The 72,089-nt window shown below is 33.1% G+C and overlaps 3 protein-coding genes, 1 long non-coding RNA gene and 1 other non-coding gene across 6 annotated transcripts; 3 read left to right on the top strand and 2 right to left on the bottom strand.

The window, feature by feature from the left end:
* Positions 1–1,621: 1,621 nt before the first annotated feature.
* Positions 1,622–4,661, top strand: LOC111986348 (protein SRG1). Its single transcript, XM_024017975.2, has 4 exons — positions 1,622–2,027; positions 2,218–2,462; positions 2,699–3,023; positions 4,239–4,661. Exons 1-4 carry the CDS (start codon positions 1,779–1,781, stop codon positions 4,506–4,508), a joined length of 1,089 nt encoding a protein of 362 aa, XP_023873743.1. The 5' UTR covers positions 1,622–1,778; the 3' UTR covers positions 4,509–4,661.
* Positions 4,662–15,927: 11,266 nt separating this feature from the next.
* Positions 15,928–34,770, top strand: LOC111993375 (uncharacterized). 2 transcript variants are annotated; one of them, XR_002880963.2, is made up of 5 exons: positions 15,928–16,220; positions 17,719–17,780; positions 27,759–32,307; positions 33,203–33,269; positions 34,475–34,770. It is a non-coding gene; the product is annotated as an uncharacterized LOC111993375 (long non-coding RNA). The 2 variants fall into 2 exon arrangements; XR_002880962.2 differs by lacking the exon at positions 15,928–16,220 and adding an exon at positions 16,238–16,817.
* A 9,599-nt stretch (positions 34,771–44,369) lies between these two features.
* LOC111993371 (putative E3 ubiquitin-protein ligase XBAT31) lies at positions 44,370–48,291 on the bottom strand. Its single transcript, XM_024025210.2, has 8 exons — positions 47,847–48,291; positions 47,608–47,667; positions 47,440–47,511; positions 47,224–47,345; positions 46,989–47,129; positions 46,802–46,909; positions 46,021–46,279; positions 44,370–45,336 (listed from the first exon to the last, which is right to left on the bottom strand). Exons 1-8 carry the CDS (start codon positions 48,024–48,026, stop codon positions 44,938–44,940), a joined length of 1,341 nt encoding a protein of 446 aa, XP_023880978.1. The 5' UTR covers positions 48,027–48,291; the 3' UTR covers positions 44,370–44,937.
* A 21,362-nt stretch (positions 48,292–69,653) lies between these two features.
* LOC111993372 (18.1 kDa class I heat shock protein) lies at positions 69,654–70,506 on the top strand. The gene has a single exon (XM_024025211.2). It carries the CDS (start codon positions 69,863–69,865, stop codon positions 70,313–70,315), a length of 453 nt encoding a protein of 150 aa, XP_023880979.1. The 5' UTR covers positions 69,654–69,862; the 3' UTR covers positions 70,316–70,506.
* A 597-nt stretch (positions 70,507–71,103) lies between these two features.
* On the bottom strand, positions 71,104–71,175 carry TRNAG-UCC (transfer RNA glycine (anticodon UCC)). The gene has a single exon. It is a non-coding gene; the product is annotated as a tRNA-Gly (tRNA).
* Positions 71,176–72,089: the final 914 nt, after the last annotated feature.

The following is a 72,089-nucleotide window of genomic DNA, read 5'->3' as shown; positions in this document are numbered from 1 at the left end:
TATTGGACTAAAATGATTTTTTGATAAATTTACCAGATTTAAATGACTGTTTTCAAATTTAAAGGACTAAAATGATTTTGCGTTAAAATTAATGGACTAGAATGACCAACTTCAAACTTAAATGATTAAAATGATTCTTGGGAAAAGTTAACAGGTGTAAATTGCATCTCTCTCATGAAAAAATTGGGTTTTGAATTCATCTCCCCACTTGTTTTAACGATTTATAATAAATTTATATATATATATATATATATTTATTTTAAAAAACTAAAAAAATAAAAAAAAAAAAGACGCACACACTAAGATTGTTCTTTGTCATAACCCAAATGCAAATGCTTTTTCATACTGTTTTCTTACCGAAAAGTATTAGCCACTTTCCTCTTTTTTTGATTAAAGTATTAGCCACTTTTTCTGAACTTGCATTTAGATGTTAAACAAATGTTAATCACGCAGATGGTTTATCATCTAGAAGATAGGTTTTAATTATTTAGCACATGATGCATTTGCTTTTCTTTCTCTTCAGATCATTCAATCAAACCTTTGAATTTGAACAGTTCCAACTTTTGAAAGGCCACCCACCCATTCTTTTTTCTTTTTTCTTTTTTTTCAATTTTCCTCTCTTGCACACATAATGGACGCATTCCTAAGTGGTGGCAGAATTAGGTAGTATAGTAAATATACTTTAATTTAAAGGTATTTCTCTATCAAATTAAAGATTGCTTCATAGCTACACAATCTGTAAATATATATAGAATACATAAGTTGCACCAATTATTTATTTTTTGTTAACTTCAATATACCAGCAAGGCCTTTCACTACCCTGTTGTGATTTATTTCCCTTTTGTTTAGTCAATTGATGATTTAAAGCGACATTTTCTTTTTCTTTTTCTAATTAATTTCACCATTACAGGCTAGACAAGAACATGAGGTTTCACATAAACTATAATTATCAATAGATTAATGCCAGAATCTCTTTCATGTTATATTCACAAGCTTTTAAAGAAAATGGATTTTTCCCCCCTTTTGGAAGGGGATCTATTAGGGGACCATTGTCTTTCTGAGCAAATAATGAGACAGATCATAGTTCTCCTCTTCTTCCTAATCTCCCTTCTCCTAGTAATTGAGATTATATCTGGTACAATGATAAATAGATTTTATCAACTAATTAGTTACCTTTTACAAGATAAGACAAATAAAACTTCCATCAGTCTACTTTTATTTTTGGATAATTCCTTTATTATGATAAATAGTAAAAGAGGGAGAAAATATTATATTAATGAAACCAAAGTCTTGTCGATGTTATAGTTCAAATCTTTCTATTGTGGTCAATTTAAATGGAGGGGGAGTAAAAATGATTAAAGTAAAGTTAGCCGAATAACTTTACTGTACTTTTCCTTCATCTGAACTATCCATTTGGTTCAAATCTCACACTCTCTTATTTTTTGAAAGCAAAAAATTATATTAATGAGGGTATAATTCTTGACTTTCAGACTTTACCCGCAATTCACTCTCTAACGGCTATCCCATACTTCCTTTTTTTACCCCAAAAAAAGAAAAAGTTCATAACCTTTTCTCTTTCACTTTTCTCCTCCATTCTAGGTTGACTTCTCTTCCATTTCTTTGTGAGTTTTCCCACTGGTATATTACTTCAATAACCTTGTAAAAGCTAGTACTAGCTAGAGTTTATTTTGACACACGTTGTTGCAAAAATATCCGGCTATATAAGTACACATCACACCATGATAATAGTAGGTGCACTTGGATCGGCAAATTAAGCAATGGCATCTTTACAGCCAGTGTGTCCAGCTAGTTCTTCTCATTTAGTCCTGAGCATTGAGGAAGAGCTCGCCAAAGACCCCAAAATCACAGTCCCAGAACGCTATGTTCGCGTTGGTCAAGACCCTCCAATTCTAGAAACCCCTATACCAATCCCCACAATCAACATGAAACAGCTTGTTTCCCTAGAAACCAAAGACTTAGAAAAAAGGAAGTTGCATGAATGTTGCAAAGAATGGGGTCTCTTTCAGGTTTTTTTCTCAACTATTATTTTTAATTAGTTTCCAATTCATTAACAAACATGATAGTTTGGGCCTACATTTCACTTTTTGTGAAATTCATGTGTCTTTGTAAATTTTCTTGGCTGCCTGCATTGGAAAAGATGTTATCACTTTCTTCTCAAGTAAACAACCTAATAGTTGTCATATTGTTGTTGTGCAGTTGGTAAATCATGGAGTTAGTTCTTCACTCTTGGAGAAGCTGAATGATGAGATTGAAGGATTCTTCAAGCTTCCTTTGGCAGAAAAAATGAAGTACAAGATAAGGCCAGGTGATGTTCAAGGCTATGGAACTGTGATCCGTTCCGATAACCAAAGGCTTGACTGGGGTGATAGGATGTATATGATAATAAACCCTCTTCAAAGACGAAAGCCTTATCTCTTTCCAGAGCTCCCTTCATCTTTGAGGTTCCCTCTCTCTCTCTCTCACACATTTATCATTATTTTTTTCATAAGCTTTACAAACTAATACATCGTTAATCACAACAACAAAAATATTATATTTATTTTTTATTTTTTTAAAGTAGCATCAATTATATTTATTGTTATATAAGTTTGCTTTTAGTAAAATTTGTAGCTTTCCCCTTCTTTCTTTTTTTAAGCTTAAGTTTTGGGTCACTAAACTAATTTTCTGTTTTCACTAGAGAAACTTTGGAGGCTTACTTATTGGAGTCACAAAGACTTGCTATGCAACTTTTTGGTTATTTGGGAGAGCTCCTAGAGATGGAAATGGGAGAGATGGAGGAGTTGTTTGAAGATGGGATGCAATCTGTGAGGATGACCTACTATCCTCCATGCCCACAGCCAGAGATGGTTGTAGGTCTCACTCCTCACTCAGACGCAGCTGGTATCACCATCCTCCACCAAGTTAATGGAGTCGAAGGTTTTCAAATAAAGAAAGATGGTGTTTGGATTCCTGTGAATTTCCTCCCAAATGCCTTTGTTGTGAATATAGGAGACATTCTAGAGGTTTGACACTCTTTTCTTTCCTTCCCTTCCTTTCAAAAGTTGTTTATGGTATATTGAATCTAGTCTACTTCATGGAAACCCTCATTATTATATCCAAACCTCTTTCTTTGCTAAAAAGGTTTTCAAACAAGGTATTATATGAATATTCCATGTTGCCTACAAGTCACGTAACATGTGTTTTCCCTAAAAAAACGATTTATTGAACAACTTACTTTTTATGAATATTTATTAAATAACTTACTGATTAAAAATCATGACCTTTCAATAACCTAGGGTAACTCTAACATTAAAAAACCCTATGGACCATGATTCACTTTATTTCAAGCTTCAAATTACTATTTAGATTTTTATTTTTAGGATCTAACAGAATTTGTCACGTAAGTTTAAATAATATGATATTAAATATACTTTTAAATTTGTAATATTCAATATGAACTATTAAATGCATCTAAATAAAATGAAAACAATAATTTTTCCAACCCAAATACTGTAATTAGACCATGTACCCATATATTTTCTCTACAAATAATATATGCAACATCGCGGGACAAAAAATGCTTGCCCGGTTTTACACAAAATAAAAATGTCTAACTAGCTCATGACCAACACAAAAAATTCAACATTCAAATTTTGTAATAAGCAATGCAAAAACTAATTATGATGGAGATGGTTATCTCGATGGCCTTACTATGATGAGACTTATTATGATATGGCACTTTCTATGTTGTTAAATATTATAAAATAAAATTGCTATCTTGAAACGGACTCTCTATATTTCAAATGAAATAGAGATGATCTTGTTCTAATCAAGAATCAAGTGCAACCGACATCTTTCTACCACAGGAGTGCTGTCACAGCTGTAAGGGCATTGACATAACCATTGTTCCATCCAAGTGTAAGACTTTGTGTGATTTGGGAGCCAGCTCATGTAGAGCACAGAATGCCCCAAAAAATACAGTCAGCACAGCCATAAGTATATATGGAGTTCCTCCTCACACAGCCTCCTCTGCTTCATCACTAAAACTCCACATGCAGACACCAAACTAATGATGAGATATATAAGAAACAATACTAAGACAAATGTAATAACAAGAAAGTGGCAAGCTTATAAAACTCGACCAAAAATTTTATGACAAACAAAGACTTAATATTAGATTATCTATCATGTCTATTTTCGACTAGTATATGTATCTGTCTAATTTGTACATTTTGCAGATTTTGAGCAATGGTCTCTATAACAGCATTGAGCACAGAGCAAATGTAAATTCAGAGAAAGAAAGGATCTCCATTGCTATGTTCTTCAACCCAAAATTTGAGGCGGAATTTGGGCCAGCAAGTAGTATGTTAAACCCAAATAACCCACCATTATTTAGAAGGGTGGGAATGGAAAAGTATGTCAAGGATTTCTTCTCTCGGAGCCTCAATGGAAGGACATACTTAGATTATATGAGGATCAAAAACGGAGAAGCCAACAGTGCTAATTGATGGCCAAAACTGAATGTAATATATCATAGTATTTATTATGTGCAGTGGTGCTTGAGTACTGGCAGTGGCAATAGCGTCTTTATCGATTTAAAGCGCATTTTGTATGGTGAACTAATATATATATATATATATATATCATATTTGTCTGCTTCACTATGATTGAATCTAAATATCCATTTAAACACCAAAACCCTCGAATGTGAATCAAACACTAAATTTTATGTAATTATTGTGGAAAATTTCCACACGTGAGTGATTACAATGATAAGATAACACTAACACCAATGACTTATTGGTATATTATATATAATGGCATGAAGTTTTGACCTATTGGTATAATGATAAGCTAAGATTGTATTTAAAGATATATATATATATATATAATAAAAACTTTAAAAAAAAAATTGAAACCTCTTAATATAAACATGATAATTTCAAATAATGACTCTACATAAAAAGGTTTGTAAAATAACAAGAACAGAGAGAGAGAGAGAACTCCAATTCTTATAAACCAGAAATTGATACAAATGAATCAAGTAAGTTTATAATTAACAACTAAGCTATATATATACAACTCTAAAACAGAGCATTACTCCAAGCTCTGTAACAAACTAACTAACCGTTTTATAACTAATCCACTAATTACAACTTGACAGCTGGCCTTCTCTTTAACTAATTTCTGGGCTCTCCCACACGTGCTGGCTGTGTGGCTTCATTAATCAAAACGCCCCGTTTTAGTTCTTTTATTTCCTTTGTCGTTTCACACTTCAGCCTTCCTTCTTTTCTGTCGTTTTTGATGCTGCCGTTTATGACTTCAATTCTTTTGTCTTCAACACTCCCCCTCAAGTCCAGAGTTTTAGGCTCTGTGAATTGAACTGATGAAGCTACCTGCAATTGCTCAAATTTCTCCTTTGTCAATTTAGGCTGAAAAATATCTTTCAGTCCTAGCTTCTCTGATAATCTCGCAAAAGATGAAACACCCAAAGCTTTAGTGAAGATGTCTGCAATCTGTGAATTTGTATTAACATGGAAGGTTTTAATCATTCCCTCCAAAATTTTGTCTCTCACCAAGTGATAGTCAACTTCTATGTGCGTGGTTCTTTCATGGAAGACCGGATTTGCTGCTATGTACAGTGCAGCTTGATTATCACAAAACATCATAGCTGGTCTGGAATGTTCAATCTTTAAGTCCTTCAACAGTTGCAAAACCCAAGTAATTTCACAGGCCACACTTGCCATAGCCCTATATTCTGCTTCAGCCGATGACCTGGACACAACTCCTTGTTTCTTTGACCTCTAAGAAATTAAGGAGTCTCCCAAATACACTGCATAACCAGTGAGGGACCTTCTTGTATCTGGGCATCCAGCCCAATCCGCATCACAGAAGGCTTTGATGTGTAATACTGTGTTGCTTGGGAAGAATATACCATTTCCTGGTGATCCTTTAATAAATTGAAGTACTCTATGCACTGCCTTCAAGTGTGGTTCCCTTGGCTGAGATACAAACTGACTCAGCCTATGCACTGCATAAGTCAAGTCAGGCATTGTCAAGGTAAGGTACAAAAGTCTTCCAATCAATCTTCTATACTGTCCTGGTTCCTCCAATAACTTGCCTTCATACTTTGATAACTTGAGGTTTTGTTCCATGGGAAACTTGACAGGTTTACTACCAATGAAACCAGTGTCCTTGAGAATTTCCAAAGCATATTTTCTTTGATTGAGACTGATTCCTTCATCAGTCCTAGCCACTTCTAAGCCCAGAAAATACCTTAATGAGCCTAAGTCCTTCAAACCAAACTTAGCATCAAGAACTCTCTTCAAATTGTTGACACAATCAATGTTGTTTCCTGTCAAAAGTATATCATCAACATATACCAATAAGGCTGTGAATGAAGCTCCTTGTGTGTGAATGAACAAAGAGTAGTTAGACTTGGATGGGACAAAACCCATTTGTAGAATAGTTGAAGAGAATTTCTCAAACCATTGTATGGATGCTTGCTTGAGACCATAGAGACTCTTGTTCAGTTTACGAACCAAATTATGCTCCCCCTTGCTGTGAAATCCAGGTGGTAAGCACATGTAAACATCCTCAAGTAACTCCCCATTTAGAAAAGCATTATTAACATCCAATTGATGAAGAGACCACCCTTTCACAGCAGCCAATGACAAAACAATTCTAACTGAAACTGACTTGACAACTGGAGAGAAAGTTTCTGAATAGTCCAGCCCAAGTTTTTGAGTGAAGCCCTTGGCAACAAGCCTGGCTTTATACCTCTCAATGGTACCATCAGGGAGGTATTTAACTCTGTAGACCCATTTGCAACCAATGGCTGACTTACCAGGAGGCAAAGAGGTTAATGTCCAAGTATCATTCACTTCTAATGCCTCAATTTCCCTGTCCATGGCAGCCCTCCACTCAGGAAAGTGCTAGAGGCAGCCATGACAAAAGAATGAAAAGTAGGTCCAAGATGTGAGTAACTCACATGATCCGAAAGGTCATAGGGCAGACCAGAACTGGGTTTGGTACTGACAGAATTGCAAGAGTAATCAGATAGGTATGAAGGAGGTTTGTGGGACCTAGTGGACCTTCTAATAGGAACAACGGAACCACAAGACTGAGGAAGGGTAGGAATAGTAGGAATGGCAGATTCTACAGAAACAAGGTCTACAGAATTAGGTTCAGTGGAAACAAAATTTGGACTAGAAGTGGAATTAGAGTTAGGGATAGGTGAAGGAAGATGAGGAAGGGAGGAAGAGCAGGGAACAAAAACTGAATCAGCAGGATCTAAAGTGGAATGAGGAAAAACAAAATCATCCAAATAAGAAGCAGAAGGCTGAGAACAATCAGCATAGGGAAAAATGTTTTCATAGAAGATAATGTCTCTTGAAATATAAACTGAATTGGAGTGAATATCAAGGACTTTGTAACCTTTAATGCCATGGGGATAACCAAGAAACACACATTTTCTGGCCCTAGGTGCAAACTTGTGCCTATTATGAGATAAAGTGGAAATGAAACATAAGCAGCCAAAACTCCTCAAATTTGATAAGATAGAGGAGAATTGAAAAGCATTTCATAAGGGCTCTTATTACCTAAAGTTTTTGAAGGAATTCTGTTGATAAGATGTACAGCAGTTAGGATGCAGTCACCCCAAAAACATAAAGGAATGTGAGACTGAAATTTTAAAGCTCTTGCAACATTGAGGATGTGTTGATGCTTCCTTTCAGCAATACCATTTTGCTGAAGAGTATTAACACAGGAAAGTTGATGCAAAATGCCATTAGAATGAAAAAAATCTTTCAAGAAAAACTCAGTCCCATTATTACTTCTAATGGTTTTAATCTTGCTATCAAATTGAGTGGAAACCATTGATGCAAATTTAGGAAACAGAAATTGAGTTTCAGATTTTTGTTTAAGTAAGTAAACCCATGTGCACCTAGTAAAGTCATCCACAATAGTCAAAAAGTATTTGTAACCATCAATTGTATTGACAGAGAAAGGACCCCATAGGTCACAATGGATCAATTCAAAAGGCTTAGTGGTTACATGAGAACTAGAAGGGAAAGTAAGTTTCTTTTGTTTTGAAAAATGACAAACATCACAGCAAGCTGTCTTATTTTGACCATCAATATCTACAAAATGCTTCAACAATTGAAGTTTTGACAAAGAAAGGTGTCCTAGTCTAGAATGCCACAAGTCTGAAGAAGAAATGTGACTGACATTACTAGCAAGAGCTGCTGATCTTGATGATGGAACAGAAGCTTGAAGTAGATATAAACTAGTGCTTTGCTTACCCAGACCAATCATGCTCCATTGAGCAAGGTCCTGGATGAAACACCAATCACCAAAAAATATGAGGCAGCAAAATTTATGCTTAGTAAGTTTACTAATTGAAATGAGGTTGAAATGAAAAGATGGAACACACAATACATCTGTGAGTGTGAGAGTAGGTGAAATTTGCACTGTGCCAATGTGTGTAACTAGAACCTTTTCCCCATTTGGCAAATAGACACAAGAATGGACAGCAGAAGTAATTGTGGTTAATTGTGACACTGAGTGTACCATGTGATCAGTAGCACCAGTGTCAAGAATCCAAGAATTAGACTTAAAACAATGTCTATCAACAACATGGGCTGAAAAAATAGAATGAGACATATTGGGAGCAATCCAAAAGGGATTACCTGAGAAGTTAGAAGAAGATAATGAAGCAGAAGCAGAAGCAGCAAAGGGAGATGAAGTGGTTGTAGGAAGAGCAGGTGCCATCACTGAAGCAACCTGTGAAGCAATCTGAGTACCAATGCCATTTGGAGCACCAAAACCAGAACTAGATGCATTATGAACCTTTAGAAAGTTGAGAAGTTGGTCACATTGAACCTGAGATATTGGACATTGAGGCTGAGTAGTCTGTTGGGAATTCTGAAGACCAAAATTACCAGGAAAACCTCCAAAATTCTTCTGTGGAATACCAAAGGAAGTCTTGTTCAAAGCTGGTTGTTGAAGACCAAAATTGAACTGATTGGTATCACAAGACTGAACATTGGAAAGACTATCAAACCCAAAATTCCCTGTGATTTGATTAGCCATAGCCTTATTTCCACCTTTTGGCTTATACCCAGGAGGGTATCCGTGAAGTTTGTAACATTTGTCAGCTATGTGACCAGTGAAGCCACAGTAGGTGCAAACTGGTCTTTCCTTCTTGAAATTGCCTCCTTTGCCTCCATTGTTCCGAGCATTACCTTGAAATTGCTTACCACCATTTACATACATGGCAATAGGATCCAATTGCTGAACCACATTAACAATGTTACCTAAGTTTCTCCTTTCCTCTTCTTGTAAAACCAACAAGCACACCTTGCTGAGAGGAGGAAAAGGCTCAATAAGCAAGATTTGCCCAATTAAGGTTCCATAACAGTCATTCAAGCCCATCAAAAAACGAAAGACATGCTCTTTATGCTGTGCACCCAACTGTGATGACCTAGAACCACAAACACAAGCACAATTGCACACTGTGAAGGGTTGATTATTCACAAACTCATCCCATAGAGTCTTGAATTTGGTGAAGTAAGAGCTCACTGACAATGATCCTTGAACTAAATGTGCTATTTCCTTTTGAAGCTCAAATAGCCTTGGAGTGTTGTCCTGAGATAATCGATTCTTGAGATCAATCCACAAATCCCTTGCTGAATTAATGTACATTACACTAGCCTTAAGATCAGGACTGAGTGAATTGGTCAGCCATGATAAGATTGTAGTGTTGCACCTATTCCAGGAATTGAATAATGGCGAGGTTGGATCTGGTTCTGAAATTGAACCATTGACAAAACCAAACTTATTTCTGGAGCTTAGAGCCAGAAACACAGATCTCGCCCAGGTCATGTAGTTCTCAGGACCATTGAGAGGCTAAGAAGTAAGAACTAAACCAGGATTTTCATTCGCTGGTAAGAAAAAAGGGTTATTGGCATACTCATCCGCCATAGCTGCACTTCCAGTGAGTGTAGTAGAAGAAGCAGGTGCACTTGATGAGTTTGAAGCCATGAAAGAACAAGAAAATAACGGAAATCAAGAGTAAATTTCTGTTTGGCAAGAAAGAAAATGAAGGAAAACACACTCTGATACCATGTAAAATAACAAGAACATAGGGAGAGAAAGAGAAAACTCCAATTCTTATAAACCAGAAATTGATACAAATGAATCAAGTAAGTTTATAATTAACAACTAAGCTATATATATACAACTCTAAAACAGAGCATTACTCCAAGCTCTGTAACAAACTAACTAACCGTTTTATAACTAATCCACTAATTACAACTTGACAGCTGGCCTTCTCTTTAACTAATTTCTGGGCTCTCCACACATGCTGGCTGTGTGGCTTCATTAATCAAAACGCCCCGTTTTAGTTCTTTTATTTCCTTTGTCGTTTCACACTTCAGCCTTCCTTCTTTTCTGTCGTTTTTGATGCTGCCGTTTATGACTTCAATTCTTTTGTCTTCAACAAGGTTAGATGTTCATATTATATGCAACAGTTTTTAAAACTAGTTTTATTAAGATAATGTCAAATCAATGCTTAGTTGAATTTGGATATATTGAATTAGGTTAATAGTATCATCTAAAGAAAAGTTCGACATAATTAACAAGCAAATTAAGGACAAAATTTCAATATTAAAGAGGATTGGAAAAGTGTTCCCACAGTTTTCCCCAGCATGTCATAAAGCATGCATGCAAACGTCTTTCTGAATAAACCTTCAACAAAACTAATTTTCATTTCAAAACTACTTTTACAAAAGAAGTGTAGTACTCCAAGTGAGGATGACATAAAAACTCCCCTACCCCACTCCATCCCACCAACTTAATTTTCTTTACTCAGAAGAAGGGACGTGATGGGAATGGGTTTTGCTCACCCACAAGACACCCGGAAGGCCTGAACATCGGAACATGTATATATTTCATTTAATATATATTTAATATATATATATATATAGAGAGTATAATTTTTATACATTTGTTATTTATAATTTATTTTTATACATAATTTATCATTGTTCTCTCTCTCTCTCCACTCATGGGTTTTTACAAATATTTGGAGGTGTTCAAGATCCGACCCCACCCCATTGTCATCCCTAACTCTAAATTGCACTGGTTTGTTCACAAATTTAAATTGTCAAGTCGTTGTGTTTGAACTATATAAGCGCTTAAGCAAAATTCTAATTGTGGCAAATATTTTCAGATAAAGTTAGCTGTTACTAACACTTCACTGGATGTGTGACTAATCCTTTTGAACTCTAGTAATTGTTAGTTACATATCAACCAACTAATAAAAATCCCATATGAATGAAACCATTGGCCCATTGTTCCCATGATCCCTCAAGATCTCACTTTATATCAAAGAGCAAATGGCATGGATTTTGGAAACTCAAAAGAGATTACGATTTTATGCCATTAAAGACTAGAAGAATGAAATTGCCAAATTTTCCCATCTAAAAGTTTTGACGACATTTGATTTGAAATGGGTAGTCCGAGGTCAGGTACGAATATAGGTTTTTTTTTTTTGTTTTGGGCTGAAAACAAATACAAATATGGTTGGACTAGAAACGTTCTCCCTTCAATTCGCAAATCGAAATGATAGTGCCAACTTAACCAAAGCAACATATATTGTCCACGAATGGTTTGCTAGCAAAGTGGATTCTTAGTTAGAATATGAAAGGGATATGACAGAAAACATATTTTTTAACATGTTAGGCAATTTAATCATTAGCCCAATAAAAAGTGTTGAACTTAATCTATACAAGTGGTTAGCATTCAAATGATATGATTATTAAGATATTGAGTACGTTAGTTTGGGACATGTTTTCTTTCTTTTTGAGGATGAGAAGGGGTAAGATAGGTAGGGACGGAGCCAAGAATTGCATTCTTGGTGGCCCCTATAATTGCATCATTCAGTTTTCCAGCCTGAGGATTGAAGGGTGATCCAAAGAATTCTTGTGTGGGGACAACAGGTTGAGAATCGCATTACATGGTCCTATACTGAGGATTGAATGATTTTTTTGTAAAAAGTGAATATGCCTAGGCGCTAGGCCAAATCTTTGAAGATGGGCTATAGATGGAGTGCTCAAATAGAATTTGGAAGTGGGTGCAAAACAAAAATTTTTAAATTTTGCATGGAGAGATGGAATATCTTGCCTACTCAGCTAAACTTGAAAATACAGAAAATGCTCCCCAAATAGTCTTTGTGAATTATGTGGAATGCTTGAAGAATATATGATGCATATATAATTATGAACTAATAACTAGGTGCATGCACTTGCAAAAGTTGCCAAAGGCCTAGACTGATGAGTGTTGGTGATAAAGCATTGATTGTTTGATTTGCTCATGATTTTGGGCATTAAGAATTTTGCAATAAAGGAATGCCTCTACTCCCACAGCGCATTGTACAAGGGGCAAAGCAAGGACTATCATGAGGAGTATAACTACAACCATATTACCAGTGAGAAAAGACCAATGCTAAAACAAAAACAACAAAAAAATAAACTGGAATTCACCGGAACCTGAAGATTTTTGCAAAGTAAATTTTGATGCTGGAAACGTTTAATGTTAAGCTCAACTCAAAATTCAGTCCAGTGAGGAATAAAGTCTCATCCTCATCCATAAGCTCGATTTGTAGATTGTAGTGAACCTACTAACACAACCAATCCCATTAGTCAACTATTCACTGTTGAGGTCCAAAATGTGGCAAGGAAGTCCAACTCATGAAGACAAGGAAATGGGTCATGGCCTTAACAAGAGAAAGCCTAGTTTGTAAAGATAAGAAGGGCCATGAAGGCCCAAAGGCCCAACGAGTGAAGAAAATCAAAGAAGTATGGAAAGGAAGAAAACCAAAACTTAGGCTATAGACGGGTCCTCCACCCCTAGGATCCGAGTCCCTTAGAAAAAATATGAAAATGCTGAGTAAGACATGGACGGTCTAGAAGATGGTCTAGGAACGAGCCATGCATATTTTGAAAAAGGGAAAATGATGAAGATGCCGTTGAAAGTCCTATCAAAGTCAAGCTCCTAAGAAGCAGAAAGAAATGAAAATGACTAGTGATGGCTTCAGGATCAAGACCCAGTGAAGGAACAGAGGGACCTCGGGCAAGGTAAAGGATATGGAGTAAGAGGAAGGATGGTCAGAGGCTTTCCAAGTCTGCCCATTACAAGGAGGCATATTTCTAGGAAAAGGCCAAACCAAGGGAAGTCAACATCAAGGTCCCAGGACCTTTGAAATGTCCTTTTAAAACCTTGGAAGAAGAACATTGACCTTAGAGGAGAATCTAGATTTTTCCTAAGGAATGAGCTTTTATGAGTAGACAATCAGTGAATGATCTTTTAGGTACGAGTTCCCAAAAGAGCAAAATAAAAAGAAATAAGGAAAGGACCAGCCACCAATACTTCAAACAAAGGAGATTAGCACTGGTATCTAGAAAAACAAAGGGAGAGAATAGTAATTTGAAAGCCCTCCAAGAGTAGTATAAAAGGGAGAAGCAAGGAAGACAATGGAGACATCATTTTTACGCAAAAGAGACCAAGAAATATACAAGAAGAGAGTTTTAAGCTTTAAGTTGAATTCATTGAGCAAAGAGAGGCATTGTAAAAGGTCCTGTAGCAAAATATTCAAGGAGCCACTCAAATTCAAAGGACTCAAATTTCATAAGTCTTAGGAATCCAAAAGGGATTAGCCAAGTCTGTGATCTTTGAGGCTTATTGGACCTTGTGGAATACCCTCACAGGGTGGGACCAAATGTACCCTTACACTTGACTTAATCAAATATAACTTTCTTGAAGCATTCATAATCATCATTGCTCATTTTTATGTTGTGTACTTGTTGTTTCTTCCTTTTACTCAGCCAATACATATATATTTTGTGGAGTTCATTTGTCTTGTGCATAGATTGGTTCATATAACGACCCAAATAGGCTGCAGTGAGCCAAGCCCAATTCACCCAACATCAATCCATCCTTTTTTTCAGTGACCCAAGGTCCCACATCAACGTGGGCCTAAGAACTATCAAAAAGGGACCCACAATCACAAGCTTCAAATTTCAAGTACCAATAATAAATAATAGAATTTTGGCATCACTTAGATACTCAGATGTCCCTCCAAAAGTCCTTATCAAAAGAAATTAATCCAAGTTCAAAAGGATAATAGTGAAGTTGATATATATTATTGTCTCTTTAGTGGCAGAGCCGACCCCAGACTTTTTGGGACCTAAGGCAATAACTAAAATGGGGCCTCTTTTATATTTATGTATTAATTAAATTAATAAGTATTTAATATTAAGGACATATGTTTATATAATTGGCATATCCTTTGACAAAACGCACTTTACTTGTATTTTGGTAAATCTAAGCAGGTTCAAGATGATCATTACAAGTGGTTAAATTGAAGACATGTAGATTACTCAAAAACTACTCAAGAAAAGTGCAATCTACAGGTCTCAATACCTCCTCGACAAAAGCTCGATTTGTCGAGAAAGCTCGATACATATCTCGATCTATCGAGCTTACAGGATTCAAACTATAGCCAGCAACGTGTTTTTATTCTAAAAGACTATCTGTTTATGGGTTTGTATAATCCTTATAGGACTCGAAAAACTCAAGGTTTGTGAATTTGTATAATCCTTATTAAACTAAGAAAGCTTAAGGTTTGTGTAAACCTATTTGGAATAGAAGAGCCCATTAAGCTCCTATTTAAAGGAGGTGGAAAAAGAAAAACCTAACCCTAGAGAGCTTCATAAGGTTTTCTTTTTGAAACCCTAGCCTCCTCCTACAGAAGAAAGACTTCTTGCTGCATTTCTTGTACACCTTTAGGTTCTGTAACCAAGTAAAATCTCTTGCACCAACATTGAAGATCTTATTGGTGTTTCTATGTTAAGCTACTGCAAATCAACTACAATAATCTAAGGGTTGCTATAGAGTTAGTCACGTACTGGGATCCGTGCATTGATTGGTTAGTCACGTACTTAGAATCGTGCATTGAAATGAGAGATTGTCACTATATTGCAAGTTCAATTAGGTAATGGGGTAAGGGTTCAACTGTAGGTTAATATTAGGTACTGGGATTCCTTTTACTTGTAACCGCTTGTTTTGATAATAATGGATTCTTGAGAGTGATGACCTTGAATTCACCCAGTGAGATTTTGCCTCGATGGTTTTCCCCATTCATAAACAAATCACCTGTGTCAAATTTATTTTTCACTACATTTAACTTAGTTGGTGATTTGTTTGTGGTACCACGCCTATTGTATATAATTGAATCTAATTAATTCACTTGGCTAATTAATTGATTAATTTTACCAAATGGGTTAATACATTCTTAGCCTAACATTTAATATTTTTATATTATAATATATTTCATTTAAAATCTATTTTTCTTACCTTCTGAGATATAAATTGACTAATTAAATTTTTCTTATTCAAGTTCTTCTAATATCTCTTTTTCAATTGATAATATAGCTAATCCATTTAATCCCTCTTAAGACATTGTTGATTTTAGATATGATTTTATTAATTTTAATTTTGAAAACTTCTTTATGTAGAAGCAACTGTAACGGGTATTATTAATAAAATTTTATAAGCAATGCATGTATTGAATCTAATATTTTTATATAATTTAGTACACCAATTGGAGCATATTCTTTTATTTATTTTTGTATAATGTGTGTAGTAGTCTTCACTCGCAAACGTATATAATGTTTTATTTTGTTTTTTCTTTTAATGGTACTTTTTTTTTAGTTACATTTTTTTCTTTTTTTCTTTTTTTTTTGCTTTATGCTTAGTGTAATCTTTGACAACTGTGCTGCTATTCTACTAATTAACACACTACAAAACGAATCCTATAACAAAAAATAAAATAAAATCACAAGATTAAAAAAAAAAAAAAATCCACAAGGCCCAAAAGTAAGCCCGTAACCACAAGTCTTAATAGCTATGTCTACCCACAAGAGATTTATAAGATGAATTAAAACAAAAACCACGCATCAAATAAGAAAAGTGAAAGACAGAAACGATCCCAGCTCAGGTCCTCAATTGTAAGTGTGAAAATAGATCAGATTGGAGGTGAAGTGGAGCCACCAACAGAACAGATTTAAGAGTAGTAACCAGTAGAGGGGAAGAATGATAGAGGCGAAGAGCAAGAGTTGAGAGAGGTAGCAAGCAAGAGAGAGAGAGAGAGACGATAGGTATGGCCGTATGGGTAAAATTTTAGGATTTTTAATTTGTGTTTATTTGTTATTGCTTTGTGAGAAATATTTTTAGACCGGATTTATATTTTATCTGGTTGAAATTTGGTTTTTCTAGAGTTGATGATGTTATTTTTGGGACAATCGATTTTGTTTAGACTGAAGAATTTTCTTCTTGTTCTTGGATCGAAAGGATGTAGCAAATTTTTTGGTTTTTCTTCTTGAACCCAATTTTTTTTCCTTCTATCCCATATTTTTGTAGAAAACTGAGTGTGAATGCAAGAAAGTTGAAAAGTGGGGAAACAGGGGGTGTGATTTTTCTTCCCTAGCATCCCACGTATCCCACCCCAATTGTCCACTCTCCTTATCTGATTTTGCTACCCCAAAAGTCTTCTCCTTATCTGATTTTCCTGGCTGCATTAGACTGGAAAGTCCAGCCTCTTTCTCTACTTCTTTTTCCTCTTTCTTTGTTCTTCTTTCTCTCTTCTTCCTTTGCTCTTACACGGCAGCCTTCCCTCTCTCACCAAAACAATATATCCCTCTCTAAAGAAGGAAATTAAAGAGTTAACACTAAAATTCAGCTTCAAATTTTTGGGGGTAAGTAATCAAAACTTCATTTGTTTATTTCTACTTCTTTAACCTCCATCTTGATTTTAGAGGCTGAACTATGATTCTGTTTTAGTGATTTAAAAGTTTGATGATATTGTGATCAATTGAATGTTTATTAACATATTTTAATATGTATACTATAGGTATAAAAATACCCAAATGAAATTAAGACCTATTGCTATTTGTTGATGATTTTGTAAGAATGTGTTCTGAAGCTGTCTCTGTGACAAATTTGATGTTTACAACAAGAAAATTATGTATAAAATCATATTTTGTGAATTAGGATGCTAGGGTTATTTTCTATAAAAGCTAAGACATATACAGTTGTTATGGAATTGGTCTCACATAATTTTAATGAACATAAAAATAATGGTTTAATTTGAAAGTTACATAAAATTCTGTCAGGACAGATTTGAGTATGCTGTCTTGTGTGATTTTTAGTAAATCATAGGTTTATTCTTTGACTCCGAATATTTTATGGTTTATACTGGACATACAGGGGAGTAGTTATGTAAAATTTCATGACAATTGGATGTGTGTGAACAGCCCATTTGTATTTTAAAAATGGAGTATATGCTGCTGAAATGAGCAGTGAACAACATATGCTACACCTGACTTTGTGGATTTAATTCTCAAGTTAGGGTGAATGTTTTGAGCTATAATTTAATATGCTCATCCTTTGTTATGTTAGAATCATATATAAATTTTATGAATTTGTTTCTTTGTGATTTAGTACATCATGTTGTCTGATGAATGTATTTTGTATTTGTGGGAACCTCTTTGAGGTGGGAGTAGGATTTCCTTAATTTTAAGAGATAGGCTTTGAGATGAATGTGTAAGTTTATGATAAGAAAATTATGGATAGTAATAAGTTTTGATTTCGGTTTAGGTGTTACCAGCCGCCAGGTCTAAGCTCCTTCGACTTTAGGCTCTCGGTTCCTCTGCTTTCAGGTAAGTGATAAGTTATATGGGCGTTTGGTAAGTCATGAGGTTATTTTAAAGTATATTATGCACTAAAAGGTTTTTATTAGAGATATGGCATGTAAGCATTATCAGACAAAGATATGTTTGTGAACTTTCGAAACCTAATGAATATAATTTAAGCATATTGATGCTATTACTAATGCCACGAACATGATGAAGAAAATAATGGAAATGCTATTATTATGAAATATTATACAAAATAAGAAATTTCAATATGATGTAAAGTATGAAATGTTTTCAGGTTATGTCCTCTAGTGATCTGATCTCTACTAGTAGGGGTTAATTACTAGCTTTCCATGAAAAACGTTATCTGATTGGCCATTATAAGTGGGACTGGTTCTACTGTACCCGCCCCTTGTTGGTTACGGCCAACTTGTGGGGGAAACCAACCTACCCCCATGGTTGGAAGATATGTATTATGATGTCATCCCGAGAATACCTAGCATTGTGGGGAATGCTGAATGTCTAGCACCGTGGTGCTAGAAGCCTCCTAAATAAGTACAGACTTATCAGATATGGACTAACCAATATGTTATGAACAGCTATGTTATGTTATTAATCATGAGGGAATTATTTTGTTTAAATGCATTGTGAAAAGTAAAAGCTCTCATGGCAAGAAGAAGAAGTTTCTAATGAAAAGAAAAGCTGTTCATTAAATATAAAAATTTCTGAAGTTTTGTTGTGCTATAAAGATAAAGCTTCTGATGAAAGTACAAGTTATATTTAAAAGTTATCAGATACCTGTTCTTTATGAAATGTTAAATTTTATAACTATGAAAGTTATAATATTTTTCGGGAAAATGTTTATAAAGAAAGATTTTCTTATTGGGTCAAGATGTTTCTAGTTTAATACAAAGTTGCCGATTATCTAATTTAAGTTAAAATGCTTATTTTGTAATGAGAATATACATATAGTGACTTTGTAGGAAATGAAATAAGCTTAATTCTAAAGGTTTTGGTAATATTAACCTTGAACGATTTTAGACCCCTTAAACCAACCAGATTAACCTAGTTAATTAGCCAAGTTGTTACTTAGTCAAATTATGCAATTTCTAGGTTATCACAAACATACAATCATATCAAAAATATAAAGCAACGGAATAGAAATAATACAAGATATGATCACCCAGGAAAACCAAACTAGTAAAAAACCTGGGGAGGATTTGACCTAGCTATCCTCAAGGTAAACCTGAATCCACTATGAAAGAATTGAAGTTCATACAAAAGGACTTACAAGCTCCCCATTTGATTTCCTAATGCTACCCACCAGTAGAACTTATTGACACGACCACGTGCAAGCTCCGAATCCACAGACTACTTCTTTTTTGGATTCTCCAATCAGCTACAAGCACCCACGCTTGTTATTCTTTAAGCTCCAATGGCAGCAACCGAGTTGATCATCAAGGTTTTGAAGTAATCTCTACCTAGAAAACCCTAAACTTTGTGTAAAGGAAAACTCCTTTAGATCTCATAAGAGATTTAAACAAAACAGAAAAGTATGAGCAACAATACAACAGGAGCAACTTTAAAAACGTGGCTAGAGTTTTTCTTTATATACCTAGGGTAAAAACAGAAAACCCAAAACGTTTAATGAGTTAGGATTGAGCTAGAATATTATGCAGAAAAACATTCTGCCCGAGATTCGATCGATCGAGCTAGGCCGAAATGCACCAATGCATCTGTAACCTCTCGATTCTAACTTTACATGAAAGACCCAACTTTGAGCAAGCCTAAACAAGACTTAAACATATTGTTTTGATCATGATTTGCCAACATTACACATTAGAGTTCTAAATACATAAATTCCTAAATCTTTAGAACCTAACAAACTCCCCCTTTGACAATCCGTGACAAAACACAAACTAAAACTCAAAGTTTACAAGATAAAGCCCTTTACATAAATAATGCTCATAAAAACTAAAATTCAATTCTAACTACTATCCATCAGTTGCAAGTGTAGACAGCAGCTCGATTGAATCAACCTATATATTCCTGAAACACTTAACAACTGCATGAACGCATGTGTGGCAGAAAATAGTAAAAAAACAGGTATAAAATTCTTGTACAATAAAACAATAATCTCATAAATATAAAACAATAAACAGTGAATCCAAAGACACAAGAATCATGTATATATCTTGTATATCAAAAAAACAATGTAACTCCCCCTATCATAAATATCCCCAAAAATGATATACACAGTAAAACACCTAGATACAATCTAATATCTCCACTAACTCCTCAAAACAACAAAACTCTCTGCCTAACTACAAAACTCCTCTACAAAATCTACTCCCCCTTTTTGTGATGGAATACCAAAGGGCAATCACAATCCATCATCAAAAGGAGGTGATGAAGGTGAACGAAGACGTGCCAGATCAGCTCGCAACGCACGGATCTCGTCAAGCAAGTCCACCAAAATGTGACCATGAGCCGCCTGAACGGTTATGACAGTCTCCAAAGTACGACGGATATCAAAGTCATCCGATGGAGGTGAAGAAACGTCAGCAGCAGCAGCAGCAGTATCAGGATCAGGAACAGCCTCACTAGCAAGACCTGTAGAAGAAGAGGGAGGAGGTGCGGAACCAGAAAGCTTAGACCTAGGGTGTTTAGAGCCAGCTCGAAGGTGAGCAACCCTCTGCCTAAGAAAAGACGCACCCAAAGGAGCAATCACATGAACAGGCTCAGAGGAAGGGAAACCACTAAGATCAAGATAAAGTAAAATCCTATGAATGAAAATAGGATGAACAAGAGCATGTGAAGAAAATGAACTTCTATAAATTTCGTTCAAAGAACGAAGAAACAGATGAGAAAAACTGATAGGAGCATCAGTGACAAGAGTGTACAAAAATACACACCGTTCGAGAGGAATGGTGTGAAGATGAGAAATGGGCCAGATAGAGTGACATGCTATCCTAAAGAAGATATAGTGCAACTCAGAAAGCTTAGCAGAGGTGATCCTAGGATCAGAACCCCACTGGATAGAAGACCCAGTGATGTAAGACATGACATCACTCAAAACAGGAGACTTATCATAAGGATAGACTGGGTGCTGGACCAAGGGTACCCCAAGAGCATCAGCCACTACTGAAGGAGTAATAGAGTACTCTACGCCTCGTATCCAACTCTTTACCAAAGTGTTGGAATCATAGACGCAGATAGAGATGTTTGAGAAAAACTCTCTAATCAAGGTAGCTGGAGGAGAAGGATCAGAAACATTCAACAGTGGTAACCAGCCCCGACGCTCAAAGTTTGCCTAAATGGCAAGATCAAGCTCATCTAAGATGACAGAACGCTTAGACCAAATCTTTCTCTTAAGGTTCAGCTTCTCATAAGTTTCTTGGTTTTTCTCACTCAGAAACCTCTCACGGTCAAAGGAAGAAGGGGAAGGAGTAGGTGAGGGGGCAGACCTATGGGCCCTAGTCTTCCTAGGCATAGTGCTAAGGAAAGGACAGAGATACAAAGAGAAAACCAAAAAAAAATAACACAAAGACTAAGGGCAAACTGTAAGTTAGCACAAAAAGAGATAGAACAAAAATCTATATGATGCATGAACAACCACAATGTCATGATAAATGTACTAATGCAATAAGCAAAGTTCAAATTAAGTTCAATTTGCACAAAATTGGCTTGAGCATAGAGTTTCTAACAAAAACCCTAAAAATTTGAAAGAACCACTTGAGAATTTTGAAATAGATTGATGAATTGAGCATTACATAACACAACACCCAGATTATAATGCTTAATTACATCAAAACAACAAGCCAATTTCATCAATTTCAACCTAATTGAACAAAATCCCCAATTCGGAATAAATACAAACCCTAGAAATTTCAATTTTTCACAAACCCCAAAATTGATCAAATTAAACTAGCAAGATCATGTTTATATCATGTCCCCATAAAAACCCATTGATCATTTGCATAAAATACGGCTTGAATCAACAAAAATCCCAAATTCCTTAGGTTCGAAAATCCCAAAATAAAATGCATGAAAAATGCATGAAAAGTGAAAATAAACTCTAAAGGAAGGGTAAGATAGTCATACTGGCTCAAGGAGAGAGAATCCTTGCAAAAAATTTGGGAGAAAACGACAAAAAATTCACTGTAGATCCTTGCCGAGTCGGAGAGAGAGAAAAGGTTTGAAAAAGTTATGAAAAAAGTGATTTGAACAAGTCAAAAACAGTATTTTAAAAACCTGATCCGCGATATTCGATTGATCGAAAATGACATTTGATCAATCGAATCAATCCGAGATTTCTAAAAGAATTTTAAGAAATTTTCAATCAATCAAAAAACAGGTTGGATCGATCGAAATAGGCAGCAGCTCATAGCATTTTGAGAAAAATTCCAGTTTTGAAAAACTCAAACTAAATTTTGAAAACAACTCCTCAAAGCAATAAAATTGTTGAAACAAAATGCATGAGTATGAGATGAAATGCTTTTTCAAAAACCCCAAATTTTTAATCTCAATTTCTCCAAAGAAAGTTTTAGCCATTCTCCCTATAAGTTCTCAAGCAAACAAAATGTTTTGCATATCAATCAAGGTATTTTCAAACTTGGTTAGTCAGACCAAAAACACACAGAATTACATGTACAATGTTTAGCAAAGAGTAACTTGTGTAGTGTGTGCAAACTAGCAAAAACTTGAAATATATGTGAGGTGATATGAGAATAGGAATCAATCACAAAGTCTACAAAATTCATCATACAGAATTTGAAAGAGACTATCACCTAAAGAGTTACATCCTATAACTCTCACATCTCCTAGAACATAAGCTTGCAATCATGTAAGTTTCTTGAATTTTGCCTCATTATATATTTTTTTGTGGATTGGCATCAAGCCTAATAGTACACACCAATTTTAATTATGTGAAATGGCATCAAGCCTAATAGTACACACCAATTTTAAGCATTAAGTAATTTATTGAGGCTACACCTTATGTTCTTTTTGTGCATATGCTACATTTTTTCGAGTACAAAATCTTATGATATGCACTAAGGTGTTCATGATTGGCTAATGAACAGTAGTGAGATAGTTATTTATGCCTTTCTCAAAAGGATCAAGTCTGACAGTCAAATAACATGTGACTTCAAGATCAAGACAAAGTGATAAACAACATAAACACCTTTCCCACACAACATGCACTACAAAGTTTCAACTAGTCAGGTGCAATAAATAAGCTCATCAAAGCTAAACAAGGTACATAAGACATGTTATGTGTAAATAAATTGACCAACCTTGTTTTCAAAGTCCAAGAAAAATAGTGCCAAACAAATTTTGCTTTTCCTTTTTTTTTTTTTTTAAAGAGAAAACAAATAAATCCTAGAATGAAATGCATGAATGTAATGCAATGCAAGTCTTAGAAAAAAAAAACACAAAAACCACAAAAACCAAAGAACAATGGTCACAAAGGAATGAGCAATGAAGCACAAGGACCAAGAACCAACGAGACTAAGGACACCGAAGCACACCAATCACTTGACGAAGTGTTTCAAACTTACTTCCATCAACTGGTTTGGTAAAGATGTCAGCATTTTGACGATCAGTAGGGATATACTCAAGACAAACAATTTTCTTTTCAACCAGATCCCTAATGAAGTGATATCTCAGTTCAATGTGTTTGGTCTTAGAGTGCTGAATAGGATTCTTAGATATATCTATAGCACTAGAATTATCACAATAGACAACCATGGTGTCTTGAGGAATCCCATAATTACTCAAGAGCTTTTTCATCCAAAAGAGTTGAGAACAGCAACTCTCAGTAGCAATATATTCTACCTCAGCAGTGGATAAAGAAATAGAATTTTGCTTCTTACTCATCCAAGCCACAAGATTGGCTCCTACATAAAAACACCCTCCAGTGGTGCTTTTTCTGTCATCAGCATTCCCAGCCCAATCAAAATCAGAAAAACCAGCAAGAGACAAATTAGACTCCTTGCTATAAAATAATCCATAATCACAGGTTCCACTCACATATTTTATAATTCTCTTAACAGCATTTAAATGAGAAACCTTAGGATTAGACTGAAATCTAGAGCAAACACCAACACTAAAAGAGATATCAGGCCGACTAGCAGTCAAATACAAGAGACATCCAATCATGCTTCTATATAAAGCAACATCAACAGACTCACTTGAAGGATCAATTGTCAATTTTGCATTAGCAGCCATCGGTGTTCTAGCATGAGCAGCATTGTCCAGTCCAAATCTTTTAACCAGATTTCTTGCATATTTAGCTTGATTGATGTAGATTCCTGACTCCGTTTGCTTTACTTGCAAACCCAAAAAGTAAGTCAGTTCACCAACCATGCTCATTTCAAACATCGCCTTCATTTCATCTACAAAAGAATGAGTAAGAGAATCATTAGTAGCACCAAAAATAATGTCATCAACATAAATTTAAGCTACAACAAAATCAATCTTATCCTTTCTTATGAAGAGAGTTGTATCTGCAGATCCCCTCTTGAATCCATACTCAGTGAGATATGCTGTCAATCTATCATACCAAGACCTAGGAGCTTGTTTCAACCCATAGAGAACTCTCTTCAATTTGTAGACATCATCCGATCTGTGAGGATCAACAAAGCCTTTAGGTTGCTCAACATACACTTCTTCTTGTAGCATTCTATTCAAGAAAGCACTCTTGACATCCATTTGATACAGCTTGAAGTTTAGGTGACTTGCTATGGCCAACAGTATCCGGATGAATTCTAACCTTGCTACTGGTGCAAAAGTCTCATCAAAATCAATTCGTTCCACTTATGTGTACCCCTGTGCAACAAGTCTTAATTTGTTTCTGATCACAGTGCCATGTTCATCTGACTTGGTCTTAAAGATCCACTTAGTTCCAATCACATTTACACTCTTCGGTCTAGGAACTAGTTCCCACACATCATTCTGAACGAATTGATGAAGTTCTTCATGCATGAAATTTACCCAATCAGCATCTTGAAGTGCTTCATCTACCTTCTTCAGTTCAAATTGGAACAGATAGCATGAGTGAGTAATTACATTCAAGGTTTTTGATCTCAATCTCATGTTATCATTTAGACTACCCAATATATTTGTGGTGAGATGATTCAGTCTCACTCTAGAGGATGGATCTTTAACTAAAGATGTAGAGGTACCTTTCTGTTCAGATGGAGGACTGAGCTCACTTTGTACCTGTTGAGTTTCACGAACCGAAGTAGATGGTTCTGAATTGGATGGTACTGAAACTGTATCATTCAACACCAATAGCTCTTCCTCCCTATGTTTCCTAACATACTCTGCAGGAAGAGAATCATCAATTTCTAAAAACTTATCTTGAGCAAGAGAAGTGCTTTCTGAAAGTGCTTCTGAACACACTTCATCATTTATCACAACATTTGAAAATTTCATAACTGTTTTGGTTCTCAAATTGTACACTTTATAAGCTCTACTAGTGGAAGAGTATCCTAGAGAGTATCCTTTGTCACTTTTTGCATCAAACTTTTCTAGATTTTCTCTATCACGTAGAATGTAACAGTCACTGCCAAATATCCTGAAATATTTGACAACAGGCTTCTTCCCTCTCTAGAGTTCATAGGGAGTTTTCTTGGAATCAGGTCTGAAATACACTCAGTTAAGGGTATGACAAGCAGTGTTGACAGCTTCTCCCCAAAAGGATTTTGGCAACTTTTTGTTATGTAACATAACCCGTGTTATCTCCTGTACAACCCTGTTTTTCCTTTCCACAATCCCATTTTGTTGAGGTGTCTTAGATGAAGAGAACTCTTGATGAGTGCCTTGATCATTGCAAAAAGTAGTCAGCTTGGTATTCTCAAATTTTCTCCATGATCACTTCTTATTCTGGCTATCACAGTATCTTTCTCAACCTGCAATTTCTTGCACAGATGTATCATCTTCTCAGGAGCCTCAACTTTACCTTTTAAAAGCATAACCCAAGTATATCTAGTAAAGTCATCCACAACAACTAGAATATACTTCTTTCCACCCAAACTCTGAACTCTGGTAGGACCCATGAGATCAATGTGCAATAGCTCTAGAGGTCTTGAAGTTTGAACACTAGTCACAGACGGATGCTTGGATTTCACTTGTTTACGTATCTGACATGGTCCACAAATGCACTTATCTATCTTCTTAAATTTAGGTAAACCAATAACTGCCTCACATTTGGAAATCTTTTCTAACTACTTATGACTGGCATGTCCCAACCATTGATACCACAAATCAACTTGATCAATCTTTGCACTAAAGCACTTGTTGTTCACACTTGGTGTTATGCCATAACAGTTGTTAGCTGTCCTTACACCAACACACATACAGTCACCTCCTCCATCAAGTATCTCACATTCATACTTGGTGAAAAGAACATTTAAACCATTGTCGCAAATATGACTTATGCTGAGTAAATTGGCCTTCAGTCCATCAACATACCAAACATCTTCAAACACTAACAATCTTGGAATATCCACAGTTCCAATGCCTCTAATCACAGATTTGCTTCCATCTCCAAAAGTGACTGTTCCAATCTTTCCTTCAAAGAATGTTTTGAATAAGGCTTTGTTCCCTGTTATATGCCTGGAACAACCACTATCCAAATACCAAAGACAAGAATCACGTGCCTTTAAGGCAGTTAAAGCAGTATAGCATAAATAATTCTTATCACATATGGTTAAATCAAAATACTCAAGTAAAGATTTAACAAAAACAACAAGAGGCAAAGACAACAAGTAAGCAAGTTGATATATAAGTAAAATGATTTTCCAAAAATCCATGACAACAAGGGTCAAGGATCAGCTCAGAGATCAAAAAATCTCCAACAAGAGAGCTACCCGCTCTGATACCACTTAAACGGTTTTAGACCTCTTAAACCAACCAAATTAACCTAGTTAATTAGCCAAGTTGTTACTTAGTCAAATTATGCAATTTCTAGGTTATCACAAACGTACAATCATATCAAAAGTATAAAAGCAGCAGAATAGAAATAACACAAGATATGATCACCTAGGAAAACTAAACCGGTAAAAAACCTGGGGAGGATTTGACTTAGCTATCCTCAAGGAAAACCTAAATCCACTGTGAAAGAATTGAAGTTCATACAAAAGGACTTACAAGCTCCCCGCTTGACTTCCTAATGCTATCCACCAGTAGAACTTACTGACACGACCACGTGCAAACTCCGAATCCACGGACTCCTTCTTTCTTGGATTCTCCAATCAGCTACAAGCACCCACGCTTGTTATTCTTTAAGCTCCAATGGCAGCAACCGAGTTGATCATCAAGGTTTTGAAGTAATCTCTACCTAGAAAACCCTAAACTTTGTGTAAAGGAAAACTCCTAGCTTTGTGTAAAGGAAAACTCATCTAGATCTCACAAGAGATTTACTCAAAACAGAAAAGTATGAGCAACAATACAACAGAAGCAACTCTAAAAACGTGGCTAGGATTTTTCTTTATATACCTAGCGTAAAAACAGAAAACCTAAAACGTTTAATGAATTAAGGCTGAGCTGGAATATTCTGCATAAAAACATTCTGTCTGAGATTCGATCGATCGAGTCTTTCTTTCAATCGATCGAGCCAGGTCGAAATGCACCAATGCATCTACAACCTCTCAATTCTAACTTTACATGAAAGACCCAACTTTAAGCAAGCCTAAACAAGACTTAAACATATTGTTTTGATCATGGTTTGTCAACATTACACATTAGAGTTCTAAATACATAGATTCCTAAATCTTTAGAACCTAGCAAACCTAATAAGAAAAAGGAGAACAATTATTTTCTATGAAAAGTGTACAAGCTATTATTATGAATAGTATAAAATACTATGCATGGAAAAAATGTTCTCCTATTCAAATATTCATAGAATGAAATGATTTGATTTACATGCATCCTTATTGAATTCTCATATATCTTACCTTTACTGAGCTATGTAGCTCACCCCTTCCACTCTTTCAGTTAGCAGGTTTTATTTTGGAGCAGAGGAAGCCTTAGTCGAGTTTTGGAAGGAGCTTGTTTTAGTTTTATATGTATAGATCCTAAATTAGTAATTTGATGTTTAGCTTTGTAGTATTTGTGTATTTTAGGATCTAATGAAAGTTGTGTATCTCAAAGCATTAAGAGATGTATTATGTGGAATTTAGACTTTGAGTAATTGGTGGATTATGTGATTCTTTGAGTATAGTATAGATGCTCTGAATGTCAAGTGAAAAGTTATATAAATAATGAAAAGAAAGCGGAAAGCTTTTGTAAAAGTTTTGTATAAGTTAAGTTGGTTCTTATTAATATCAGGTTTAGGCTTGATATTAGCATGCCGGTCATGGTCACAAATCCAAGTATCAGGTTTGGGGCGTGGCAGTTGTGGTATCAGAGCAAAGGTTATGATTTTTTAGACTCTAAGTATCGATCTTCAGAATAAGATATTAAGATTGGGTAGTTAAGGATAGACAAGTAGGATACATCTCTTCTGAGATGTTTGAATTGTTTGATCATTGGCTTATTATTTGATGTCTACTAGCATGTTGGATATCTTGAATTATGAAAACATGCTCAGTGTTGCTATGGTTTTAGCTCTTTTGTTATTAGTACTATGATGCTTACTACATTGGTGTTTTGTGGTTTGTGTTGTTTCACACAAGTCAAGAAAATCACTTTCATCATTTTTGTTCCATAGAAACCTCTGGAATCATCTTTGTTAGAGTACCATGGAATCATAGTAGGCCAACTCTAGGTTTGATATATTCTGTATTTCTCTAAAGAAAGAAATTGTGGTTGGCTTCTTTATTTGACTAGATTTGACTAGAAAAATGAAAATGGAGAACAGACGTGTGATGTATTTTTATTAAAAAGTAGATTTGATTACCTAAATGGAAGCCAAATTTTAAAGCCCTTGCAAAAAAAAAAAAAAAAAAAAAAAAAAAAAACTACAGTACTTTAGTCTTTTCTATTATTTGGTGATCTGACTCTTTGTATTACTGTGGCATTCAAAAAGGGAAGCATACATGGTAGAGTAAGTTTGTTCCACCTTTAGCCAAAGAAAATTCATTTTTCACCAGAGATTTTGTTTATTACAATTGCTAGTAACTTAATAAATTTAGTGCAACAGACATTTCTGAGGTGTTGGAAGCTTTAAGCAATTGTATGGCACATGCTTCTGTCAAAATGAGTGTTTTGGCTTGTTCAAGTATGATATACAATAACCGTTGTTTGGTACTCTATGATTCAAAATTGATGTCTTGGGGTTATTCAGTTTTTTAAATGGACTCAAATTTGTTAAGTTTTTATTTATTTATTCTTTCATTATCCTTGCACTGTCTTTCTCCATTACATGTCCAGCCCTAGACAAAGTTGTTTTATAATAGTGTTTTCTGGCTTTATTCATTAAGCATTAATTTTTAACTAGTTTACTTTAGATGTGCATGGTGGACATATACTAAGAAATTGGCCCAAGATCCTAGAAAGTGTATATATATTCATAGCATATTTAGAAAAAAAAAAAAAAAAAAATTGTGCTTGCTAACATGCATCTGTTCTTGTATAACAATGGCATGTGTCAATTGAGGAACTATATTTTTGAGTTTTTATGCAGAGTTGAAACAAAGCTTCCCATTACAAATTGTAAAAGAATAGTGAAATGAAGGAAAATAAGGTTGTAGATTATTTTGTTTGCTGGCTGCTAGTGCTATTTAAAGATGTGTTTATCTCCTCCACCATTTCTTTCTTCTTTATTATTTTAATATGATGCTTCGTAAATGCTACATGGGAATTTACTATATTAAACATTAAATCAGCATTATTGCCATGGACATTGTGCTTCTATGGCCTTATTTGAACACTATTAAGGTTGGTTGGGAAATTTGTTCTGCAATTCACTTTAATGCATATTCTGCAAGGTTTAAGCTTCTAGGATCATGTGTTGCCTATGGTCTTATGTTGTTTCAATCCTTGTATGATTTTTCTTTCCTTTTTGCAAACTTTAAGGTAGAAAACTCTGGTGAAAAGAAAATGTTCAAATGAAAAACCTAAACAAACAGAAGTATTAGAAATAAGCGAAGGTTGGCACCTAAAAAGCAACTTGACCTTGCATTTTCTGGAGTTAGTAATCTTCTTGAAGCTAATATGATTCTTTTGGCTCTAAAGAATTTTGGTAGTATGCATGAATTGTGGCCACTCTGATAATCATACTGACAGTGGCTTTGGGTAGATTGAAAAATCTGTCTATGAGTTCTTGTGGTACTCTTAGGGTTAGGGTTCAAGACTAACTAGGGTTTTGGTAAGCTATGATTATTATGAAGACTATAATTGTGCCCTCTCTCTCTTTTCTAGTACAAGTGAACTTATGAGATACCTCAAGTAAACTATAGTGTAGTAATAATATATTTATACTTTATTGATGAAGGTTCTATTTTGATTTTTGAAATGTAAAACAATGATTATATTGTTACTTGGAATTGCTTATCAAACATTTTAAGGAAGAAAGAAGTTTTTGAGAGTGAGTTATTAAATGTTTTGAAAAGTTTTCTATCTTTATTTATTGTAGTCAGCCTTCCTAATGTTGGTTTGGACTGAATTAGTTGAACACCGCTGGCCACGTGTGATCTGCTAAGTCATTTGCCAACTAACCTTATGTAGGGTGACATAAAATGATTATTATGCCTATTCCTTGGTCATGTAATTTGTTAACTGCCGTTGAGCTCACGTGTGGTTAAACAAGTTATTGACAAAGAAAAATTTTAGTATAACATAATATCACTTGTGATGATGGTATTTGATGAAGTTTATTTTGAAGGAAAAAAAAAATTGTCGTCAAAGTGAATTTTGATGAGTTTTTGGTTGTTGATAATGTATAATGTTATATATCATTTTTTTTAATGGAGAGATATATGCTAAACCGATGCTTTCTAAGAAGTTCTTTGAGTTTGTGGATTGATCTTATTTGATTAATTCATTTTATTGTACCTCTTGAAATTTAATGTGTTGCCCAAGTTACTAAAATTTTGACAAGTGAATGATTTTTAATATTTGTTTATTACAATTAAGACCTTCCCTTATTAAATCCACTGATTATATTGATATTATAAGTATTGATATTATAAATTTTGATCGGTGCATGAAAGAATTTATTGATTGTATTCCTAGATTGAATACATGTTAGTGACGTGTGCTCTTAGTACTTGTCTGCATGTGTATATAGTGTTGTATTTTTTTAATTGAGCTTGAATATTGTTGAAAGCAGGTATCAAAACTTAAGCAAATTTTTATAATGAGATAAAGAGTTGTAATGTATATAAATGACTTGACATGTGATTATACTATGTTTTGTGATTTCCTTAACTTATTATTTCACATTGTTTTAATACAAAGATTTTTACGGTTAAATTTTCGAGGACGAAAATTTTTAAGGAGGAAAGGATGTAACACCCCGACCCAATTTTATAATTAAACTATGTGTTTTAATGGTTAATTATTATTTTAAGCCACTTTCTTCCTATAATTAATATAAGAGTATTTAATAAGTATATTATTTTATAATACCTTTGAATAAGAATTGTAAAGAAAATAAATAATGGAATGGCTATTTGTATTATAAAAATATACTAAGTATAAGTATGTACCAAACTATATTAATTGGTTTAAGTTATTACATACATAGTTGATGTTTTAATTAGGCATGATGAATGAGGTATTATAGTAGAAATTCCACCCACCCATGCAACCAATGGAAATGCAACACATGCAAGGCCAAAGTACCATCCATGTGGAAAAAAATAAACCCATAGACCAAGACTTGGCCGGCCATGCAATCACCAAGTGCCACCTTATTCCTTCTTTGACTTTCTCAAGCAAATAGAAATTCCAAGAAGCTCACTCCCTCTCCATTTTGTACGGGTCCAAGCAAAATCTGAATTCCTCACTCACTATACTCTCTTTTCTCTTAAGGAAAGAGCTAGAAGCTCTCTTGAGTCCAAGGGTTTATATACTTATGATTAGTTTAATTACTCTAAGTGCATAAAATCTTGCTATTGTGATATTATAGACACAAATATGCTCTTTTAATATGATGGATATAACTTTATAAAGGTAAGGATACATATATATATATATATGTATGTATATGCAAAGCGATATTATTTGTAGAAAAGTGTGAGTGTGAATGCAAGAAATCATTTTTGTAGAAAAGTGAGTGTGAATGCAAGAAAGTTGAAAAGTGGGGAAACAGGGGGTGTGATTTTTCTTCCCTACCATCCCTATCCCACCCCAATTGTCCACTCTCCTTATCTGATTTTGCTGCCCCAAAAGTCTTCTCCTTATCTGATTTTCCTGGCTGCATTAGACTGGAAAGTCCAGCCTCTTTCTCTACTTCTTTTTCCTCTTTCTTTGTTCTTCTTTCTCTCTTCTTCCTTTGCTCTTACACGGCAGCCTTCCCTCTCTCACCAAAACAATATATCCCTCTCTAAAGAAGGAAATTAAAGAGTTAACACTAAAATTCAGCTTCAAATTGTTGGGGGTAAGTAATCAAAACTTCATTTGTTTATTTCTACTTCTTTAACCTCCATCCTGATTTTAGAGGCTGAACTATGATTCTGTTTTAGTGATTTAAAAGTTTGATGATATTGTGATCAATTGAATGCTTATTAACATATTTTAATATGTATACTATAGGTATAAAAACACCCAAATGAAATTAAGACCTATTGCTATTTGTTGATGATTTTGTAAGAATGTGTACTGAAGCTGTCTCTGTGACAGATTTGATGTTTACAAAAAGAAAAATATATATAAAATCATATTTTGTGAATTAGGATGCTAGGGTTATTTTCCATAAAAGCTAAGACATATACAGTTGTTATGGAATTGGTCTCACAGAATTTGGATGAACATAAAAATAATGGTTTAATTTGAAAGTTACATAAAATTCTGTCAGGACAGATTTGAGTATGCTGTCTTGTGTGATTTTTAGTAAATCATAGGTTTATTCTTTGACTCCGAAACTTTTATGGTTTATACTGGACATAAAGGGAAGTAGTATGTAAAATTTCATGACAATTGGATGTGTGTGGACAGCCCGTTTGTATTTTACAAATGGAGTATATGCTGCTGAAATGAGCAGTGAACAACATATGCTACACCTGACTTTGTGGATTTAATTCTCAAGTTAGGGTGAATGTTTTGAGCTATAATTTAATATGCTCATCCTTTGGTATGTTAGAATCATATATAAATTTTATGAATTGGTTTCTCTGTGATTTAGTACATCATGTTGTCTGATGAATGTATTTTGTATTTGTGGGAACCTCTTTGAGGTGGGAGTAGGATTTCCTTAATTTTAAGAGATAGGCTTTGAGATGAATGTGTAAGTTTATGATAAGGAAATTATGGATAGTAATAAGTTTTGATTTCAGTTTAGGTGTTACCAGCCGCCAGGTCTAAGCTCCTTCGACTTTAGGCTCTCGGTTCCTCTGCTTTTAGGTAAGGGATAAGTTATATGGGCGTTTGGTAAGTCATGAGGTTATTTTAAAGTATATTATGCATTAAAAGGTTTTTATTAGAGATATGGCATGTAAGCATTATCAAACAAAGATATGTTCGTGAACTTTCGAAACCTTATGTATATGATTTAAGCATATTGATGCTATTACTAATGCCACAAACATGATGAAGAAAACAATGGAAAATGCTATTATTATGAAATATTATGCAAAATAAGAAATTTCAATATGATGTAAAGTATGAAATGTTTTCGGGTTATGTCCTCTAGTGATCTAAACCCTACTAGTATGGGTTAATTACTAGCTTTCCATGGAAAACGTTATCTGATTGGCCATTATAAGTGGGACTGGCTCTGCTGTACACGCCCCTTGTTGGTTACAGCCAACTTGTGGGGGAAGCCAACCTACCCCCATGGTTGGAAGATATGTATTATGATGTGATCCCGGGAATACCTGGCATTGTGGGGAATGCTGGATGTCTAGCACCGTGGTGCTAGAAGCCTCCTAAATAAGTACAGACTTATCAGATATGGACTAACCAATATGTTATGAACAGCTATGTTATGTTATTAATCATGAGGAAATTATTTTGTTTAAATGCATTGTGAAAAGTAAAAGCTCTCATGGCAAGAAGAAGAAGTTTTTGATGAAAAGAAAAGCTATTCATTAAAGATAAAAATTTCTGAAGTTTTGTTGTGCTATAAAGATAAAGCTTCTGATGAAAGTACAAGTTATGTTTAAATGTTATCAGATACCTGTTCTTTATGAAATGTTAAATTTTATGACTATGAAAGTTATAATATTTTTCCGGAAAATGTTTATAAAGAAAGATTTTCTTATTGGGTCCAGATGTTTCTAGTTTAATACAAAGTTGCCGATTATCTGATTTAAGTTAAAATGATTATTTTTTAATGAGAATATACATGTGGTGACTTTGTAGGAAATGAAATTAGCTTAATTCTAAAGGTTTTGGTAATATTAACCTAATAAGAAAAAGAACAATTATTTTCTATGAAGAGCGTACAAGCTATTATTTGGAATAGTATAAAATACTATGCATGGAAAAAATGTTCTCCTATTCGAATATTCATAAAATGAAATAATTTGATTCACATGCATCCTTATTGAATTCTCATATATCTTACTTTTACTAAACCGTGTAGCTCACCCCTTCCACTCTTTCAGTTAGCAGGTTTTATTTTAGAGCAAAGGGGGCCTTAGTCAAGTTTTGGAAGGAGCTTGTTTTAGTTTTATATGTATAGATCCTAAATTAGTAATTTGATGTTTAGCTTTGCAGTATTTGCGTATTTTAGGATCTAATGAAAGTTGTGTACCTCAAAGCATTAAGAGATGTATTATGTGGAATTTAGACTTTGAGTAATTGGTGGATTATGTTATTCTTTGAGTATAGTATAGATGCTCTGAATGTCAAGTGAAAAGTTATATAAATAATGAAAAGAAAGTGGAAAGTTTTTGTAAAAGTTTTGTATAAGTTAAGTTGGTTCTTGTTAATATCAGGTTTAGGCTTGATATTAGCATGCCGGTCATGATCACAAATCCAAGTATCGGGTTTGGGGCGTGACACCTATGGATATCCGAATATCAATGCTCATTAGTAGGGGTGTTTATCAAACTACAAAAATCACACCAAAACCGCCCGCAAAATGGCATAACCGCACCACACTGCAAGTAACAATGCACCGCACCGCATAGTGCAGTGCAATTTATGGTTATATAATAAGAAAACCGCACAAACCGCACCGCACCCTCTCTATATATTAATATATTTTATTTTTTTAATATTAAATATATTATTAATTAATAGTTTAATACTTTTCAAAAAAAAAATTAATAGTTTAATAACCCTAGTTTTCAAAAGAAAAAATTAATAACCCTTGTAAGTGTTAATTAGGAAAGCCAACCCAAAAAATATATATATATATATATATATATATAAAAATAAAATAAAACTAGTTCAATATTTTAAGACTTGGCCCAAAACAAAGGGGATAATCAATTTTTTGCTAGGCAGGAAAAGCCCAAAATCTGAAAAATATATTAGTTTCAAACCACATCTTATACACCGCACTGCACAAGTATCCACAAAAATGAGATGCGGTGTGGTAATAGTTTTCGCTAACTTTAAACAGCACTGCACCACACCGCACCACACATGTGACCGCAAAAATAAGGTGTGGTGCAGTTATGATTTTGCCTAAACCGCACCACAAAATGCAGTGCTAAAAATGGCCCAAAATCGTACCACATCGCACCGTGAACACCCCTACTCATTAGTATCCATACCCAAATTTTACCCGAATTTATTATCCATGGATATCCATACTCTACCTGAAACCCATTTAATTTTTTCAAAAGAAACAAAATTTTAAATTTCAAATTACAAAAAAAAAAAAAAAAAAAAATTAAAGTAGAAGAAAAGATACAAGACAAAAAAAAATCCATACAATTTTCCATTTGAAAAAAAAATCAATATATTTTATATTTTGATTTCTCGAAGAATTAGCAATAAGAAGATGCCAATCCTTCAAAAACAACTAAAAATAAGCAAAAGCTAAAAGCCTAAAATAAATAAATAAAAATCAATACAGTTCTGAATTTCAATTCGTTCAGGAACCAGAAACACGAAGATCACAATTCATTCAAAATTACCAAAATATAAAACTTAAACCAAAAAAAATAGTAATAAAATCAATATTCCTTTGAATTTTGATTCCTTTAAGGAACCAGCGAAACGAAGATTACAATTCAAGAGCGAAAAATCAGAGAACGTACAGATAATGATATCGTTGGGCAGAACAGAGATGAGAGGAATATCAGAGAATGTACAGTCTGATCTAACAACGGAGACGAGAGGAATATCGGTTAAGGAGCTTTTGAAAGCGTATCGTCGCAAATGCTCTTTGAGACCGTAGCATCCGATGCAGGTGAAGCTTGAGAGGAGTACGAACGGCACGAGCACATCACCAATGGCGATGAGCAAAGGCAGCGACGACACAAGGAGCGACACCACCATCACCAATATGAGAGAATGGCATTGTAGAGGGTGTTTGGAGAGACAAAGAGAGAGAGATGATGAGGAGAGGCAGAGAGGCAGAGAGAGTGTGAGTGACTGTGAGAGAGGTTTAGGAGGTTTTTTTTTTTTTTTTTTTTTGGATATGGGTCGAGTATAGATAATATCTATACTCTACCCAAACAATTCGGCTAATACCTATATCCTACCTGGTTAAGCTCTACCCATGGAGAACAGGGTATTACCCGGAATATTTGGATAGGGTAGAGTTGGATATCCACTACCCAATGGGTATGGCCATCCCTACATAAGACCCATCTACACCTTCTCTACCGTCGAGGAGTATTGGAGGTTTTGCTTTCTTTCTTTTGCTTTTTTCTATCTAGGTTTTTATTTGACTGCTCAGAAAATCATAAAGTTTGGATCTTTATGTTTATTGGAAAAAAAAAATGTGACTTTCTCACTCGTCACAAACTTTATTACTTTTCGCCGAGTTACTCTAAATCTACAATCACGCCTATGATCAGAGTCTCTATTAGTTTTCTTTAAAGTCAAGTGTCCCTACTATCATTGCTTAAGCTTTTCAAATATAATTTTACACTATGCCTAGTAACGTCCAATTTCAATCGCTATGTGTCCCCATCTTCTAGGCACCATGCATCCGGCCTCTGTTTCAAATACCTATCGTCTTTGCTTCATCAAGTTCATATCAAACCTTTCTTCTAAACTCAAGATACCTTTAAGCTTCAACCTTGAATTTGTAAGGAGACGTTAGACGTATCAAAACTATTACTCAAAGTTTATTGTATTGTCCAAGTCCATGTTCATTACATTAGGAATCCTTATCTCACTTGTAGTACAAGTAATCTTAACTACACTATAACTATTGTAATCTTAAGGTTTAGTCTAAAGGTTAATGTTGGCCTATTTTATATATATATATATATATACACACACACACACACATTCAAATGGGTTTATTATAATATGCAAAACAAAGACGTAGTACCCGTTTGTTTCGGCTTTTAGAAGTCAAAATGCACTTTTTTCGTTTGTTTTGACTTTTAGAAGTTAAAATGCACTTTTTGAGAGCAAAAATGAAAGTCAGGCATTTGGTAATGTTTCAAAACATGGTTTCTCAAAAAAACTACATTTTGAAAAGCCAAAACGTGCGGACAGGTTTGAGGAGCTTTTACAAACGCAAAAGCGCTTTTGATCAATATTACCGTTGAAAATGCAAAAAATTACCCAAATTACCCTCATCTCACTAACCACAAAATACACTGAAAACTGAAAAAACAAACACAAAAAATAATAGCTACAATATGCCGGAACCTCCACTGCCTATCTCACTCTCAACAACCCGATCTGAATCTTCTAACATGGCTGAGGTTGAGTAACAAGGAGGAGCTCTGATGCATCAATCTGACTTCAATTCCCATTTGGTTTTAAGGTTACAAAGAGAGAGAGATGTACTAAAGATTTTTGGTGAAATTAAGAGTAATTACCTGTGAAGATCAAGGTGAAGAAGTGCATAGGTGTGGGCTGTGTGGCTGAATGTGTAGAGGAAAGTAGAGAAAGAGAAAAAGAAAGAAGACAAAAGGTGAAAGGTTGGCTCTTGTGGCTAAGGAAAAACGGAAGGAAAAAAAAAAGGAAAGGGGTTGGGTTGGGTTGGGTGTGGGGGCGTGCCAATAAATATATTAAAAGAATAGAATATATAAATATATATATATATATATAATTTTTTTTTTTAGAAATAATTAGTAATTACAACATGCTATTAACTCTGCAGCTCGAACAATTTCCTCTAAACCCCAAAGCATTTTGTATATGAGAAAGTGTCAATTCAGCTACAACGCGAGTTCACAATATCGTGAAAATGTCGTAGACATAATACTTTTTGAAAAAAGAAATGTTAAAGTCGAATACTTTTTTACAAAATTTTTTATTAAAAGAGTCATTTATTATTAACATGAAGTAATTATTATTATTATTATTATTAAGAAGAAGAAGTTGATACTAAGTATGAAATAAACTCTTTTATATATACATTTTGTTCTTTTTGGTAATTTACCACTAAAATTACCATTTTTATAAGTGCTAGCCAAGTATTTAACTTTTTCAAAAAACACTTTTTAATAATTTTTATTAAACACTCAGCTCTTTCAAAAAGTCTAATTTTATGCTGCACTTTTTTAAAATGCAACTTTTTCAAAATGTCCAATTTCAAAAGTTGAACCGAACTCGCCTGTAGGCTGAGTAGCAAAGTTATGTATATCTTTTTCTAATGGAATGGACAAGTCAAGTCAATGTTCCCTGAATTCTTGAGCACTGTAACCATTCAGCACAACCCAGTCAGTTCAGATTGGCTCGATGCTTGATTAGTTAATGAACAAGTTGCTGTGAGCAGCTGCAATATTATGGGATTCAACTTCTATGAACCCATCCCATTATCACTCCCACTAAGCATTAGGCACTAGGCACGTAAGCAATAATTTACTTTTTAATCTCAGTGGTGCAATGGAATACAATAAATTCAAAGAATTTTATCAAGATGAAAAAATTGATTGACCTGCTAACCGTCAGTTTGGTGGACTTTCGCTATTGGTATACGTCATTGTAGAAAAGATATATTTCATTATTCGAATGTCATAATCAGAAACGTGGTTTGCCTGTGAAAATACTGAACTGGTTTATTACAATTATTGTCAAACAATGCATGTGTCAGCTTCAATGATGCGCCCAATGACGTACACCAAAATTTTATGGAGCGGTTTGGCATGGTTTTTTAGTTCATTATCAGCCCTTTTCTCAACACCACTCACTTTTCACTACCACCACAGCACCAACCACGGCTTCAATGATGCTGTTGATAATTGTGCACGTTTTTTTTTTCTTTTTGGTTAAAATAATTGTGTACGTTTTAATTTCATCTGTTAAAGCCTCAGAAAATCCACGGCTAACACGTGGTAGGCAAAAAAACAACATCAATTCATTACGCAACCTCGACTGGTTCCGGAGAGCTTGTTACAGTAATTTTCTTTTCTTTTTCTTTTTCTTTTTTTGGTTAAAATAATTGTGTACCTTTTACATGACAAGACAAATAAAACTTTTAGGGTAAAATATCATTTTCGTCCCTAAACTATCACAAAAGTTCGTTTTTCGTCCCTAAACTTTCAAAAGTTCTATTTTCGTCCCTAAACTATCACAAAAGTTCATTTTTCGTCCTTAAACTTTCAAAAGTTCTATTTTCGTCCCTAAATTTTCAAAAGTTCTGACGGAGTGCTGACGTGGCTTGACAGAGTGCTGATGTGGGAGGGACGAAAATCAATACGTTTGGAAAAGTTTAGGGACAAAAATAGAACTTTTGAAAGTTTAGGGACGAAAAACGAACTTTTGTGATAGTTTATGGACGAAAATAGAACTTTTGAAAGTTTAGGGATGAAAAACGAACTTTTGTCATAGTTTAGGGACGAAAATGATATTTTACCCAAAAATTTTCTATAAAATTACACTTTGTCCCTTTTAATAATATCATTAATTTTTTTAAGAGTAATGCTAACTACATACTTTTTTTATAACATTTTTACAAGCGGTTATGATAAGCAAATTCTTATTGATTCACATATGAGCTTACCACTTACATAACTTTTTTACTTACCAATAACCACTTACTACATCAACTATTTATTAAAAAAAAAGTTTGTAGTTTTAGCCTTTCTCCTTTTCTAAAGTCTGTATAGATGATAGATCTAAAATCAAAAACGAATTATACGAGCCCAAAAAATTTAGGCCAACAACAAAAATTACCAATAACAAAGCTAAAAAAATTAAGGCAAGATTTAGGTACAGTACTTACATGCTACTCCTTAGGTTTCTCTCTTAAGATTCCTCTCTTAAGATTTTGCCATGTGACTTTTTTCTCATAAGATGAAAGTATATTTTTTAGTTAAATGGCCACATAGCAAAATCTTAAAAGGAGAATGTAAGGAACAACACCTAAGGTACTGTACTTAAGTTTTGTCCAAAAAATTAGACATAATCAACCAATTTTACCCAAAACAAACAACTCATTCCTTTAAAAAAATTTAAATAAAATAATTTTGCATTTGCCTAGTCATAGACGCATGCATCAAAGACACTATAAAAAAAATTAAAAAAAATAAAAAAGAAAAGGAAAAAAACCTTAATGGCTAAGCAATAGCAAAGTTGGAAGTCAGAGCTGCTGCACACAGCCAATTGCAAAGTCACCCCCTCTAACTCGAAGTCCTTTCTATGTCCCAGGGATCAAGAATCCTTCAACAAGTAAGAATCGTGGTGAAGCTAAAAATTTCTACCCGTGGAGGCCAAAATATGAAATTTCTACCCATGGGGGCCAAAATAGGGTATAATAAATTGGTCCACATAAATTCTAAATCACACAAAATTTGACATAAGCAATAATTTAAAAAATAAATGACATAAAATTTGGAGGTAAAAGTACAAATTTTCCTTTTTAAAGCGTTTGGCCACAAGAGAGCTATGTCGGCATTGCCATGACATGCACGGTATAGTTTTGAGCTTTGGCAGGAGTGAAGATTAATTATTGATTATAATTTTAAAATTAAATTATGCAAGGAAAGTGACGCAAGTTTTGAATAATCAAAACTTGTAAGACTGTCTAAGAATTTAATATAATAAAAAAAAACAAACTTAATTTATTAATAATGATAGGTGTTGAAATTGCTTTTAAAAAAAAAAAAAAAAGAATCATTACTTCGCGTCAATTCAACAACCTCTAAGTCTAAAAAAAAAGATTGATACCTGTGAAGAATTAATAGGCGGCTCCCATCTCGCTTGCCGTATAGAACACGTACTCAGATTCACGCGAATCTCCAACACTTTGGATTTGGATTCACATTGGAATAACAATGCAAGATTCTCTATTCTTTTCTTTTCTTTTTTTGGAAATAAAGCCCAATGAAAATGACCCATTCTTGGAGATATTTTCTTGTCAAATTCATTATATAATGCAATATTTAAAACATAACTGTAATGATCATTGTCCCACTAGGTCACTACGATACGAGTATGAAATTGATTAAAAATGAGACAATTTGCAAGAAAAGAGTTGCACGCTTTATAAAGTAAAATAGATCGCAACGTTTGTGTAAAGAAAAAGAAAGATCAAATTTTAATTTTGAACCCTAAACTACCTGTTTGATTTTAGTTCATTCACAAGGTATTGATTATCTAAATTTAATCATTAATAATTTAAAATGAATCAATATCTATATTTATAATAATAGATAAAATTAAGAGAAACTCAAATTATAATTTCAAATTAAAGTTTCAAATTTGTGTTATGTATTCTAAATTATTTATTCTTAAAGAGTTTGATTTCTTAATTTTAGAATCAAATATGGGACCACATCATATATATTCATCTAAGTGAGTTATTAAGTACAAAAACTAAAGAGTCTAAAATAAATTAATCATTAAAAAAATGTCTCACAATAATTTTAAAAAATGGACAATTTACATTTTATACCTAATAATATCCTTACATTTTTTTTTTTTAAGAGTTAACAAAATATAAAAATAACTATCAATAGTATTTAAATTATATATATAGAAATTATATTATGCATCTTATTGTATATCTTTAAATGTATTCATACATATACATGAAATTATAAACTAGTTATACTATAATACAAGTACGGAGAGGAAAATGTGAAAAAACTTATTAGGGAGTAGGGAGTGCAATAAATAACCTGAAATCTGATGTGAACAATCAATCGAAGGAGTAGAACAATCAACAATTACAATACCTTATTGTCGTAGTGTGAAACTGTGAATTACTATTAATCAGTAATTTAGAGATGAAATTAATATTTTTAATATTTTGTTTAGGAATCAAAATCTTAGTTAACTGAAAAGAAATTGTAACGTACGGATAGTTTTTTCTTTGCTTAAATATATATTTCAGTTCTTGTCACATTGCATTGACATTTGCTAAAAAACAAACTTTATGAATAACAATTGAGTGCCTGAGTGGTACAAAACTACAAATACGTCAAGAGCAATGCCGAAAAATTCATTCAAATCTTGATGTGTCCATTTTCGTTTTTATTAATATTGTTGCACGAGCAAATTAATACGATTTCAATTTGAGTCCTCATAAGCTTTATACATTGAGATAAGATTTGGAATAACTTTTTGATACTTCAAAGTATGTACGTAACCCCAACAAAAGCACAACGATACTCGTCACCAAAACAGCGATCGCTGTAATCCATTCATCGGGAACACGCTTACAAGCAAACCAAATCAGACATCATCCTAGAACATCGATTTCGAATTCTTTTTTTCTTTCTCCCATAAATTAGATTTTCATGGGCAATCTTTGTTTTCTGTTTTCAATTTGGGGTGGGAGATGGGTGCACGTTTGCCTCAACTTGTTTTTTTTTTGGAACGTATTTTATTTTTTTGTTTATACACAACTTTTATTTAAAAAATATATAATTATAGTTTTGTTTAACTTATATTTCAAACAAAATAAATAGTAAAAATAAATCATATCAACCCAACACCTAATATGATGTAGGGATGACAATTCGAATTAACAAATTGTCTTTGTTTTATGTCGGGGCAAGGGTTTGCAAATATCCATTTAATAATTGTGTCTAAACCACTCAATACTAACACAACCTATTTATTAAGCAAGTTGATAATTGATATAGCATGACCCACATAACATGATCGATATATTGGCCTTGTTTAGTTTACACTTGACACAAACAAACCACTTTGAATCAGTTTCAATAACGGTGTATTAGGTTAACATAGACATGACTCATTTCAACTAATTAAATAAATGAATCAAAATGAAGAATTTATCAATAGACTATTGATTTTTTAATTACTTGATTTTATATTTTATATTTAATTTTTTATTAAATAAAAATGACATTCATGTATATGAATCAAGAGATTCCAAATTGATTGCAAGTTTAAAAAGTCAACATAGAATTGACCCACTTCGTAACTAAGATCAAAGCAAGCCAACTAGTTTTTATACAAACTCATTTATCTTAAATACTAACCTGCAGAACATCATATCTTGTTCGAAGTATGTTAGATATTGTCACTCCTAATGTGATGTGAACATGAGTGCCCTATAGCCATGTTTTTCCCTTTTTAGGCTATTCCAATTATGTTAGATATTGTCACTTCTAATGTGATGTGAACATGAGTGCCCTATAGCCATGTTAGATATAAGTGCTTTATAGTCAAGTTTTCCCTTTTTTTGGCCAACGTGCATGAGAAAGACCAAATAAATACTTATTATTTATTTAAGTGATAGAATACAACAAATTTTACTATATAAAATTTACTTATGAATAAAAAAATAAAAAAATAATGGTCACATTTGGAAAGGTCTTGTTGCAAAAATTGTAGTAACTGTACTACTTTTCTATTCGTTTTAGGTGTTGGACTTGGGATCCCAATTCCCAAATCACCCACGCGTCTAGAATCTTAACCGTACACGATGGTGTCAATTAGTGGACACACATGATAAGATCCACTACTAGTACCAACCATGACTGAACTCAAAGAACAGGTCAACAAAGTGTCTACATCAAGAGCAGAGAGAGAGACAGAGAAGTCCTAAGTCATATACAAGAGCCATTATATTGGGCATACCCATGCGCATGATAACATGCATCAGCAAGCATCAATTTCTATTCTATTTCTAGATGCCTCTTCAACACGAACATGGTTGGTCCTGGGTATGCGTCCAAAATTATTAATCCAAAAGCAGAAGGCCTACTAAAATTGAACCCCCACACAAAGTTAGGTGGGCCTGCATATTTTATGGCTTTTAATACACTCATAAAGCCCAACATCCCCTCTGCACGTGTCATCATCCTATTAGATCATGCTCATTTGGGTCCCACACTAGGGCCCCCCGTGGGTGTTCAATCTGACTTGTCTGGATTATATTATATTATTGGGGTCATATGAGAGTGCTCAAATTATTTAACCAATGGAGACATGATCACATGACAACCAAAAGCCAAACAAGGCATTTCTCTATTTGTATTTTTTTATTCTTCAGTTTCCACAACCAAATAAAATACAGAAACTATTTTAGTTATTACATCTCAATTTAAGAGTCTCACTTTCAAAGGAAAGAGAGCTAAGTGGGGTCAAAGCCCAATTCATATCTTGACTGTTTCCAAGGCTACTGTAGCAGTCCACAACTATACAAGTAGAGCAGCCACTGAAGAATGTTGAATTTTGATTTGAATAAGAAAAAGAATTTTTTTTTTTTTTTAACCAATTCAGGTATCCAAGAGGACCAGGACCCTCAAAAATATCAATACTTCTTCAGTCTCAAGTAAAGAAATATTACAACATGACCCTCAACTACCAAGCTTACCAACCCAAACTGCAACTCACTTCTTTGCTTATTTCCCAAATCTATTTAACAGATTGATTTCTATCTATACATACCAATGGGTCCAGCATGATGGCTTTCTCTTGAATTTTGGTCTTTCCTTTTTACTATTAGAAAGAGTGAATCCTTTGATCACCATATGAAGTCTTGATTACCAAATGCCACCAACTATCAAGTCTTATCAACCCACTCATTTTCAGCTGCAATCCTTCCAGAGCTGCGCCCACCCATCTTTCCAAATGTACCCACCGCAGAAGATAAGCCCTTGAAGCTGCTGCTTCCCTCGCTGAAGTTCTGGGATTTCCTTGACTTTCTTAACTTGGAAGAACTGAAGTCACCAATGTCGCGATCAGTGTCATCATAATTTTTCATCTTTGCAACCGCCAGTCTGCCAATGGTGCTTCGGCAAAATGGGCAAACTGGTGGTGTTGAGCATGCTGTGTTTGGGTTGGGCTTGTTGTGGCAGCAGAGGGCTAATGTGCATTGTGCACACATTTGGTGGCCACAATCCTGGACTTCAATTGTACACACCTGCTCAAAGCATATGCAGCATAGCTCAGTATCACTGACCTGCAGAACAATCATCCCAATGAATACATTAGTTCCATTTTTGCAACAATCTGTGAATTTTCTCTTATTGCGTTCATATGATTAGTACTTCACATAATAACGGAAGACATGGTTCTAACGAATGTAAATTGGAAGCAGCTAACCAGCTACTAATTGGGACAAGGTCTAAAATTGAAAGAATTTTAAGATTTTCCAATATATATTTGGAAGATCCTGCCTCAAACATTCTTAGTAAACTAAAAAAGAAAAAAAATACCTTAGACAAAGTTTTGGAAATTGATTGCCTTTATGACTAAGTTCAGGATCATAATTTGGTTTAAGACCAAGATATTAAATCTTTCTCAAATGCAAGTAAGCTGCCAAATTGAGATTGAACACCTTAAAATAGGGAGATCGATGCCAAGTAGTGCATATCAAGCAAGACAAAATAGTTGAGTGGCCAACTCCGATTTTTTTACAAGGATCCATAGATTTAGCCCCCAATAAAACTAGCTTAAAGGGTTAGTGTAGTAGATTGAGTTGCATCTTCAAAGTTAGGCTTCAGAAAAATTATAGTTTTAAAAAACTCAACTAAATTTGTATGTTGTCTCTAATTGAAATTTACAGCATCTTTAGAAATTCAAAATCTGCAGATTCTTATTAAAAAATGAAAAATATCAAAGTGAATGGTGGGGAACAAAATACCTCAGAGATGCTGTCCTCTAACCCAACATCAGAATTGGATGGAGAAGGAAGGGAATACACAGTTCCCTTTAAGATGTTCTTCTCCCTCTCCTTGTTTGCCTCCATTAAGGCCTGTTCTAACAAAGCTTTTGCCTCCTGATTAAGCTCACTGATGAACTTCAAAGGTGATGGCCAGACAAGAGGCTCTGCTGATGAAGGGTTTAGCAACGCTGCACAAGCTCCATGCTTGTGCTTCAAAGCAACCATGTATGGTATTCTCCTGCATAAACATGGCAAAAAAGAGTTCAGTTGTCAATACTGCAATTTAAAATCAAGTTTAAGGAAAATGTAACAAGTACAAATTTTGCAAAACAACCCAAAGATAGACTAGTAATCTTTTTTTTTTTTTTTTTTTTGACAAGTAAAAGATAGACTAGTAATCTATACAACAAATGAAGAATCACGGGGCATACCAAATTTTCCCAAGGAAATTCTGGATCTGCTGGGACACAAACAACGTTTGCTGTTATGAATTCAACAGACTGGGCTACCCAAAATTGGATATATTATCAATTTAAGGATTAAAAACTTTCATTTCAAATTTTAATTATCGCATTGACGGGTATTGTTAAGTGTTCCTCAACTTACAATGCTAAATTTGCAGGTGATTTTATTATTCAATCAAAAGAGATGTCAAATTTAACTGAAACTGGGAATCTATGCATTTTATTCAGCTTTCAGGAAATACAATTGAAAATCTAATTGCGTTTTTGTTTCAATTAATAAGAAAAGTAGATCATACCCAGATGCATCTCTTTGAAGCCGATCTGCTCCCCACGCCAACAATTCACGGATGCAATCAAGAGATCCCCCTCTGGCAGCCAGATGAAGAGGAGTACTTCCAGGGAAGCTGCAAATAGCAATATATCAATCCACAAAACAAACGAATATCGTGAATCAACATGGTCGAAATTCGCTAGAATCATTACCCATATCCACCGGTTGAAGCACACACAAGGGCTCCTTTGTCTAACAGAATATGTACACATTCAGGCCGTCTTTGACGGGCTGCCAAGTGCAAGGGTGTTGCTCCCCTACCATCTCTAATATTCACAAACCGCACAAACCCCCTGCAATTAAAACACCAAAAATAGCATTAGCCAAAATTCATAAGTCAAATTAATCTAGAGAGAACGCTAAATCAATTCAGAGAAAATAACTAACCAAGAAGCAGCAACTGAACTAGACTGAGCCGCAGAAAGAATCGCTTGAAGACAATCATCATGGCCATAGTAAGCAGCATAGTGCAGGCAGGTTCTTCCGTGAAGGGAATCAAACATCAAAATCTGACAAAAAGATTAACCACATCAATTTTCTAATTCTCAGATCAAACCAATATCAGTAAATCTGAATTTAGATTTAGATGGGACTTTTACATACATTAGCTCCAGCTTCAATGAGCTTTTTTACGCAGGAGATCTTGCCGTGCATTGCAGCTAACATTAGCGGAGTCTGAACCATTCCAAATCAACCACAAGATCAAACATTTTGAACCAAAAAAGGCATCACATTCAAATCGAACAACAAGCATAGAAAATAAAATGTTACCTGCTTCTGACGATTCAACACGTCTGGCCTTACAGATCGATCCAAAAGCATGGATAGAATCTACAAAATGCACAAAACCCCGAAACACGCATCAATAAAAAAGAACAAAGAATGTACAGAAAAACAATGAATTTCAACATAAGAAAGCACAAAACCAAGAAAGACCCAGCAATCAAATTCCACCAAAAATGTCAGAGAAAATCAGAAAAAAAAAACTAGTGAAATGAAAAAGAACCCACCTTGATCTGGCCATTGGCAGCAGCAATATGAAGCGCAGAGTGACGATCATACACAGTGGTGTGGTGCAATAGTGCTGGTTCTCTCTCCAGCACAGCCTTCACGGTCTCAAAATCCCCTAACTGTACTGCTCTAAAGAGCCCTTGTTCATGGTTGGTTCCACAACTCAGTCCTTGACCCATCTCTCTCTCTCTCTTTCACTCTCTCTGATCTTTGAAGAAGAAGAAGTGGGCGCACTTCAGCCAAGCTCCACGGCGTGGCGCTCCACCTCCACACATACGCCACCTTGTTACAAAGGTGGCCTCTTTAGCTCTCTATATATGATGTGTGTAGTTCATGTCTCTTAAAGTAGTACTACACTCATAAGGAAGAGGCTTCAGAGTTCAGCCTCTTTTATTAGTTAGAGCAAGCAAGTCTTTCAGAGACACAAGAGAGAGAGAGAGCGTGTAGCTGACCGTGTCAGTGTCGGGCAGATGTCAGATATTTATCGGGCAGTTTTTAGATTCCTCATACAGTACATTGTGGACCAGCTGAGGCTGAAGACCAAGAACGAGTCTTTTGTCAAAAAAGTAAAAAAAAAAACCACTCAACTCAGTGAATTTTTTATTTTCCTAAGTTTTTTAGTTTTTTAAAGAAAAAATACTATATACACAAACTAATGTTTTTACAAATTATGCATGAATAATTATTAATTAATAAATAAATAATGTAATGTCAATAACGGATTTAAATAAAATTTGGTAAAAATTTATTGGTTTGTATAATTATTATAAAATAATTTATAACCATAATATTATTATTTTTTACAATAAATGGTTAATTATTTCGCTAAGAACATTGGTTAGTATTCCTCTTATTAATACTATTTCAATTTACTTCAAACACGCAAAGTTTAGGGACTTGATTTTTCAAGGCCGCTATTGTGGACAGATCATAGCCGTCCAAACCCATGGTTCCTTGTTCTAACTTCTAAGGTATACATGGGAATGGAAATATTTTAGAAAAATAATACTGCTAATATAATTTAATATAATCCACGTGTCGGATACAAAACCAATTACTGATTCATATATATTTAATTGGTATAATCATTAATATTCCTTGACCTACATCATGGCTAGGTCTCAAACTACATGTTACATACCATATATTTTAATGGAAATGTTACGAGTCATCTTAACTGAAGTTAGTGAAATGTAATTGGAGGATCACGTATCTTTGATTCTATGATAACAAATTTTTATTAAAAATTAATTATGCCATTAATATATTGTGATGAATAATATTATTGCAAAGTTAATGTGGACAACTAGATAGATGCAAGAAAGATGATCAGGACACCAGTGTTGTTCCAGTTTCACCCATACCCTTTCTCAGTTGAATAGGTGTTTTTTTTTTTTTTTTTAATAAAAAAATAAGGAAAAGTTATTTTCTAATAAACTAAATATGTACCTTGATTGACACTTCCCCGTCTTTATATATATATATATATATATGGCATTTTACTCATGTTAAAGGATGTCTTTAAAACAATTTTTAATAAATCATATTAAGAAAGTTTTAACATTATTTATGAAAAATTGTCAGAAAAATTAATTGTTTTATTATTTTTTCATAAAATATTTTTAAAATTAATTTTTAAACCAATGCCCTCAGAGCATTAGTTAATATTTGCCTTTTATTATTGGTCATTTTCCTAAATATTTTCTATTCTTTTATAAACTTTTTGATGAACTATTGTTCTTCATGTAAGATAGCCATTGTATCTACCGACGTGTTTCTTGGTTCTAGGGAGATGATTAGTACTAGTAATATTTAAGCTAATTAATCTTTGGGTTACTTTTGCTTATTAGTGCTATACTCGTTAGTCATTTCTTCAAACCTTACTGATAAAAGTGGCGTAATAATAGGATTTAATGACATGTACCAGGTGTTGACTTTGCTCGCATCGTATTATATTCCCATAATATATACGCTATATGGTCATTCATTAATCATTTTAATTTACCTATAATCTATAATTTATAATATGTAGAAAATCCACAAAGTTTTTTTTTTTTTTTTTTTAACCTCATATTTTACTGTACTACATAAAATTTTGAGATATCACAACTTTACTAGTCATTATTTTAATAATTATTTCTTAATTGAATTTGAATTTGAATTTTATTCTATATATTTCAACCCTTTATTAAAAAAATTGATACATCACATTTTTTTTTAAATGATAAAATATATAGTTTCCTTTTAAAAAAAAAAGATAATATATATAGTTTCATTTATAAACACAATCATAACAAATATCTATTAATAATTACATAATAATGGCCAAGAGTCTTATAATTAGTTAAATAAAACATTTTCATGCTTCCTATTAAAACATTTTGTATTCAAATCCTTGATCTCTAACAATTGATATATCTAGAAAAAAAAAAATACCAATAAATACAACACATCTTAAAATAACTATCATCTCAAAAGCTATTCAAAAATATTTCAGTAACTATAGTAATTTCACCACGTACACCCTAGGTACGATGGTCACTCCACAAGTATAAGTGCTTGTAAGGTGTAGGGAGCAAGAGCCGGAGTTCAAGTCTCAAAGAGGGAGTTTCACACATATATACACTTAGATTAGGTTAAAGTAGAATTTTATCTTATATATATATATATATATATAAACTATAGTAATTTCAAATCCAAAATAGGATTTATTGACGTGATTTTTTTTAGCTAAATAAAAAGGGGTTTTTCGATGTGAACTCATTGACCCATGCCATTTGATGACAACATGTAATATTGTAATATATTATGTATCATCATAGGCACAATACATTAATTGAAGTATTACTGTTTAAATAGCTTAACTCTTGCCAAGCATCATACGAAAACTCCTACCACCAAGTCACACCCCACAGTGGTATTGATGTGAGATTAATTAGTAATAGTGATCAGCCCATACCATTTTCTTCCTGAATTCGAAGCACTTTATGTATGGAGGGAGATCTAGAGATACCAATTCAACTATAAGACCCTTAGCTTATATTTATATAAGTGTTGCAAAGAACATGGTAACTTATGTGAATGCTTATATTTATATTTAGGACAAAACTTAAGTATAGTAATTTATGTGTTGTTTCTTAAGTTCTCATTTTAAGATTTAGCCATGTGGCTACTTAACTAAAAAATATATTTTCATCCTATGAGAAAAAATTCACATGACAAAATCTTAAAAGGGACTTAAGGAACAACACCTAAGTACTGTATCTAAGTCTTGACTTTATATTTATTTGAGTTTTTTGCTATTATGCCTTATTTATTGTAAATGCTCTTATTGGTATGTCTTAATTTTACCCTAAGTTTAATTGTATGAAATTTATTTGGGGTTTTTTATTTATTTATTATTATTAGTATTATTTGTGTGCATATTTACATCAGCCAATGAAAGCATACCTTTAGCAGCTTCTTTTTTTGATAAAACTTTGCAGCTTTGTTCTATAGAATTGCACTGAATCTATTAACAACGACTTGACTCTTATCCAAAAAATAAATAAATAAATAAACGACTTGACAATGCGTAAACATCGTAAAAGTAGAAAATGCGTCGGCCGTCGGTATTTGAGATTAAAAAGCTTTATTGAGGCGATATTTATTATTTATCGCCTCGAGAATGTTAGTGGGCGCCTCATAAAGTTTTATGGTAACTTTATAGCTAATAACTTCATTGCAGAAAAAGGTTAAAATGCGGAGAGATATCGACGTTATATCTATTCGTCTTAACAGCTCCTTCGTTGATGTCGGCCCATTTCCTAGCAAAAATATTATTAAGATTTCAATCGTAGCCTTGGGATAAATGGGTCTACACCTATGGTCCTATACAGCCAGCCAAAAAAATAAGTAAACGAATACGATGTGTCTTCCATGTCACACAAATAGACCCACAAAAATCTGAAAATCTAATCGTGGACCCTTGACTGTGAGGAAATTCTTTTGAGCAATGTTTTAAAAAAAAAAAAAAATGTGCTGGTTCTCTCTCCAGCACAGCCTTCACGGTCTCAAAATCCCCTAACTGTACTGCTCTAAAGAGCCCTTGTTCATGGTTGGTTCCACAACTCAGTCCTTGACCCATCTCTCTCTCTCTCTTTCACTCTCTCTGATCTTTGAAGAAGAAGAAGTGGGCGCACTTCAGCCAAGCTCCACGGCGTGGCGCTCCACCTCCACACATACGCCACCTTGTTACAAAGGTGGCCTCTTTAGCTCTCTATATATGATGTGTGTAGTTCATGTCTCTTAAAGTAGTACTACACTCATAAGGAAGAGGCTTCAGAGTTCAGCCTCTTTTATTAGTTAGAGCAAGCAAGTCTTTCAGAGACACAAGAGAGAGAGAGAGCGTGTAGCTGACCGTGTCAGTGTCGGGCAGATGTCAGATATTTATCGGGCAGTTTTTAGATTCCTCATACAGTACATTGTGGACCAGCTGAGGCTGAAGACCAAGAACGAGTCTTTTGTCAAAAAAGTAAAAAAAAAAACCACTCAACTCAGTGAATTTTTTATTTTCCTAAGTTTTTTAGTTTTTTAAAGAAAAAATACTATATACACAAACTAATGTTTTTACAAATTATGCATGAATAATTATTAATTAATAAATAAATAATGTAATGTCAATAACGGATTTAAATAAAATTTGGTAAAAATTTATTGGTTTGTATAATTATTATAAAATAATTTATAACCATAATATTATTATTTTTTACAATAAATGGTTAATTATTTCGCTAAGAACATTGGTTAGTATTCCTCTTATTAATACTATTTCAATTTACTTCAAACACGCAAAGTTTAGGGACTTGATTTTTCAAGGCCGCTATTGTGGACAGATCATAGCCGTCCAAACCCATGGTTCCTTGTTCTAACTTCTAAGGTATACATGGGAATGGAAATATTTTAGAAAAATAATACTGCTAATATAATTTAATATAATCCACGTGTCGGATACAAAACCAATTACTGATTCATATATATTTAATTGGTATAATCATTAATATTCCTTGACCTACATCATGGCTAGGTCTCAAACTACATGTTACATACCATATATTTTAATGGAAATGTTACGAGTCATCTTAACTGAAGTTAGTGAAATGTAATTGGAGGATCACGTATCTTTGATTCTATGATAACAAATTTTTATTAAAAATTAATTATGCCATTAATATATTGTGATGAATAATATTATTGCAAAGTTAATGTGGACAACTAGATAGATGCAAGAAAGATGATCAGGACACCAGTGTTGTTCCAGTTTCACCCATACCCTTTCTCAGTTGAATAGGTGTTTTTTTTTTTTTTTTTAATAAAAAAATAAGGAAAAGTTATTTTCTAATAAACTAAATATGTACCTTGATTGACACTTCCCCGTCTTTATATATATATATATATATATGGCATTTTACTCATGTTAAAGGATGTCTTTAAAACAATTTTTAATAAATCATATTAAGAAAGTTTTAACATTATTTATGAAAAATTGTCAGAAAAATTAATTGTTTTATTATTTTTTCATAAAATATTTTTAAAATTAATTTTTAAACCAATGCCCTCAGAGCATTAGTTAATATTTGCCTTTTATTATTGGTCATTTTCCTAAATATTTTCTATTCTTTTATAAACTTTTTGATGAACTATTGTTCTTCATGTAAGATAGCCATTGTATCTACCGACGTGTTTCTTGGTTCTAGGGAGATGATTAGTACTAGTAATATTTAAGCTAATTAATCTTTGGGTTACTTTTGCTTATTAGTGCTATACTCGTTAGTCATTTCTTCAAACCTTACTGATAAAAGTGGCGTAATAATAGGATTTAATGACATGTACCAGGTGTTGACTTTGCTCGCATCGTATTATATTCCCATAATATATACGCTATATGGTCATTCATTAATCATTTTAATTTACCTATAATCTATAATTTATAATATGTAGAAAATCCACAAAGTTTTTTTTTTTTTTTTTTTAACCTCATATTTTACTGTACTACATAAAATTTTGAGATATCACAACTTTACTAGTCATTATTTTAATAATTATTTCTTAATTGAATTTGAATTTGAATTTTATTCTATATATTTCAACCCTTTATTAAAAAAATTGATACATCACATTTTTTTTTAAATGATAAAATATATAGTTTCCTTTTAAAAAAAAAAGATAATATATATAGTTTCATTTATAAACACAATCATAACAAATATCTATTAATAATTACATAATAATGGCCAAGAGTCTTATAATTAGTTAAATAAAACATTTTCATGCTTCCTATTAAAACATTTTGTATTCAAATCCTTGATCTCTAACAATTGATATATCTAGAAAAAAAAAAAATACCAATAAATACAACACATCTTAAAATAACTATCATCTCAAAAGCTATTCAAAAATATTTCAGTAACTATAGTAATTTCACCACGTACACCCTAGGTACGATGGTCACTCCACAAGTATAAGTGCTTGTAAGGTGTAGGGAGCAAGAGCCGGAGTTCAAGTCTCAAAGAGGGAGTTTCACACATATATACACTTAGATTAGGTTAAAGTAGAATTTTATCTTATATATATATATATATATATAAACTATAGTAATTTCAAATCCAAAATAGGATTTATTGACGTGATTTTTTTTAGCTAAATAAAAAGGGGTTTTTCGATGTGAACTCATTGACCCATGCCATTTGATGACAACATGTAATATTGTAATATATTATGTATCATCATAGGCACAATACATTAATTGAAGTATTACTGTTTAAATAGCTTAACTCTTGCCAAGCATCATACGAAAACTCCTACCACCAAGTCACACCCCACAGTGGTATTGATGTGAGATTAATTAGTAATAGTGATCAGCCCATACCATTTTCTTCCTGAATTCGAAGCACTTTATGTATGGAGGGAGATCTAGAGATACCAATTCAACTATAAGACCCTTAGCTTATATTTATATAAGTGTTGCAAAGAACATGGTAACTTATGTGAATGCTTATATTTATATTTAGGACAAAACTTAAGTATAGTAATTTATGTGTTGTTTCTTAAGTTCTCATTTTAAGATTTAGCCATGTGGCTACTTAACTAAAAAATATATTTTCATCCTATGAGAAAAAATTCACATGACAAAATCTTAAAAGGGACTTAAGGAACAACACCTAAGTACTGTATCTAAGTCTTGACTTTATATTTATTTGAGTTTTTTGCTATTATGCCTTATTTATTGTAAATGCTCTTATTGGTATGTCTTAATTTTACCCTAAGTTTAATTGTATGAAATTTATTTGGGGTTTTTTATTTATTTATTATTATTAGTATTATTTGTGTGCATATTTACATCAGCCAATGAAAGCATACCTTTAGCAGCTTCTTTTTTTGATAAAACTTTGCAGCTTTGTTCTATAGAATTGCACTGAATCTATTAACAACGACTTGACTCTTATCCAAAAAATAAATAAATAAATAAACGACTTGACAATGCGTAAACATCGTAAAAGTAGAAAATGCGTCGGCCGTCGGTATTTGAGATTAAAAAGCTTTATTGAGGCGATATTTATTATTTATCGCCTCGAGAATGTTAGTGGGCGCCTCATAAAGTTTTATGGTAACTTTATAGCTAATAACTTCATTGCAGAAAAAGGTTAAAATGCGGAGAGATATCGACGTTATATCTATTCGTCTTAACAGCTCCTTCGTTGATGTCGGCCCATTTCCTAGCAAAAATATTATTAAGATTTCAATCGTAGCCTTGGGATAAATGGGTCTACACCTATGGTCCTATACAGCCAGCCAAAAAAATAAGTAAACGAATACGATGTGTCTTCCATGTCACACAAATAGACCCACAAAAATCTGAAAATCTAATCGTGGACCCTTGACTGTGAGGAAATTCTTTTGAGCAATGTTTTAAAAAAAAAAAAAAATTTGACATCTTTTCACAATTTGTAAAGATAAAATTTTTTATTGAAGCAATATCACTTTTAAATAAACTATTTATGATTAATGTCATTTTTATAATATACATCAATCTTAACAAACCACAACTATGGTTGTTAATTCTATTTATTCTATCAAGCAAAAAGCTTTAAATATGAATGACCTTCTTGTTGTTTGATGTAGTTCTACTTCTATTAAAATCTAGTGGGTTTTCAAATTCTTTTTTTTTAATCATTTGCCAATATGATATTCAATTGTTCTAGTTATCCAACTATTTTCTTCCATTTCCCTTTATAATCATTAAAAAAAATACACAAAACTCCTATGGGGTTTTGTTTTATTTGAACATTTAAATTTTCATTTCATATAAATCAATTACACATGGGGTTGTGTGTTATACTAAAAAAACCCCATGAGAGTTAAGCGTGAGTGTGTAACACAATAACAAATTACACATAAAACACAACCTTATTCAGGGTTAAGTATTATACTCAAAATTTCAATAAAATCTCATGATTAATGGAGAAATCACATGGGGAATTTTGTTTACATTTCCCAAAAATTAATTGCTAGGGAATAAGTAGATACCACATAAATGTGATTAATTAGATATCAAAAGTCTTGTAGCTCAATTTAGGATGAGAAATGCTAATGAATACCCTTAAGGCACTAGTTAATAATCTATTTAAAAAAAGTTTTTATAGGAAAAAAAAAGTAATTAATATTTTGACAGCTTTTTTTATTTTCCATAAAATTGATATTAAAACTTTCATAAAATTGATTATTAATGAATGCCTTTAGAGCATTCACATCAGCTCTTGCATACTCATGTATAATAGAAAAAAGAGAAGAATTTTACACATTTAAGCCACAAAACTTCCCACATCAATCTGTTTAAAAATGTGTAAAATCTTCCAAATTTTTCCACGAGCTACAGTTACACGGACACTGTAGCATGTGTATTTAATTTTTTAATAGTTTTTTCTCTCTCCTTGCCTCTGTTGCTCTCACTCTCACCTCACTCTCCACTGCCACCGATCACACTTCTTCCTCAGCAGCCGTGACTTGATTCCATGACTCTGAATGATGTCGTCGTTCTTCAATCTGATATTTCGGCGAGCTAAAATGATGCCGCCATTCCGACATCCTTCAATCTGATCTTCAATCAGATCACTCAAAATGATGCCATCGTTCCAAAATGATGCTGCCATTCTTCAATCTAATCTTCAATTAGATCACTCAAAAACTCAGAGACCAAATCGCTCAAAAACTTAGACCAGATCGCCCAAACTTGAGAGCTGTTGAGGAAGAAGAAGAGTTCGATAATCCCTGAGACCCATCTACACGTTCTCTACCTGGGTTTCTTTTGCTTTTTTTCCTATCTGGGTAGCTCCGCAAGCCGTTTTTGTGTGTGTGTGTGTGTGTGTTTTTTTTTTTTTTTTTTTAATATTTTGGTGGTTATTTATGTGTTTGATAGGAATGAATTAGTTGAAAATTTGTGGGTTGATGATGGTGGCTGGGTGGGTTGAGGTGGGTTGATGATGGTGGCTGGGTGAGTTCACCGTGGGTGTGGATTGAATATTTTATTTGAATAAATGTGTATAATAGACAAATTAATGTGGGTGTTTTGTAAAAGTAGATGTGTAAAATAGAAAAAGTAGGTTTTGTATTGTAAAATAGATAGAAAATTTGCACGAACTGATGTGGTTGCTCTTAGGGCACTCGTTAGCATGACCAGTTTAGAATTTATATGTGTTTTAAACAAAGATATGTGAATGAATGAGTTTGTTGGGGTGGGGATTACTTTGATACTTTCATCTCGTGTAGCTAAACTTTATTAACGATTTTAATAAATAAATAAAAAAGAACTAAGACATTTGGACGCCACATGGAGCAATTTGAAAAATTGAAAACTTAGGAATATCAATAAAAATGCATTAAACCATATAGGTGTATTCTACCCATTGTTTTAGTAGAATTTATGAATGGAGTGTATCCAAAGCAAACAATGCATTCAGAAGTGTTCTCAGAACATATATCCTTTCAAGTAAAAATCCGATTCCAAGAAAAGTAACGACTACAACCTCCATTAAGAAACTTAAATAATCTGAATAAGCACTTACTACCTGCTTTTTGAACTTAATAATCTGAATAAGCACTTACTGCCTGCTTTTGTCTCGAGGAATCACAAGAACTTTGATGTCCAAGCCAAAGCAAGGTATAAATTGAAAGATTGGTTTTGGTTTCGGAAGTCGGAACAGTATTTTTCATTTCTAAACTTAAGATACAATCCTCTAAGAGTATAATTTTAGATTCTTAATTAGCTAGATTGTATTAGATTTTTAAATTAAATTCAAGGGTTTGGTTGTATTGTATTTAATTTTTTTTTATATAAAATATACATTGTTTGTACTTTATTAGGTGATACAACAATATATTAAGAATCTTGTAACTCAAATAGTTGATATCTTTTAGTGTTTTTAATACATCTAGAATTCATATTATAAAAAAAAAAAAAATATATATATATATTAAAAATTAAAAATTGGCAATCTATATATTCAAATCTAATTGAAAAACATAAGCTATATCTCCTTAAATTACCTAAACATTGCCCTTCGCGAAAACCCTGTCATGAGATGGTTTGTTTACGACAAAATCATGTTTTCATTCAATTTTGCTTTTGATGTTGCTGCTTGTTACAGAATTCAGCCTATCAGTGTTCTACCAATCAGTTAATGTAATTTATTGCGTCGTGGTTTGTGAAATTGAGATTGAACATTCTAAAAAAAAATTACAATATTTCACAAAGTTGTTTTTATAAAAGTTTTCCGAATTTCCTATGTTATGATTACCTTGATGTACCATTGTACTTACCCAAAAAGAGAGGGGTGGGGGGTGGAGCCAACTTTGATGCATATTATTAAAATTATTATTATTATCTAAATGTAAATATGACCAATAACCATGAACCAAATAAAGTTTCATTTTCCCAATAAAGAGTTTGCCAGGCTAGAATGGCCACACTTGGCTAGGCAAGATGTTTGAATGAATGAAACATTGGCTAAATTGAAACTAGTACATGTTCTTGACTTCTTGGAGGGGGGAAAATGAGTGAAATGAGACACCTTTTTTTTGGATTAAGTAGAGTAGAAATGAGATGTGCATAAACCATGAGGTCATGAGATGATAATGCCTTATTAACGAGTGTATTAAGGGTACAAATTTAGAAATAATAAATATTTAATTATGAATTATTATATATTTGTAAATTTATTGTAATTATATGTATTTTTTTTCTCAATATCAATGCACAGTTGATGGTGCAAGCATAACATGGTAAGAAAAACAATATCCTCTTGGAAAGTCTATATCTAAAGCAAAGCCCAATGATAAATGTTTGTGCGTAGACTTTGGTTTACTATCCTTTCCCTTTTTTCTTACCCGAACATCTACTCATAAGAAATTTCACTATATAAGAAATAGTTACAATAGTCTGGAGTCTAGACAAACAAAACCTTTGTAAAGAGGTTTTTTTTTTTTTTTTTGGGTAACCTCTTTAAACAACCCGTTTGCCTCCAAACACAATGGCCCAAGAATTTTGGAATTCTTCACAAAGTCTCTTCCACGTACGAACTCATTTGCAACCACTTGAAATCCGATAAGGAAACTTTATGATTTGAATGAAAAACTCATTAATAAAATCTTTGAAAGGAATTATTAAGAACCCTAAAATCTTTGAATGAAAAACTCATTAATTAAATATTGGGAAATGATTTTCTTGGTTTAAACTCAAGAGATAAGGCTTCTCCTCTGCTCATGGTATGACATCTTTTTTCTTGAAAGATGTGCATCAATATGTATTTAAAGGTAGGTAAAACTTAAATATGGGGTTTAAGTTAATCCTTGAGTATAATTAGAACAGTAATTAGGATGAGGAAATTTGAATTTGGAATCTCTCTCTTTAGAAACTCTAGAAAATGTCAACTAACTAATTTGTATGGCCCTTTGGCTATTGTTTTAATTTTATCTTTGAAAATTTAAAAATATGGCATTCTTACAATTTGTTATCATCAACATGCAAACAATACAATAATTGTTAATGTGGCAAACATTTTTGTACACATATTCCTTGTAATGCTAACATGGTATATGTTAGATCACAAACCGATCCACAAAATTTGAAATATTAAAACATGTGAATTTTTAATATTTAAAGAAAACTGAGTAAAATAAATACAAAATATCTTAATCTCTACGGGTGTTTCATGTATCTCCATATGTTTTGATTTTGCATATGTGGCTTTTTTAACGGATGAAGAAGTATTTGATACATGATTCAACTAAAATTGTATTATGATATTTCTTTTAGCATTTTTTTTTCCTTTTTTTCATTTTCTTTATAGGGTACTGATGGAATAAATTCTATAATAAAATGGTTAAGTGTTTTTTTTTTTTTTGGTATATTTAGTTATTTACTTTGATGGGAGCAATAAAAAATTGTCCCTAACTTGTACTGCTGCCATGGTTATGAGGGACAAAATGTCGGTGCTAGTAATTTACAAAGCTTTGAGAATAAAATAGTTGGGAGTCAGATCCAAGTCCCCACTTCCCAGTAGAAACACAGTCTTCGGGGCATAGGGCCATAGGCATTGCTATCAGAGAGTGTCACTTTTTTTTTTTTGCTAAACATCAGAGAGTGTCACATGGTTGCTAAGAAAGGTGCATATAAATATATATAATTGATGGGCCAATCAGAAATTTATAATTTCAAAATGAGCAACGATAAATAATTGAATGAATAACGACCTTACTTGAACAGGGTCTGTTCTATAGGATCGTACCTCTGTATCCTAGATCACAAATAATTGAATGAATAGAAACGAAATATATATTGTGGGAGGAAAAAATTCAGAGCTACTTAATGGGCCCGATACACCCTGTTAAGGACTATTATATTTCCGAGGAGCAATAGGTGGTTGGGGCGGCCCATCTGAAGCAGGAAGCCCAGAAGTAAAGGGGGAGTACCGTCCGAAGAGGTCACTACTGGTCCGAAGATGTCTTACTCCTCGGCCACAAATAGCCTTGATCAAACAAACGCGTGGAATGTCCGAATAATCTTCCTAACAATCCCAATGATAATGATAAGTTCTGGGTAGATCGGAGATGATCAAAACTAAAAAATATCTAAAGGAAAAGCTGCTACCACCGTATTTAATGCACTGCAACAGCTTTTCTGGCCGCATTTATGTGGAGAAGACCCCTGAACAGTGTAACCTCGGCTACCGCCACTCACAAAGATCTAAAGTAGACATATGACGTGACATGCACTTGAGTAGATACGCAAATGAAGAACAGGTGAACGATGGAGATGATAGGAGAGGATGTTATATAAAGAAAAAGGGTCCCTGATAATAGGGGACGGAAGGGAGAGAAAAAGAGATAAAGAAAAGTTTTACTGTAACTTTGAATGTTGTAATCACTGTTCACTTAATAAAACACATCTTCGGACATTCATTCATGGAGTTGTTCAGGCATTATTTCATGTTATCATCACTTCAATTAACCTAGCCAACCATTATTTACTTCATAACCAGCCTAGCTCTTTCGCCCACTCTCTACAAATTTATTGTCCTGAGTTCACTGGGCCTTCAATCCATACCTTTTGGGCTTGAGCTACGAAAATAGACCCTACATGTATATATATATATATATATACACATACATACATACATCGTGAAGATGTCAGGAAATTTTATTTTGAGAAGAAAGGTGTCAGATAATTAAAGTTGGTAGAATGTTTTATAATTGTATAAAATACTTATAATTAATCTGATAAAATATTTTAGAATTATATTATAGAATTGGTACAAAGCCTTTTATGAACCCAAGACCTCCCCTTAATAAAAGGGGAAGGAGGACGTTCCAAACCAACTCCAGTTATTCATTAAACAAATTATTATAAGTTAGTAAGAGAAATGTGGTACATGATTTATAAGATCATTCTCGTGTATTAAATTATTTAAATGATTTATATAACTATTAAATATCATGTGACTAGAATTACATAGATATACTTGTTTTAGCTTGGAAGAAATTTATTTCAACTTAGTTGCGAGAAAAATACTATCCAATATTTATTGAAGATATGAATAAGAGATATGTCTATCACACGAGATGTGGCTTGATGATAGAAGTCTTTGTTTCAACACCTAGAGAGGACTCAGAGGAGCAGTTTGAGCGATAGCTTAGCAAAGTTTGTGTGATATATATGGTATTACTCATTGTCTTCATGTTGCGTAGGGTTAGTAAATCCACACCAAAAATCTCTTTTTTTCATTAAAAAAAGAAAAGAAAGAGAGGTATGTCTCTGCAAGTAATTTAAGAATTTTCAGAAAAAATAATTACAAAATAATTTACTGTTTAAAAAGAAAATTGAGTACTGACATCACTTTGAAAGATTTACAGTGGAAAAAATAAAGGCATAGTACTAAGTTCCATGATGGAATCTTCTGATGACAAAAAGAAACTGATGGGTTTCATAGGTGATGATAAAAAAAAAAAAAAAAGCTGCATTTAGGATTAGGAGCACTGAAGGTGGACTCAGATACAACGACTGGATTTGGGTAGCCTATTCCTGAAGGATAAGAAGAGTCAAATAAATACTAATAACTTGTGGTTCAAAACAAATGTGGTTGGAATGTGAATATGAATATGAATATGATAATAATAGAGGGTTACTCATTCTCCTACAGTTAATTAATATGCCCACGACAAATGGTTGAGAAAGAATGCTGATAGATAATAAATTCGCTTCCTCTTCTTTATAGGACAGATCTCCCTACTTTTTGTTTTTTTAAATAATATATTTTTTTCCTTTTTTTCAAATCAAAAAGTTTAGATCTATATATTAATAATTTATTGGTTTACATGTAGGATTTATTGTGATTTTTTAAAAACATTTTAAATAAAGGAGAATGATGAATCCAAAACGTCTAAAATGCCAATTTACCTAAAGGTTATTGACTTATTGGCATATTCATTGTCGTTAAGTATGTTTATCTTAATATGATTCAATTATTAAGTTGCTTGTGCAGCCCGGCCCTTTGTTTTTCTGTGAGTCAATTATTTCTGTCACAAACACTAATTTTTGTGGGAAACCGATAACTGCCTCACGACTAGTTGAGAGCAATCATTTTTTTTTTTTTGGTTGATGTATATATTTGTTTCGAAGCTTATGTTTAGTGTTTACTGAAGGATGATGACATCCTATCTACCATCTATGTGTATACACCTGAAATGGTCTGTTATGCAATGAGTGTTTAAACAATAATTTCATGCTCTAGTAGTTCACCAGATAACAATTTAACAGACTTTTTTTTTTTTTTTTTTTTTTTTGTGTGAATCTTTTGGAGAAGACCTTTCACCCAATATTTTGCCAATGACCAAATAATGAAATTGACAAATTATGCCACGCAATTGGAATGAAAATTCAGTGCGTAATAATAAAAACTGAGTTCGCTTATGAACATACTCAAATCTACATCTAATTTCATAATATTTTTTAGTGTTAGATTGTGATTAGATTTCAGTACTTATATATAGGATTACCTTGAATATTTACTAAAATAAAAAATTTAATTACACTAATCACAAAATAACACTTACATATGTTATAGATTTAAGTGTGAACTTAGGTATTGTTTTAAGAAAAAGTATACCGTATTTCGGTAATACTAACTCAGTATTTGTAGTTTTTGAAAACATGTATCACTCATTTATTAAGTAAAAAATATCAAAACAAATATTTTAATTAGAGTAATCTGATGTGATTCTTTAAAATAAATGTTACTCATTTATTAAGTAAAAAATATCAAAATAAATATTAGGTTAATATTATCAAAACACAGTATACTTTTTCATTGCTTTAGACTAATTCACAAAGACCTCCCAAAACAAAGGAAAAAGAATAAGAAAAGAAGGACCCTACAGTCACACCTGTTAATTTGTATTGACTTTTTGCAGATTTACATTTATTGCACAGGTGGGGTCAGCTTCAAACACAGCCAAGTTTATATATTGATACCGATGGTTACTTTATTTTTTATGAAGCTACCGATGGTTACTTGGGGTTATAGACAAAATATACTTTACTTGCTACTGTAAAGTATAAAGTGGGGAATCGTCCTACGTTAACATTATACCAAAAGTAAAGAACCTAAGGGCATCTTTAGTACTGTTGTAGTAAGCTATGTAATCGAATTGCTAAAGAATGTAAAATAGTTATCTGATTTTTTTTTTTCAATTTAAAGGGTCTACTTTTGACGATTTTATTCATTATTATGAGATTAAAATACTAATAAATTTTTTTTATAGGTAAAGATTAAATTTCAGATCTCTTATTCAACTACTAAAAATTTTACTAATTGAACTAATTGAAACTTACGCTATCCAATTATTTGGTTGCATATTTGTTACAAGTAATAATTATTCATCTCTAAAATTGTCTAATAATTTCTAAATATAATATATATTTTTCAAATATACAAACTTTCAATGTGCATAGAACAATTATAAAAATAAAAAATCATAAAAAATAACTCATTTCTCTCAAATTTGATTCTAAAAAAAAAAAAACAACTCTATCAAATTTTAAAAATATATATTTTTAGAAAATATAATTATATAAGCAATATTTTTCTTAAATACAGACCTTGAGTTTTATTATAATTTTATAACTTACGACTAAATTTTCGACCAAAAAAAAACTTATAACCAAATCTATGAATAGATTTAGTTATTCCATTACAACACATTTTATTTATAATAATGAAAATTACCATTCTAAACATAATTTCTTTTAAATGTACCAAACTTGCTCTAAGGTATTGTAAGCTACCTTTTAATTTATAAATTATATTTGTTTAATTTCTTATTAAGCATTTTTATTTTTTATTAGTGTCAAATCTAACTTACTTTTCATTCACCAAAATACGATAAAAAAAACACAGTTGATGATGATTAAAAAAAAAAAAAAATAAAAGCCTTTGATGATGCCTTGAATTTATGCATTACATCTCAAACACTAAAGTCTTCAGAAAATACAAATAGGCTTCGTAGCATAGGAGGAGGTCGACCCAAGAGCTGAGAACATGGCAAAGTCTTCGCCTTGATTACAACCCTAAATTAGGGAAGGCATCTGCACAGTTTATTCACCACCCTGAATACTCCTTATATATGTTGGCTAGAATTGTTGGATGAGACATCTATAATCAACTACTACAAGAGTCAAGAGCTTTAGGCCTACGATAAATTTTTTATTTACTAATTACCTACTAATTTCGTGTCTCACATATCACATTCAAGTTGCAGCTTTATAGTTTTTTTGTTTTTTTTTTTGTTTTTTGTTTTTAATGAGAAACTTGTAACTTTATAGTTGGGTCATTAGCCATGTAATTAAGACCAAAAATCAAAATATTTGTGGTGGGCAAGTTGGATTTTTTTTTTTTTTTTTTTAAAGTTTTTATATCGACTATATTCTCCTCCCAAAGAAACAATAAAAACTTGTCATCTCTGAAAATTGTAACAAACATTATGATTGTTTTCCGAATTGACTCTACTTTGTCTAATTAATGTTCTCAGTGTTGATACCTAATGCGGAAGGTGGTCATATTAGAGTGGTGATCACAGATTATAGATCAGAGTTTGCAGAGAAAAAAATTATGTTTTGTTCAAATGAATGCCTTAATTGATACAATCTCGTTTAAGGAAATTGCATCAAGAACATGGCTCTAATATTATTGTTGGTCCCTCATGTAGATGACGGATGGTGATCACAGACTACAGGCCAGAAGAGTCTGCAGAGAGAAAAATTATATATTGTCCGAACGAATGTCATGAGTTATTTATTGGCAAGCATATACCCATTGGGAAGAGACATATCTGTTATAAACATATATTCTTATTTCAAGAGTTATGCCTTATCTAAATACCATTTCAACCTTATCCTAATACCATTTCATTATTAATTCTCCGTAGGAAACAACATTATGTTGGGGTTTGACATCAACTTATTTAACTTTTTGTTAAAAGCATATTAAAGTATACTTATACTTTAAAATATAAAAAACAAAAATAAAGATTCTAAAAAGTAATATATAAAAGTTAAAAGAAACTAAACAGATAGGTAAAAGCAATACTATCTATCAAGCGGGGTATTTTTGTAAATGGTGTAATTACCCATCACAAGTCACAACCAAGTATTAACATTCAGCAGGTCCACTAACAACGTGGAATATATACTATATAGATCTGATTTTTCCTTTTCTAGATTGTAATAAGAGGTGAGCTTGGGTGATTGGACTCATTGGAGTCGGTTAAGTTGTCAAATTTTCCTTTGAGATATTTTCAAGATAGCTTCTTCAAGAAATAGTTTACGTTTGTAGTAGGAAAGAAAAATGAAAGAGAGATATCAAGAGCCACAGAATAATAGGAACATCGATAAAGATGGGTTTTACTCATTTTAGGTGGTGGTTGGAACAGATGTTCGGGGGACATTGACATAATTCATCTTTTAAAGTTTATTACATATTTCCTATGAAATGGTTTGTCATTTTTAGATACATCCAAAAAAGAAAAAAAAAAGAAAAAGGTGACAATTGATGTGAGAATACTTAGGGCTTTGCAAAAAAAACTGCATGACTGGCCAATCTATTTGCGACCCAAATCCAATTCATGCAAATCCCCTAAGTGAGGCAGGTTAGATTGGGTGGATTAGATAGATAGTTTAGAATATCAAATTGAGTAGCAAGTTGAGATATTTCTAACTTGCTAAATTCAATCTGGATTCTAGTTTGTTGTTAAATTTTACAAATAAGAATCATTTAGATATCCAACAGGTTAAATCGTTTTTCAACAATTTCATCATCCTTATCAAAAAAAAAAAAAAAAAAAAACAATTTCATCATCTTTCTCCATTGCAATTGAAAATAGCTTCTCACCGTTCTCAGGTTTTTAGAGGTCTAGAACTAGAAAAGCATAGACAAAAGAATACTTTAAGAAACAACACGTTCAAGCATTATTCGGCAAGTTAGTGTGCAACCGGCAATCAATTTGGCCACTCTCAAAAAAAGAAAAAAAGAAAGAAGAAAAAAAAAAGACAATCAATTTGGCAAACTATAGAATTGGACTAACCATAAATAGTATACTTGGCTTTTAATTATATGTCTTTTTTGGTTATCTATAAATATATAATTATATATACACACGTTTTTCTCAAACTTTTTAATGAAAGTGGTTCTTTTTTATTATATAGATAATATTTTTATTAAAAATGCCAATGGGGAACACAAGGAGTATACAAGAAAGGACGGTCATCCCCCTCAAAAAAAGAAAAGAAAGGATTGTCATAAAATGTATGTGGAAGGTTTTTTTTTTAAGTAGGGGAAATCAAACAGATTTTCTATCATGAGGTGACTAAAGCCACAAGACTCATGACAGGGATTATTCTTCTTAATTTGTCATATTTTAAATTCATATTAAGTTTGTGTATGTTTCTTTCTCAAAAAAAAAAAAAAAAAAGTTTGTGTATGTTCCCATAAAAAATGAGAATAACATGATTATCATATGGTTTAGAAAAATTACATATAAACTAAAATTATTAATTTTGTATTGATTATGTGGCTGACATTTGACAAACACCCTTCTACTTTCTATAAAATTTTCAGAGACCCATTAGCAGCTCCTACAATTCAATTATCGGGTCCAAGCTAATTCAACACCTCGGCCGCTTCTAAAGATATCGGACCAATTTAATTCAAGTTTTCTTTACACGACTTAAAGGCTTTCATTCCCAGGCCCAAATTTCTATCAGTTTGGGCCACAATTCTCTAGATTTTTCGTTATTTTCAGGTGCACAATGGAAAACCCTTGGAAATATTTTGGTTCGGCCCGTTCGGGTTAATCGTTTAGGATTATGTAAAATCTAAAGTGTTTAGTGCAAATAATCATATCTATTACTATATTAAAGTCAAAGTACAATTAAAATCTAAATTAGTTTTTAATTATTACTTAATTTTGCTCCATTTGTTTAATTTAATTTCTTAATTTTTTTGCCAAGTGACATATTCATAATATTTAGTTCTAAAGTTGAGAGGATCACCTCACTCACGTACGTAAAACCACCTCAATTGTCACTGTTTTTTTTTTTTTTTTGAGAATGTCAATTGTCACTGTTGATTAATGTTTCCACACATAAGCACAAATTATGACCTAGTAATATATTAAAGAAGAAGCTCAATCTATATAACACATGTAGTGTTATTTTTTTTTTAAAGACAATTAAATTCAATGCACCTATGTATTTGAATTTCTCTCTCTCAAAAAAAAATGTATTTGAATTTAATTAAATAACCTAATCTACTACACTTAAATACGCTTAACATTATATTGATAGACCTAATGATATCTTGGAAGAAAAAAGAATTCCTACACAATTCGTTAGAATAAACAAAAGAAAAACATCTCACATTCTTTAAAATATTATCAAATTTCTAATCAATTCTAACATTGACATACTTAGATTTCCATGTCCTTAGGTTTCCAAACATCACATTGTCAGATTATCAAAAAAAAAAAAAAAATCACATTATCATGATTATACATGTTTAGAGCATATTAAATTTCACTAACTAAACATTCTGTTTGATGATGTTGAAAATATCACCAATGAGCCACACAATACTCGCACACTCGAAACGCCACCTGCACAAAGAAAAGAGAAGACCTAACAGAGAGCACTGGTGTGGTGCCGGCCAAATACTCTCCGAATGTCAACTTAGAACTTTTTACAATTCTAGAGTGCTAGAGAGGGCAAAATTATGCGTACCTTGATTTGTGAGGGTATTGGGGCTTTTATAATAGTAGAAGGTTGACCATCTCTTCCTTGGGCTAGAGGTCCTTTCCTTATAGGAATCCTAATGAGTGTATATTACAGAATCTTTTCCTTATTGGACACTAACATTAAGCGTGGAATGCAAGCCATTTCCTTATATACTCATGCGTGGTGGTCAAGCTAAGGTTCTACTAAGACCGTCAGTACCAGGACCATCAGCTTTCCTTATCCCTCCATCCATAACGGCATCAGCTTCTTGATGATGCTACCTCCTGAGCGAGCTGACTTTCTTCCTGCCAAGTCTCTATCCGTTAGTCTTTTGGGTCTTCAGCTTCTCTCATTGTTTACCCCGTCAGTTTAAGCCGTAGAACCCATTCTATGATCAAGGCGACGGGCTAAATCCTTGCGTGCTATAATTTTACTCATCACTGTTAGTTATGGAAACTCATGCATCTCTATAAATAAGGAGAAAGTTTATTGATATAATTTTTGTCACAATTTTAATATTTTTGGTTAAGAATGGTGGAGAAAAAAAAAATTGTGAATCCATTTGAAAGTTATTATCTATCAATCACAATTAATCATTTCAACGATCACAATTAATCATTTCAACGATTTATGAGAGAAGTAAAAACTAGTTCACAAACTCTGTTAACACTGTGATTTTAAATTACAATTTATGTGCAGTTTGAATATGCATAACAAAGTGCAAGTAATGAACGCCACCCATATGAGAAATAGGGTGGTCTAAAAAAAAAAAAAACTAATAAATAAATGATTAAATGCTAATAAATGAAAGATGATGCAGAATTGCAGATGAAGGTGGTAGAATGTTATAGAAAAAGCAGACTATTCATTTAGAATATTTAATAATATAATAATATACTTTAGGATTCAATAATAACTTGCTATAGAACAGCCATAAAGGTGCCAGAATCCACTTTTCCTATTGGTCTTTAGTCTCCTATTGGCCTTTCTAGTCTCTTCTTAACACAACCCAGAATCCTCCACCCATATCTATATAATAGGGAGCTCATAAACTCTCAAACTCATCGTGGAAAAGACGAAACTCTAAAAGCTCTCATTTGTTTCTCTTTCAAGCGCACTCTGTGTTTGAGTTATTGTTTTCAAAGTATTCCAACCAAGATGTCTCTCATTCCTAGCATCTTTGGAGGCCGACGAACCAACGTGTTCGACCCATTTTCCCTCGACATATGGGACCCTTTTGATGGGCTTTTCACCTCGGTGCGTGAAACCTCTTCGTTTTCCAACGTGCGGATTGACTGGAAGGAGACCCCAGAGGCTCATGTTTTCAAAGCCGACCTTCCGGGGCTGAAGAAAGAGGAGGTGAAGGTTGAGGTTGAGGAAGGTAGAGTTCTTCAGATTAGTGGGGAGAGGAGCAAAGAGCAAGAGGAGAAGAATGAGAAGTGGCACCGTGTTGAGAGGAGCAGTGGCAAGTTCTTGAGGAGGTTTAGGTTGCCTCAAAATGCAAAGATAGATGAGGTTAAGGCTAGCATGGAGAATGGGGTGCTCACTGTGACTGTGCCTAAGGTGGAGGAAAAGAAGCCTGAGGTCAAGCCCATTGAGATTTCTGGTTAACTAAGCGACCAGTTTTTTAACTTTAAAAGCTACTAAATGCCGCAAATAAACAAGGAATTATGATGTGTGTTTTTGTTTGTGTCTTTGGTGTGTAAGAGCAGTGTGAATTGCTTGTAAAACAATTGAAGTGGGTGTTCAATTGTTGTAATAATTGTTTTGTGAATAAAATGGTCTCATTTTGAAAAGTAGAACATGATTGTCAAGCCCATTGAGATCTCCGGTTAATTAAGCGACCAGTTTTAACTTTTAAGATATCAAATGCCTTAAATAAACAAGAAATCAATGTATGACTTTTTGTCTGTGCCTGTGTGTAAAAGAAGTGCGGATTGCATCTAAAAATATTGAAATAGGTGTTCAATTGTAATAATGGTTTTGTGAATAAAATGTTCTTAAAACTTTTTAAGCTATCAAATACACCTTAAATAAACAAGGAATCAATGTGTGAGTATTTTTTTTTTCTTTTTTGTGTGTCTGTGAAAAGAAGTGTGAATTGCATCTAAAAACATTGAAATGGATATTCAATTGTAATAATTGTTTTGTGAATAGAATGATCTTAAAATTCTGTCAAAATTGCTTAAATAAACAAGGAATCAATATGTGGGTTTTTGTTGGTGTCTGTGTAAAAGAAGTGTGAATTGCATCTAAAAATATTGAAATAATTGTAATAATTGTTTTGTGAATAAAATGGATAGGTGTTCAATTGTAATAATTGTTATGTGAATAAAATGCTCTTATATATTCTGAAAAAGTAAAACTTGATTTCAAGTACCGTTGTTCCTAAAAGGAATTGCGTTTGCCGGGAGTCGAACCCGGGTCTATTGCTTGGAAGGCAATTATCCTAACCGTTGGACTACAAACGCTTTGTTGGATGGCATTGAAGAACTTTATATTATCCATAGTCTTTTGGCTAGAGTCTAAACATTTGTAAATTTTGTTCACCTGGACAATGAGAAATAGCTCTACTATGTCTATTCTGCAATTTTGCAAGCTATCAGGGAGGCTCTCAGTAAATTGAAAGCTCTAAGAGTTGATGGGATCATTATCTTAACGACCAGTTATTTACCTCATTGGCAGCAGCCAAATCTAGTTCCAGCTGGGATAGTGAAATTTGAAAAAAAAAAAAAATTCCCATTTAAATAGTAATCAAAGTCTATTGATTTGGCAAAAAAAAAAAAGACACACTGATGCGTTTTCGAGAAGCATTATTATTGGTTGTGCTAAAAAATCATACTATTATTTACCAACAACAAAGTTGAGATTGGTTGAGTTAAAGTAAAAAAATTTCGCTTCTTAAATACATTTTTACACAGCCAGAAATGACGGTAAAAAAAAAAAAACAGTCATTTCTGGCTGTGTAAAAAGCCAGAAATGTCTGTGCACAGGTAAAAAAAAAAATATATATATATATATATATCATTTTATCTTGCATTCACGCTAGTAGGAATATTTTAATAATTTCTTTTATTTTCTCTTCACTTTCTTCTCCGTCCCTCGATTGCGTCTCTCAATCTTCCTCTGCTATCTCATTTTTCCACCTCTCTTCTTCTCAAAATTTTTTCTCTTTCTTCTCAAAATTTTCTCTGATGTGTGAGGGTCTCTTCTTTTGCCGTTTGGTTGTGGGTGTAGTGGGTCATCGGCTTCATGGTCATGCCGTGGGTGTGGTGGGTCATCGGGTTCGTGGGTCATGCCGCTGTGGGTGATCCGGTTCGTGGGTGGGTCATCCGTGGGGTTTGTGTAGTTTTTGGTTGATTTGGGATTGTTGGGTTTGTTTTTG

The sequence above is a fragment of the Quercus suber genome, unplaced genomic scaffold (assembly GCF_002906115.3).
Source record: "Quercus suber isolate HL8 unplaced genomic scaffold, Cork oak 2.0 scaffold_1137, whole genome shotgun sequence".
In the NCBI taxonomy this organism is placed as follows: Eukaryota; Viridiplantae; Streptophyta; class Magnoliopsida; order Fagales; family Fagaceae; genus Quercus; species Quercus suber.
The sequence above is the reverse complement of the archived record's forward strand: the minus strand, read 5'-3'. Positions and strand labels throughout refer to the sequence as shown.

Excerpts from the sequence above, each read along its gene's own strand:
- LOC111986348 (XM_024017975.2), top strand. The coding sequence starts at position 1,779 with ATGGCATCTTTACAGCCAGTGTGTCCAGCTAGTTCTTCTCATTTAGTC. Across the intron at positions 2,028-2,217 it reads AAGAATGGGGTCTCTTTCAG|TTGGTAAATCATGGAGTTAG; the intron begins GTTTTTTTCTCA and ends GTTGTTGTGCAG. Across the intron at positions 3,024-4,238 it reads ATATAGGAGACATTCTAGAG|ATTTTGAGCAATGGTCTCTA; the intron begins GTTTGACACTCT and ends TACATTTTGCAG.
- LOC111993371 (XM_024025210.2), bottom strand. The coding sequence starts at position 48,026 with ATGGGTCAAGGACTGAGTTGTGGAACCAACCATGAACAAGGGCTCTTT. Across the intron at positions 47,130-47,223 it reads AGTTCAGTTGCTGCTTCTTG|GGGGTTTGTGCGGTTTGTGA; the intron begins GTTAGTTATTTT and ends TTTTAATTGCAG. Across the intron at positions 45,337-46,020 it reads TAGAGGACAGCATCTCTGAG|GTCAGTGATACTGAGCTATG; the intron begins GTATTTTGTTCC and ends ATTGTTCTGCAG.
- LOC111993372 (XM_024025211.2), top strand. The coding sequence starts at position 69,863 with ATGTCTCTCATTCCTAGCATCTTTGGAGGCCGACGAACCAACGTGTTC.